Here is a 70220-nt window from a genome sequence, read left to right on the forward strand (position 1 = left end):
CATGCCTGCAATATTTCGGCATAAAATACAGTAATTGACATTTGAGTAATGTCTGAAGGTACAATAACTCTCTAATGAGCTTGATGTGTTCAAAGTCATTCTGGAAGAACTCGAGATCCTCAATACAACATCAGTATCCTAGTGGATCTTCGGAAGAAGCAGACAAATCCAAGTAAAAAGCTTCTATTGCCAACTTTGAATGACAAACACCTTCCAAGTCCAACTTGCCTAATTTCTTGTCAAAAATTAGATTCCTGAAAACCTTGAACCTGAAAAGCTTAATACACCAAATTTAAGTAAAAGTTTAGTTAAAGTTAATTATATAAAATTGTATTATTTGAACCAATTTGGCAATCCCCCTTTAATGTTAATAACCTTCATTTTCTTATATAAATTTACTAACATCCTTCTCCCTTCTTTCAATAAGCACAACATAAATATATAAGTGTTGAAAAAAAAACACCCTATCAATAATGTGCATTACCTCCGTCGATGATATGTTAAATTCACATTGGTACAAAATTTTATTTCCCCAAAAACAAATGGATGCTGTCTGCATAATTCCCGCAACCATCATGCAACGCGGGTTTCCGGGTTCGGGCTTTCCTATCACATCCTATCACATTTACTGCCTCGTTTCCATTTTAATTTTACGATTACCGCAACGCAGTAAAACCTCTACTTGATCTATCAACCATGTTGCCCACACACTCTCAATTCCATTTCTTTCGGCCGTTTTTTTTTTATTTTGTGCTGCGTGTGTTTGCTTTTGTTTGCCCCATTTAAATGATGCAGCTCCGTGCGTCAAGATACCTAGCGTTGCCATCGGCACAAGAAAGTAAGCATAATCCTTGGCCAATCAGGCAAACATTTTTAAAGCCAGTACTATCCATTAAGCCTACGGTCGTATGTGTTTGCCGGTTCCGTACCACATGTACATGCCGCAGAGCGAACGTATCGAACAGTACGGTCGGTTTGATGCATGTCGCTGTTCGCCACATATAATAGTGTGGTGGCCCTATCCATACACCGTAAACGATAGCGATAGCTTACGAAATCTGACCAAAAGCCCCGTACCCTACGGACCCTATAGTCACCCAGAAGCTGCTTGCTGTTCATAATACCAATCGCACCGAACTGGATTGTAAAATTTGTCAACCCTTTTATCCGCCAAAGGAAAAGAAAAAAGCGTAGGAGGACCACAATCCCGTGCCGGGATTCGAATATAATCCGATTACCGAACGACGATAAACACCCAATCATCGTTTCTACGGTCCGACACACGTACTCCGGGCGCTCCGATCGTCTGATCTGCCGCCCTCCCGAGAGGTCAGACCGTACGTACGGCGTCTTGGCGAAAAATGGAGTTTTCTCTCCTTCCGCGCATAAGCCGATCATCTGATACCATATCTGTCCGTTATCGCTTCAAAATTGGGGGATCTTCTTGCTGCCAATCAACTGGAAAAATAATCTGTCGCAATTTTCATCGTTTCGCTTTGTTTTGTGTCGTTTCGTGTTTTTTTTTCTCCCCCCCTCCCCACTCCGATCGCAATCTTTCCGGCAACCGGAACATGGTGTGGCCTGGCTTTTGCGCTGTCCGGACGATAGCGAAAGCTTCGACGCGGAGTGGCGATGATGTATCTGGCGGTGAAGTTGTTTTGCTTTTCCATCGTCCTAAATGTTGGTAAGTGTTGAAAACATTCTTTGTTTTTCTTAATACGCTATATATTGAATTTGCTTTATTTAATAATTTTTGCTTTATTTTTCGCAAAGAACTTTCATTTTATTTATTGTTATATTAATCCCATTCGTTAAGATGACCTGTTTGATTATTTAGTCTAGGATCTTTTTTGTTTATTGATTATATTTATACTTTTTATACTACTGCGGTACAGAATATTTGATCATATAATTGAATGTTGGCAGCTTACCTTAACTGCGTGTAAACATCGCTATTGTTTATTCATTCAAGTATAATTTTCTAATAGAATTTGGACTGGGTAAAGGAATTTCCAAAACAAACATAATCAGCAATATAAATCGTTCAGGGAGTTGAGCCTCTAATTGCATAAATTCTACCTGACAGCACAGAGTATTTGGATTAAATGTGAAGAATTGTATTAAATCAAATATATCTTATAATGGCTAAGTATTATACATTACTGCCCAGTATCTATCCACTACGAGTAAATAGAGTCAAAGAAACCCAAAAAAATGGCAACCTCTTGAGGTTGTTCTGCCGGTAAAGAAGAAGAACATTACGGTTGTGAGCACGAGATCGATGATGATCAGTGTTCTTGCATCAGGTGATCACTCGGGTGATATCGTTGATCAGGCAAAAGTTGCTACTGGCGGGAAGTTGTAATATGACATTGGTGGGAATTGAATATGTGATTTTTGACTCTTCTAGAAGAATGAACCTTAATGTTTCACTCTCTCGAAAGAGTCGTCTCGTTGAAGAGTTTGTATACGTAGTGAAATTTCCAACCTTACTTGATTAACAACAATATTAACAATCAATTCTTTTCAGAATCATCTTATATTTCTAATCATTACATTTATATTGGTTTATAATTAAATAACCTTTATACATACAACATTTCATGCCTAATCTTCATATGTTATCATAACATTTCTGATTATCACATACGAACATGTATTAGAGCATACAGGTTAACAGTCCTTTTTTAATAGAGAAAAGAAAGCGATGGATATAAAGGGTCGACCCTCGGTTATTTTATAAATTTTCCAGTTCAATAGTGTTGCAGTCGATGCAATTCAAGAGTCTGCTTCGAGAGTAACATCGAGAGTCTGCTTCGAGAGAGAACACTAATAAACTCGAGAGAAAAGACTGTGATGGATATAAAGAGTCGACTCTTGATCTAGCAATTATTCTTTCACCGAAAGTCTGTTTCAGCCAATGCTGTTCGAGAGTCTATTCTAACACTAATAATAACTTATATTAGTTATAATATCAATATATCGTCTCATAAGGTTTCAGAAGCGTCCAACAAAGACGCAGTTACTGTCGTTCGCTCCTTACTAGCGAAGAATAAAAGAGAATCGTTGGCAACGATTACATCAGTGCAAAACGAAAATTATGTAAATTATGTTCAACTCTCTGAAGAGTCAGGAATAAAAATATGAAAAGTCAATTTGTTCATTCTTTTAATCGAATTGCTCTGAATGAGAGAGTCGACTCTGTTCGCCCATATCTACTGGGGACCCGTGGAAACGATATTTTAACAAACCCTGCATTATTCACTCCAATAACCGTAAGTCTAACCAACTCTTCACCCTGAGTAGCTTCACCACAATATACAACTTCAAATAAGTAAAACTTACAATTCTTCTGTTGCGTCCAGCAAGCAGTTTTACCAATTAAAAACGGCCACCAAAAAAAGCTTCTTTTAACTCAGCTTTCTATTTATTTCACAATCCTATCTTAACTCATACAGTGCACTTTGCAGCTGAATAGAGGAGTAATGGAGTTAAACAAAAAAAATCTTCCATCCTTTGCTGTAGTTTTAGCTGAGGCTGAACCTTTATTTTTAAATCCCTCTCTTTGTCGTTTTTTCTCGGATCGTTCTCAGTTAAATCGATCGTCGCACAAGATCCTTTTTACTGAAAAAGGAGGAGAGTGCCATCTAGCTTTAAACTACGTTACCGCTGCTAGGTTCAAACCAACCGTTGCTCGCAGCAACTTCAGTCCATATACGGCTGATAATACGGTGAAGAGCCTTCATTATGCAATAGTTAATAAATAAACATAATTATAGCAATGTTTGTGATTATGTCAATCGCAAAATATTAGCTTTTTTATTTCATACGGAACGGCCATACCGTAATGCTATTAGCTATGATTTTAATGTAAGAATTTTTTTTATAATATAAATTATATTCCTGAAGCAAGATTTTAAAACCAACTCTAAACATACAGCATTCCAATCCTATAATCATCATTTAAAATAAATTGACTTAAAACTTAGGTATGCTACAATCAAACCAAGACAGAAACCATTCCCCAAATTCGATCCGTTTCCCAGTCAATAGTGAACAGCATCCAAACAACTGCATTTCGATGTATTCGAACAACCTGGTAACCCCTTGATTAAGAGCGATGTTGATCGGTCCGTTCCATAAATTGGCTCCATATTTATCCATCATTGGTACCACCGAACCAAACACTTGACTGACTGGTTCAAATGAAATATATCCTTCAATGGCACAAACCAAAAAAACAACCCCCCTTAACACTGCATTCCACGATTGATGGCGTTGATTAGCATTGCTATCGAATCAAATATACCGTACTAATTGGCCCCCCAAACAGCACGACTCAACAGCTCGCACCGGATTCAAATATCGTGCCTGATTGAAGATACCACCGCAGCAGACCCACTCGACCGCAGTTCGCAGTGAGTTATTAGCTTGTACCGTTGATGGACGAAGACAACATCTACGCAAAAAAAACAAGAGACTGGCAGCAACATTTGCCATTCTTCCAATGTGCCGGATGGAGGGAAGCGACGAGATTTATGGCCCTCGTTGACGGTTGAAAGTTTTTGCTGTTCTTTGCCAGCAGCAGCAGAATAATGTAACACACATCTTGTTAATTGGAAACCAACACCCCACATCTATTGCAAGGTCAAGCGGGAAATGCATTGGCCCAAATGCCCCCAACAACCAAAAAAAACCCATCCACAAACATTAGCAACATTCATTTCCGTAGCCTCCTCGTGGCATTGATTTGTGATATTGTTCACTTTTTAATTTCCAACGTTTGGAACAATTTCGTCCAGTGTTGTCGTGTTTCGCTTGCACGCGAGCGGCATCGGTGGCGTTTCTAGTTTAATTACTGTCAAATAAAACAATCGCTCACCCAGACGTAATGCGATTTTATTACCGTGCACGGGATGGAAGATGGAAACGATTTTTCACGATCGTGAATCGGCCACAATTGAATGTAAACAGTGAAAATCAGTCAATCGACGTCGGTTGCATGTGGTGCTGTTGGGTACAGCAATAACACACACGAAGCCACCAACTCTGATTGAGCCATAAATTACAATTTGCTCGCATTAGCACTAGCGCCCTCCACTAGCGTAGTGGCAAAGGATTTCTCTATTTTCGCACGTACTTCCTCGGATATGTGTGTGATGGCTCTTTTTTTGTTGAGCTTTGCTTGTGCTTTGCTCATCTGTATCATTACGAGCAAGTCTTATGGTGTGGAGAATAGTTTAAAACGTTGCTTTCCAACGTGACAATGCTATTAAATGCTGTGCGGGAATAGTGAATTGTATCGTAAACCCTTTTCTCCACACAACTACTTCTTTACACTCTGTATACTACTGCAACTGGGAAATAATCTAACTTCTAATTGGATCGTTAATGGGATCGTGATGCGATTAAACACATACATTATCTCATGAATCTTGTGGTAAAATAAAGCTCTGGAATCAACCAACAGCTTTTTTGTTTGAAATTAACTTAATTTTAAGTAAATTAAGTACTTTGTATACACAACATACAGAAGTTGAAAAATACAGGGGTTTTGAGATGATAGAACAACGCAGCACATAACATTTCAACGGCTTTAATAAACACCACAACCAAAGCAGGCGTAATTCAATGCGAGCACATGAGATCACACTGACTTACCACAAAACTCGTACGACAATATCAGCCAAGTACGATCCAACCTGTATAAACGGACTCTGAGAAGCCAAATGATGTTTGTTTCGATCCGAGGAAATATTTTTTTAAAATATTTATCGAATTGAAAATGCTTTATTTCATGTAAAATACAGTAAACGTTACTAACAATCATCGTTCGGCAGTAAAAAACTATCCTAGGACACGTTTATACTCCTCGAGTCGTACTTCACTTCTACCGTCGTATTGGTGTTGCGGTAAGCTGTGCTGCGATTGTAATATCATGTGCTTGCGTTGAAGTATGCCTGCTGCGGTTGTGTGGTGTCTAGTAAGGACGTTGCAATGTCATGTGCTGCGCTAGTGATGATAAGTACTTGCGTTGTTCTATCATCTCAAAAACCCTGTAGCTGTTCGATTTTCATGCAATATTTGAAGTTATTAATAATTCTAAGAGCTAAGCCGGTTATAGGAATTAATTAGGAACATGAATTTTGGAATACTAATTTTGTTACTTATCTAGAAATAAACCTGAATAAATAGTATTCGGAGTGAGTGCAACCCAGCTATTACATCAGATGAGGAAGATCATTCTTATTTCTGTGTATTTAAATAATTTTGGTGACCCGTGAAACTTGATGTCAACACCTCGTCTTTGGACTTTAGATGTTGGTTAATTTAAACATTGTGTCTTCATAAAAATATTGTCGGGAACTCATAATACACTACGCCAAGTTGATCCCACCAACTGCACAAAAATGATTTCGTACTACGGAACTTAAATACCAACTCCAAGGCATCGCTCCAAGTCAATTCCATAGAAATCTGTTGATACTATAAATCTCAGCTGTAAAACTATTCACAACACAAGAAGGATAATAACAATAATTATCATAAACTCCGGTGCTCTTCTTCATGTTTAATGGCTCTTCAACCTTCAGGAGATGCAACCGATAAAATTTGTATGAGCAACAGCCAATTTTAGAGATATAAATCATTCAAGTAAGGAAAAACGTTTCATGGACACTTCACTAACTATCACGAACAATATCAAATATAGCAAAAATACTTGTACTTCTTAATAATTCTTCAACAAGACATGGAATTAACGTACCATCTGTTATCGCTACACCTGTTATCTGCCTTCTGCCACGTCCTTAGTCACCAGCTTAAACTATGAAGGTCCCATTATTGAAGTAAATTGATTTTAAATTAATTGTACCAAAGATTTATTTCTGTCCACTGACGACATCCGGTGTAAGGTATCGGACCCATCTCATCTACCACAAGAAATTACCTTGTAACATTATAGATCACTGCTACCCAATGCTACCCAATGGCCAGCGTATCTTAACTGCTTAACGTGTCTCGCCCACTACCCCCTTTCTTTCTTTCTCTTTCTCGATTTTCTTCATCTTCATTAAATTGTTGCTTGTACGAAAACCACCCTCACAACCACACACCCCGATGGCTTCCGATGGTCGGCGCTGTTTCGGCGACGATGGGGGTCGACTACATGTCCACATGTCTATCACCGACCGGATTATCCTTCGTTCGGTGGCGGTGCGCTAGTGTGCGGTCGATATGCGACGTCGACCGATGCCGAACCGCAGCAAACCTTCCGCATCACGCCGAACGACATCGAGGCGGCACAGGGCGACGAGGTGGTGTTGCGCTGCGAGATAGAACACCTTGCCGGGCGGGTCCAGTGGACCAAGGACGGGTTTGCGCTCGGCTTCGGTAATGAAATCGTCGGATATCCGAGGTTTTCCCTGAACCAGAACCACAGCGACGGTGTCTACAATCTGCGGATCACCAACACTTCCTACGACGATGCGGCCCTGTACCAGTGTCAGGTTGGGCCGGCGAAACACAACCATCCAATTAGGGCACAGGCCAAACTGACCGTCGTCGGTAAGTACGGAGACATTCCTTTGATTTTTGTTCGGGGAAGGGCGTGCAGGATTAGCAGTTGGGATTGGGAGGTGGAAGGAACCGGACGGTGTGAGCGTTGCCGTTTGGCAGGAATTAAAGTGACAGTTTGATGGGCAAGAATAAATTTCATCGCATGCAGGGAATATTCCAGCAAATTAAACCACAAAAAAAACCTTTACCAACCGTGGGGATGTGTGTTGGGGTTTCGGCAATCGGGTGGGACACACGTTAGCGAATGTCCGGATAGAATTAAAAGATAATTAGTGTAGCGCTCTTGAAGGTGATATGGCCCCTTCCCACGGACAGGAAACCACTGACAGTCAGACCCACTTTGTGACAGTTGATTAATTTAGACCCATTATTTTATATTAATTTTACACGTAATACAGGACGGTGTTATAGATTGAAGGTGTCATTATTTACCTAATTCATCAATTAAATTTAGGACTGTTTGCGAACTAATGATCCTGCGAAGCATAATTCTGACAAGGGTTTTTTCATTCTCGTCTACTATCCGTTTCAGCCACACCCAAAGACTTTCACGGAAAGTATGGCCGAACTTAGGGAGGATTCTATGGAACCTGTGGAATACTACGTTCAATTAGCAATTTTGCAGAATAGAAATGTACGCTGCCAACAGTATCAATTACAGCTGACAATGATTGATGGAGACTTGCTAGTAATGCCAAAATTAACTCCTATTAATTCAAAGGAAAGACACATGATATAGCACGAGTATTATCCATGAACGGTGGTTCGGAGTCATCGTACAGGCCCGATTATCACATACAAAATGTTACGAAAAATTGTCAAAAACGGAAGATTTTTTATTTTGACAGTCGTTTGGGTGTTGTCTGTTGGAGAAATAAAACCCAACGAAAGGTCCAAGCTGTCAAACACATTGGCAAGAAGGTGTATTTTGCAACACAAACGGAAATCCGCAGCAGGCATTTGGCTGTTTTCCGACAGCTAATTGTAATGGAAAGGTGCAAAGTTCACCCGTTGTTTGATTGTTTGGTTATGTGCAGTTTTAACCAAAAGGTAAGAGTTTTGCTCAAGGTCTGTGAAGGATAGAGGTCGAGTAATATAGAGCAATTTGACAAGTAGCCAAAATTTCGTTGGATGTGATTTGACGTTTGGACGCCCTTTTCCATTCAAATGTTTCGTGTGTAGTTGTGTTGATTAATCGGGATATAGTAAACAAGTAGGCTAGACGCAAGGAATCTTACACGGGCGACCAAACGTCAAATGAAATCCAAAATGGCGAACCTCTATCTTGGCTATTACTCGACCTCTATCCTACACAGACCTTGGTTTTGCTCCAGAAAAAGTCTGAGCGTCGTCAGAAGCAACCGACTTTGGCAACCAATAGCAGCGGAATCCACTCCAAGTTGGCCTTAAATTTACTTCTTTACAATCTTTTTTTTTTCTTTAATTTGAAAAAAAATTCTAACACTATATATATTCCAGAGATTTTTGAATCCTCAGAGATTAATTTAATCATCGTAAAATATTTAATTCTAAAAACTACAAGTTTCTTCAAAATATTCAATTTTCTCATATATTCTTCGTGAATCCTCATTGGATTTCTCCTGAAACATGATTTTAGACACACTTTTTAATCTTTTCTGCTTATTTCAAGAGAGTTTTAACGTAGCATAACCAGAATAGACCTAGTTCTTTTTTAGAAGAATAGGAAAAGTTAAAGTTGCAGTTGAAAATTCATCTTCCACGAAGATTCATGAAGCATTTAAGATTCATGAATCTTTCGGGAGTCGATTCCAGATTTGAATCACTCTCTTCACTCTGAAGGCTCGCCTCTCTAGCATACTAACATGAGAAAATCTTTTGGAAATTAAATGCCTTGAATTGAATTTAAAAAATCCCAAAAAGTCTCCTTTTCTGTACGGTTTTGACAGGCTAGTCTCGCGACGTTCCGTTTGTATGTGATAATCGGGTGTTGTATCCCGTTTTTAATTCTCGCTTCATTGCGTAAATTCATCCCGTAAAACAAAACAACAGCATCGAACAGCAAGACAGCAGCTTGCCTTAAAAACGCGTTGCTTTCTGCGAATAGCTGCCGATTCGGGCACCTTTTTAATTTCAATTCGGTGGACAGTTACAGTTGACCGGATGAGCGGATAATCACGTATCGATTGTGGCGCTGCGGGTAAGACCCGATAATGAGACGGTGGCGCACAGCATAAACCATAACGAACCGGTAACGAAGCGCGGCGCAGCTGATTAATGGCAAATGGTCATGATTAAAATGTAACACTGCGGCAGCGAACACCTGCAAAGCGGGAACCCGATCTCCCGTGTTTTTTTCTTTTTTTTACAATGCCCAATGCTCCACGAATGGACAGCACGAAATCGCACATATCACCATTATTAATGTAGGTTATCAATAGAAGCAAATAAAAAAAACCCCTTTCGGAGGGGATAAAACACCGCTCCGATGCCGTATCGTAACTTTTCCCTGCCTTGGAAGGGTGGTGGCTTCTTCACACACACACACCCCACAACGGATCGAACAGTGATAGCCCGCGTAAAGTCGATTTCCACCCCCAAAAGGATCCGAAACATTGGGCCATCCGAAACGTGGCATAAAACAAAAAAAAAGACACGCACACACCACCACCGGTACCAATTAAACGAAGAGGAAAATAATTACCGGCATGCCAGTTATTTGAATTTCGAGCGTACGTTAATTTTCATTGCTTTCGCTTTTTAGCCGGCTGCGGAAGTTTGCGAATTCGTCCCAATTTTTTTTTTGTTCGCTTTCTTTCTTTTCCTACCATTTGTACCGCAGTGGAACATCCCTTGTTTGTGAGATGCGTTTTCTTTTTTGCTTAATTTTTCATCTCATTTGTTTCGTGCTTTCGTGCACAAACGCCCGATAAAACGCAACAAAGGCCCCCCACGTTGCACATGATGAAGTGTGCAAAAGGAACGCACGAGGAAAAAAAAAGGTACACAACAAATGGCCGGTTAAGCTTGCAGCTTTTTCACGGGATATCGAACTCATCCATTAATCGGATGTTATGTTTTCTTCTGCTGCATTTGTGCTGGGTGTGGGCATTTTGTTTTTTTTTTTTTTGTTCGCTACTGATGCCTCAGATCCGCTCATTTCGCTCTATTTGATGCACATTAAATAACAAACTTGCGCGACAGAAACACACGCCGACCGAACACCCTGCGAACCCGGCTCAGATCAAACCCCTGACAGCGCATGCAATTGAAACACGTGCAACCGCACGGTCCCCGACCTGGCGACCTGCGATTCAAATAATTGTTGAATTTAACGGCAATATTCACCCACCGGTCACGGTACCGGGCAGCATCGGCTGGCCGAGGCCGTCGGTGGAAATTTATTAATATGGGCTTAATATTTCCATAGTAATTAAAAATCCACCATTCAGCCCGATCGTCCCGGCAGGTCCCGGCTTGCCTGTGAAGCTCCGCGAAGGATTCGCGCGTATTGGCATGGCGAAAACATCGTCCCATTGTGTTCGCATGATAGTCGCTGCGTGAGGTGCGTTTATTAATTTCTTGTACGCGATTGCTTCCTGTTGTCGTTTATTTTTGCAATAATATAATAAAAGCAATCTGATAAAATGAGAATTGTTTAAAACAAAATATCATCACAAATCTAACACAATTAATTTCCTGTTTTTGAATTGAATATGAAATCCAATAAAGGAAACAGCATTCAATAAAGTTGTTCCTTTTTAGTTAAATATTTGAAATTAATTCTATGGCATGAATGCGGATGGTGTCCAGTTGGTTTTTGATATTTTTTAGAATCTTAACTTGTGGATTGGACTCATAAATTAATTACGAACCCTTATTTTGCTTCATATTTGAATTTTTCTTCACTACTTTTCTTGAGTTATGATTCGCCTACATTAGGACGTTGTTAAACTGCTTATGCTTAAATTATGCTTTTTTTTTCAAGGCAATAGTAGTGATCTTCATCTCCTACTGTCAACCATCAGGAAGTTGGAGTTGAATGCTTTTGAGTTTTCCGAAATTTTGTTAACTTTTCCTTCACAATTTGAGCATTGTATGCCTCCTTTGCTATTATTATCCCGTGGTATACAAATAGATTACATACTAGGTTGTCCGCATCAACCGAATCGCGGTCTCGTTCTGCTGCAGGAGTCCTCGAAACCACTCACGTTCGAACGACTTCTGTAAATCCATTATCCTAGCCTTGTAGCGGACGCATCAACGCCATCATTCCATCTCATTTTGGACCTACCACGCCTCCTCTGCCCATGTGAACGACCTAGAAGGACTTTACGGGCTGGGTCGTCTGGTGTCATTCTCATGACGTGACCAGCCCACCGGAGCCTGGCAAGTCTAATTCGCCGAACTGCTGTGAGTTTGTTGTACAGCTCTTAGATCTCGTCATTGTAGTGGGTCCTCCATTGTCCTTCCATACACTCAGCACCAGAAAGCCTTCTGTGCATCTTTCTCTCGTCAGTTTTGGACAAAGTCCATGTCGAACGCCGTCGTCTATCAATCCATTATCCCGGCCTTTATAGCGGACGCATCAACGCCATTACTCCATCTCATTTCCCCCGACCCATCTATGCCTCCTGTCCATCAATGTCTGCCCATGTGAACGACCTAGAAGGACTTTACGGGCTAGGTCGTCTGGTGTCATTCTCATGACGTGACCAGCCCACCGGAGCCTGTTAAGTCTAATTCGCCGAACTACTGTGAGTTTGTGGTACAGCTCTTAGGATCTCGTCATTGTAGTGGCTCCTCCATTGTCCTTCCACTCACACAGCACCAGAAATCCTTTTGTGCATCTTCCTCTCGTCAGTTTTGAAAAAAGTCCATGTCTTAAAGGCGTATGAGAGTACAGGAACTATATAAGTTCCATATGGTCTCTGCCTCACTCGTCGCGACAGGTGTTTTTTTTTCTTAGTGAAGAAGTTTCCTCAGACTGTAGAAAGTCCGGTTGGCAGCCAGCACCCTAGCGTGTATCTCTAAATCAATGTTACTGTTACTGGCGCTGACTTTTGATCCAAGATAGGTGAAATTTTGGTATTCTTGATGTTTTTCGTAATCGATTGTAAATAATTTAGACATTAGAAATGGTTCTACTTTCAACCCCTTTCAAGTTTCTCAAGAGCACTTCATAAGTTGTATTCTCAGAATAGATCTCGGTTAGGAATTGAGACACAACTCAACAACTAAGATAGCACCTCTGTTATCTTTAATAAATACTGTGTGTTTTAAATAAATTGTTGTAATCAGAATTCTTTCAAGAAGCACCATCTTTTTTATTATCTATCTTATTTCGACGTTACATCTTTTTGGAGGATTCATCGAAGCCGCTTTATAAACGCCATCTTATTTTAGGAAAATCAAAAATTCTATTTCATTTTAGCGTTTCGCGCCTGGTTGTCCGGCATCATTCTTATAACATAAACAACCCACAAGAATTGGTGGGTGCGATGAATTACCAAAATTTAGAAGCTTCTAGAATTCTCCGCACCAAAGAGACGAGAGTTCGTAGTTTCACATTATAACTAATTTATAAATAATACTGAAACAACTTGAAAATGACGAAAAGTTATGCATGCAGTCTTCAATGGAGTTCTGGACCTGGAGTTCTTTAGGAAGAAATGACAATATTAAAAAAAAAAATCATGTATTCTCCCAAGATGCTGTTACTCTCAGTTCGCCATTCCAACCTTGCGAGAAACCAAAACACAACTATGATTTATTAAAAGTACAATTGCCCAACCAACGGTCCGTCCGGCAAGATCAATCTCCGCCACGCTGCTCCGTACCCGGGCAAAACCACAAAACCTACCGGGCGCCTCCATTGCCCAGGTCAACCGTCAACCATGCGCACGGAATAGAAACATCTTCCGCATCCACGCATCCATGTTTAATGTGCACGGTGAGCTCCAATTTGCTACTCCGATTATCTTACCATGACATTTAATTTCCTCGGTACACCCACTCGCTGCTTCTTCCTCTTCTTCCTCGTCCCTTCGCATCTTCGCAGTCATTTATTATCTAATTAAGAAACGAGTGGAAAACAAATGACACCGATACGGGCGCGATAATGCGCCTGGGATACCTTTAACCGGGCTGACCGGGACGGACTCGCTGCTGCTGCTGGTGAAACGGAATGGAAATGCCGAAAAACACATCACCACAACCCGGCACGATGAAAGCGCAATGCATTTTCATGCCCGCCCGACCGATGCGGCAAGACGCGTCGCATCATTAATAAATTTAATTCCTTTCCCTTTGGCAAAGATCGTTCCCATTCGCACGACGTTCGCGCACCATTAATCATTGATGAGTTTCCTGGCGTACGGTACGGTTTGGTGAGGAGGGGAGGGTGGGAGGGGGGAGGGAAAAAGGACCCCGTTTTCGTGGAAACGATTCGCCACCGCAGTCAACTTGTCAGAAAAGTAGGAACAATGCTAAACGCCGTATACATTTGCCGTATCACTCTTCCGACGTTTTTTTTTTTTTTTTGTTTTCTTTCGGTTCGGTCGGAAAAAGTGGACAATGGACGGTGTAAAGAAACCGGTTCCCCGTGAAGCCGAAAGAGAAAAGCTTCGCTAATTTGCTTCGGTCAACGAATTCCACCAATCCGAAAAAGTATTGCCCATCTCCCAAACCCCAACCGGACGGATGGCCGACGAAACCCCCCTTTTTTGCCCTGTCTACTTCGCTTTCGTCACATCATTCTTCGTTTGCTGTCAATTATTTTCCATTTTCGTCCCGTAAGTCACTTTAGCTAACCGTCCTGCATAATGAGACCGTTCGTTGCTCGTTTGTGTTCGTGACCATCGTGGTGGTGCAAAGACGGCGTCGCTTGAGCATATCACTCGCTGTTAGGTTGGTTAAAAAGCGTAACGAACAAAAAAAAACAATATCTTCTTCTTCGATATTGGAAACCATAAACCCACAAAATGCTTTCCTGTATCTTACAATGCAAATATTAAATCTGGCAAAGAAAAACGCTTTACCGTAACCGTTTTTACTAGCACACACAAAAAGCTAGCAGGATATACGTCTGCCGAACGTACTGCATTTCTAAAGCGTATCATTTCGCTGCATGATTGATTGCTCGCACTAAATTGCACTATAATTGACCAACGGAATAGTAACCGAACAGTACGATTGCTTATAAAGGAATAAAAATTAAATTAATCATCACAAATCTCAGCATTTCAGGCACACTAGATGTGTGACGTGTGAGACGGTACAGTGCGTTACAAAAATATAGGGCTCTATTGGCAAAAAAAAAGTTTTGAAGCAATTAATAAACAAAAAGCTTTCTCAACTATTTTTCACATGTTCACTATCTAAAATGAGAATATTATCTTAATAAAATTTCCCCTTTTTGAAACACAAAATTTCGAACAAGAAACGTGTTTTACAAGCAGTAAAACTATTTTTCAATTCGTTCAACAATGTAAACAGTTTTAAAGTACAGTAACTTCCCGAGTTATGCGAATTAGCTGGAAATTTCACGTAAGTCAAATTCTCCTTATAAGTCTAGTCCCTTAATTCTTAAATCTCTTAGTCTATATATGTATTGTATTAAGGGATTGAATAGTTATAATCACGTTAATTTCGATAATTTTTAGTAAAATTTCATTTCTATTAATATTATTAATGATAACAAGTAACGTGTTTTTGGAACAAAAACTGAAAGATAACAGATAAAAAATTGAAATTCATACACAAACTTTCAAAATTTTACAATTTACTCATCTCGAATTCGTATAAATCGAGTGTCGCTTACATGGGAAAAAGACTGTACCCTATTGTCACCAAATATAGTTTTTAAATTATGATTTTTTCAATTGATTGACGATCGCTATCAATATTAAATAGAAAATATTTGAAAGTGATGTATTTAAACATTTAATTTCTTGTTCGAATTTTTGATTTTACTTTGAAAACTTTTACAAGTTATAAAAAAAACAAACGATGATTAATCTAAAACTAATACAAAAATGTGTTGGAACCTTTTGCATGGTTGCGTTACATGAAGTAGCCAATTTAGTAGTGATAAAAAAGGCAAAATTGGCATTACAAATATTTAAAATATTTACACTGTAAAAAAATAGCACTTTACCGTATAGTTTCGTAACGCACTGTATCATTGGTCTGCGCGACCCGTCCAATGCTTAATGGTGTATTGAATGATTCGAGGCTGTTTTTTTCGCAATTTTTTGTCATTCTCCGAAGGTCATCCCATCTCGTGCGGCATCCCATTCGCGTTGCAGTAATTTTCCACCAGTCTTGGCGGGAACCATAAACGAAATATTGCCCAACATCAATAATTCTATGCCCTGACCGGGTTCATTTCCATTTATCACAACGCCCTTTTGTCCTGCCGGTACATTTAGAAACCGAATGAAAGGTCTCGGTACGTGAAAGAAAGCCTGCCAGTTTCTGCACACACGCGCGCAAAGAAGAAAAAAAAACCTTCCCCCGAATCGCATCGCTCCGGCTCGTCACGGGGTTATGCGGTTCGAATGGTCGTATTATGTGCAACCCCCGAAAAACACATTGAAAAATTGCGCATGATGATGACAAGACAGATCACTCCTTTCTTCCTTTTTCTTCAAATTATCTTTTCTGACCAAATATGTGAACGTGGGGACTGCTTTTTGCCTAGCATTCTCTCCGGACCTTTCATCGGCCGCTGTTGTTCATCGAAGAACCGTGGCGTATTGATTTGTTTTCTTAACGGCACGTTTTGCTCAATACCGCGTGCGAGACACTGCAAGAAATACGTAACGCATAACGGTAGCCAGTCAAGCGTTATTCGATGCTTCAGCTCGTAAAAGCCAACATCTAATCAATATTTATGCTTCTGTGTAAAAGCTGAATATAGATCGCGGCATATTGATATGATTCCGGTGAAGGGAAATTTCCTTGTTGAGGATAAATTGTTTTTATTATAAAAAAAAACTGTTCCAAAAATGCCTTACTTTACCTTTAGAGCTTCCGAAATGAGTTAACAACAAACCACAGGAATAATTAGCAGCAGTAGTAGTAGTAGTAGTAGTAGTAATAGTAGTTGTAATAGTTGATGGTTGGGTGAAGAATGCCTAGCGTTCAGTGTATAAATAAATAACAATCCTTCCTACGAAACTATTCGCTTAAATTCGAAGCTTAAACGCACTTTCCTCGCCATGCTGGCATGTGCACTCCCGCCCGGCTCAATGCTTCTGGTGCCACTTGTACGAACCGTAGTACTTGAAATTATTCTCATCACACTTCCGGTCCGCCTCTTTCGGTCCGCGCGAGCCGTATATGTATTTGATCGGTTCCGGCCGTTCCCGCTCGACGTAGTGCAGCAGCGGTGTAAAGATGCGCCAGGCTTCGCTCAGCTCGTCCGCACGCACGAAGTGCATCTGGGAACCGCAGAACACGTCCAGTATCAACCGCTCGTACGCATCCGGCAGCGCCACATCCTTGTACCGGTGCCCGTACGTTAGGTCGAGCTCCGTTTCCTCCATATCGAACGTAATGCCGGGCGATTTGGTCATCATCTTCACGTACAGTGCTTCGCCGGGCTGCACACGAATCACCAGCTCGTTACGCTTCGGTTTCCCATCAAAGATATCGCCCGGCACATCGTGGTACTGGATGCGTACCTCCGCCTTGCGCTCATTCAACGCCTTACCGCAGCGGAGAATGAACGGTACGCCATCCCACCGCTCGTTGTTGATCTTCAGCACGGCCAGCGCGTACGTGGGCGTTACCGAACCCTTCGGCACGGTCGGATCATCCAAATATCCCATCAGCGAATCCTCATCCGTACCGGTCGGGTTCGCCACATACTGCCCCAGCACAACGTCCTCTATCGCTAGCTCCTTGATGCTTTTCAGCACCTTCACCTTCTCGTTGCGTATGTCGTCCGGATGGCACGTGGCCGGTTTTTCCATCGCCACCAGCGACAGTATCTGCAGCAGATGGTTCTGCATCACATCGCGTATGATGCCGAAATCGTCAAAATATCCACCACGGCCCTGCGTGCCGAACGGTTCCTTAAACGTGATCAGTACCGAAGCGACATGCGCCCTGTTCCAGGTGGGGCTAAATATCTGATTGCCAAACCGTATCGTCATCAGGTTCTGGACCATCTCCTTCCCCAGGTAGTGATCGATACGGTACAGCTGATCCTCCGTAAATAGCTTCGCCAAATGAACGCTCAGCACGTTCGAACTTTCCGCATCACGACCGAACGGTTTCTCCACAATTATACGATTCCATCCCCTAAAAAGGTGTAAACAGGAGTTAATAATGACACTATAATCAAAAACCTAAACAAACTTCCACCGCACGCCACTTACTTCGCGCCCATGCAGGTGTTGCGGATGTGTACCGTGACTGATTCGAACACGGATGGTGGCAACGCCAGATAGAACAACCGGTTTGCTGCACGTCCTACCTCGAACTTGCTGATTTCCTGGTTGAGCAGCTCGAAATCACGCCGCGAATCGTAGCTGCCCGCAACGTAGAAATTTACCGACCAAAACTCTTCAAACTTTTCCACCTGATCTTCCTTCACCTGGGAGTATGGATAAGGGGTTTAAAAATAAGTAATTAAATATACAGAGTGTGGACGAGTTCCGGTAAGCTGGGACCAATTTTGGAAAATGAACATCCCGGATGTTCATTCAACATCGGGAACTCTTGGAGAAATCTCGTCTATTCCAAGCTATCTTAAATAACGCATTGAAAGTACATCCACAGGGTAGGTCGAAAAAGCTTGAGATAGATAATATAAGGAAAGATGCCTATTTTCTGGATCTCCTTGGTCTGGATTCCTGGAAATCTCTATTCCTTCTCAATTCCAGGAACTCTTGCTGAATTCGCTTCTACTCCAAGCTCTCTTAAGTGACGTATTGAAAGCTTACCAAATGTGTAAATCTAAAAAGCCGGAGATATGAGGAAAGCTTCCTTCTTTATCTCCAAATAATCAACTTCAAATTAAGGAGAATTCGTACGCAGACTCAACTTTCACACTAGAACTCGTGTTGTAGAAATGTTATACGCCATTTAGTCGATAGTTACCTTCATGTACTGACGGCATTTCTCCTTCAGCTCAGCAACTGACAGTTTGCTGCGAGCGTACCCAATGAATTTTGTGTCCGAAGGGAGCAGATTGTCGCGGAACAACCACCACAGGGTAGGATAAATCTTCTTTCTAGCCAAATCTCCCTGAAAAAATAAATACGGCGATGGAAATAATATATTACTCAGTGTGTCGTAATGTAACCGCAAGCGTAAATGATACATCAGCGGTTTCGAATCTATGAGTAGGAGTTTCGTAACGATTTGATAAGCCTTTACCCAATAAAGCAGCGATATGAAATACTCTGATTGTAATAGAAATATTAAAAATTAATTTAATATTATTAGGACTAATTTTTGGAAAAATGTTTTAAGTAATTAAAGGTTGATGGCTATCGTATAGATTATATAGGTATTATTTAAAAATAAAATTATGTTACATTTACAGGTTATGTAGTTGATATAGCAACTTGAAAGCAAAAAAGAACTAGCGCATTACTTATTCAACAGCCCTCAAAGTTAAGACGCTAACATATAGTTACCATAAATTATCGCTCGGAATCGAATCGGAACACGATTGGCACACACACACACACACACATACAAAAAAAAAACAGTTCCCCAGGTCGGGTCTAAAGTTTGCGTGTCACGCTGACACGCTGCCCTGCTACTTACCGATGCGCCGAAAACGACGAAAATGTGCGGACAGTTGCAGTCGAAATGGGTCCCTTCCGTGTCCATCGCGCTCGACTTCAGGTTCCGCCGGATGATGGCCAGCGCCTGTTCGCCGTCCAACGATTCACCGTCGAAATTGCGGCTGTTCAGATGATGATTGCTACCGGACAGTGCTGCAACACGTCGTGACGAACCGTCATGTAACGAGCAAGATAAACGGCAAACCGGCACGTGAGTACGAACGATCGGAACGATAATTGACACGGCGCAAGTAATTAAACGGGTGTCCCGCTAACATACGACCCTGCCCTGAGGCCGTTCCGGGATCTGTGAACCGAAAAGCTTCCAGCGATCTGTTTTGTCGCTCACGATCCTCACACTGGTACGGCCGTGCCGCGACTAAGGTGGTTCGCGTTTGCGCATTGTCTTAGCGTGCGCACACATTCGCGCATTACACCACACCATGCGTTTTGTGCGTTGTGTGGTGCGGAATAAAATGAAGTAGCCCGTAGCCCGATGATATTCGATAGCGAGGACGCGATGTGCGAATCATATGGCACGCAAACACAAACACACGACATCGGGAAAATCATCAACCGTAAAAGCAACCGCATCGCGTGTTGTGGCAATGAGAGCAGCCTCATTCACTCCCTCCAGTAAACGTTTTCATCGTCAAAGGCTTTGGCAGGAAAAAAAAACATACATTTGTCACACTCATTTTCATGGCCTACTAAAAAAATTTGGCACTGAGGTGTCATCAACCTTGATATTCTGTTTAGAACGCATGTTCTATAACTTGTTAGAAGGGACACTTTTCGAAGCTCCAAAATGGGTCTCTTTTAGGTTTTTCCAGAGGAAAAACTATGTCCCACATTGAATGCGCAGTTAATCCATTTTAAGTAAGAGATCCATTCAAGTAAGAGTACGTAAAAAATGAAACATAGTTACAAACCACTAAAAGTGACAATTTCTACAGGCGTTTCTAATAGTAGCGCTGTAAAATACAAAGTTTTCGGGTCCCATCAGAGTCCCATGGGAATAAATTCCACATCAGAATACAAAAAAAAAATTAAAAAAAAATACATAAAACAAGAACTTGTAGCGCAAAATTTCAGCATTTTACATTAATTTCAAAATGGTGCACATTTAAAGTTCTTTACATTTAAAGTTAGTAGCTTTAACACTTAAAGCATTGAATTAAAGTTTGTGACTTTATGGTCTATTAAATAAGAAAGATGTCTATTTAATAATAAGAGCATAGTAAGTACTACAAAAGTATATCATTGAAATTTCTAATTATTTCAATCGATTTCCGTCATTTTTTCTAGATATATTAAGCATTATTTCAAGCAGAAATTTAGCTGGAAGTTATGGGATTTGCACAAAGTTTTTTCACAATAAATTTGTCCCTTTGCCCCTGGGTTAACTCCTTAGGGCTAGAACTACAGCGTATTAATTTACAAAAGTGCATCAGATATTCTAGAAACTTTAAACTTCTAGACAGATCATGCTGACTGTATATATGCCTCACTTACAGAACTCTTCGGCAAGCTGCTCCGGCACACTGGACGTGGAATCGGAACGTGCACGGAACCGTGCATGCAGCCAGGTACTTAAGCGTCTCATCGTTGTCACCACTCTCACTTGCTCATCGAAACCTCACCTCACAGGGGTGATTTATGGTATCGAAACTGGGAAACTGTTTTGGGCGATAAAACGCGATAACTTTCGCGATGCTGTAAAGCTCAACTTCGATAGCGCAAAAGAAGACATAAAAATAAACACTGCGTTGCACACCGGCGCTCGGTGCAATCGGTACCACGATCGACTAACGCACGACTGGTCAGCCGAGCGATCGTTCCGAGCCATGGAAGTGTTGGCACCCGCAGGTATGTAGTAACGTGTAAGGTCTTTGCAATTATCCCCCACCACGTGTGCGTATAGCATATACCGTAACCATGTACAGTGCAATAATGTTTCTCTATACTGTTATATATTTTATTGCTAGAATTATATCATGTTACCACTCGCAGCGGTACCTTTTCGATCAACCGCTTCGATACGATCGCTTCTGTCACGTGTAAGGCACGCTTCACCGTGTGTGCGCATCACCAATAGAAGATCACGTTAGCGCCTACCCTGGCGGCAGCCATCGCAACGTGTTCTGCTGATAAAGAGAGGAAACGCGTATTTGTACGCGTTTTGTTTACACCAACCCGATCGCGGTGAAAAGGTCACCAAAGGTTTGGTAGTATTTCGTCGCCTTAAGCTCTCGTTTTGGTGACGTAACGATGAGAATTAATTTTTTGCTGTTGCTGCTTAACGATTCCAATTTGTCAAGCTCATTCAGTGGAGTTAAAATTACGTAAATTAGAAGACGCGGTAGAAAACACCAATACCAATACCATACCGCCGCAGACAAACCACCCGTCAAACCACGGTCACGGTACGGCGGTCGAGTGTGCCGTCGAGAAACTGGCGAGTCATTTTCCACGGCTGCGAAGGTAAATATTGGCCCCCCACACAGTCAATCGTCACCGATTGCAGTAGATGACCATTTCCTTTCGTTTTCGAGTGTGTGAGTGTGTGTATGTTTGTTTTGCAATCAATGAAGTTTAAAGAAAATAACAGCAGCAGCTGTTGGTTGTAGCAAAATCATTGTTCAAACCCTCTTCAAACGTATTGTTTTCTCCGATCATTCCTTCTTTGACGTCAATTCTGTTCGTGTATGTGCGATCGGTAACGTACGTTACGGTCGAATAGTCGCTCTGTTTTTTTAAAGATATCGTGGTACTTTATGCCCTTTCACTGTAAAGGTCAATATCATACCTTTACAACACGCTTTGGGTTTAATAATCTAATTTATATACAGTAGTCGAAAAGTCTTTATTACAGAAAGAACACTCAAAATTATATTTAAGTTCAGTTCCTCCAGCGTCTTAAGTGTAACATTAAAATCGTTAGTATCAAACAGTCCAAATATATTTATTTTTTAATGTTTAATACAAGTTTTTCAAACACAGCATAATGCACTCAAATTCTATTATCAACTGACTGTTTACTACTTGCAACAAAAAGTGATGGAATTACTAAAAATAAGAATTTCTGTCAACCAATTGTTTCGTTAATCTGTCAAACTGGCGCTCTGACAGTTCGTTTGACTTACAAACCCCGTACGCACTAGTTTTAACAATTCATAAACATAACTTCAACAATCTGATGAATAAACTTTTTTTGCTGAAACTTATCCCAATATATTTTAGAATATTAAATTTCATACCCAAAAATCACAGCAAAAATAAAAATTTAATTTAAATGATTTTTTTTTCTGTAATTTAACATACTCGAAGAAATAGATTAAATTTGTGATAAAATGATCAAAGATAAGCTCTAGAATACAGTGGGTATCCGGGAATCTAATTATCGGTGCAGCTGAGAAGTGACAGTTCCAAAGGAAATTTGACATATTTCAGCAACATCGTTGACGGGAGAATTAAAAGACCCATTTGTATATAACAAATAAGCTCAAATGCTTAAAGAAAACAACTACAATTTCTTTTAAACACAATAAAACAATAAAAACAATTTAAACAATAAAACACACAGGGAACATAAATTATACCATAAAATAGCCCTACCTATGACACATTATACGCCAATTTTAACAAAAATGGATATGTGTCTTTTATCCGTGTTACCCGAGTATCCTCTTATCGCTTAAATAACATTTTCTAAATAAATCTTCAATTAATTAGCAATCAAACCATCTTAACTTTCATTGACCAACTTTCGATCCTGATTGTAATGGTCCTGCTAATGATCGAAAGTTACATCAACGAGCTCTTCACGCGATAAACACGCGATTTTTCTGTGACAACACCAGTTGCAAAGATTAATTTTTACCAACGCCCAACATCCACTGCCAATCAACACTTGTGACATAACGAGTTCAAGTAGAGCTTCATCCCTCTGCGGCAGTGGTACATTGTTGTCTACTAATAGCAGATACCGCACATCAGTGCATCACAATGTAGTCACCGTGTTAACCTTCGCTAACCTTTAGTTTGCTTTACCTGAGATCATAAAAAGAGATCAACCGAACCGATCGGTTCGATCTCGTTGCTGACGGTTTCGAGAACTTGTCCCGTGCAGGAAGGTTTTGGAAGATCCGTTCACTTTCGATAATGAAAACTTAATCCGGCAATGCCAAATCGTGCAACGCCAAGGGAATTGCATCCATCCAAAGCCCTTGGCCTTGAACAGAAGCAGACAATACATGGAATGGGATGGATGAAAATAGCGGGGGTAGGATTTTGGGGGTTGGAGGGAAACAGAAACGTAAACATAACCAACGGGCAGGACGCTACGCACACCACCAGGCAACTTGAAACCGTTGCTATGCAACATGCTGTCGGCGATGTTAGGTGTGCCAGTAAGTTGTGTTAGTACAGGGGTCGCAATACGAGCTTCAATTAAGCGACTTCAATCTAAAAAATTAAAGCTGTTTAGACGTCTTTTTATGATGTTATCACTAACTAAGCTCGTAAGCTGTCCTATTTTACACTGCTACAGTCAATAGTTTCGTTAGTGGAAGTTTCGACCTTTACTAGTGATTAGTGATGATAGAGCTTGAGGGGCGGCTCGGTGGCATGATGGTAGCGGCGCCAATCTTTACACGAAAGGACCGGCACAAAATCCCATCCGGATCAATCCTATCCTATCCAGGACTGACTATCCGGTTACATGGTGTAAAACTAAGTCTAGTAAGCCAGAAATAGTATGCATCACCTAAAAGGTCGTTAAGCCAATAAGCGTGATAACCAACCTGTCTGTATAGATCTATTCATCTATTCCAAGGAGGACTATTTGCAACATCATTAGCTGGAAAATTAGTTCGTAACCAGAACAGACTATCTAACTACAAATAAATGTTTTCGTCTTCTTTCTACTTTCTTTCCCCTTCATTCTTATCCGACGGTGCAACCGCTTTACTGTCTTTGCCTGCTGCAGAAGTCTAGTCAAGCACCATCGTTAACGTTTTTTGGCAGACGCATTAACGGCACCACTCTAATTCTATTTGGACCTATTATGCTTCCTATGTCCATGTGGAAGGCTTTAAAGAAACCTTACGAGCAGGATCGTTCGGTGCCAATTTAATGACGTGACCGCAGCCTGGCACATCTAATTCATTAGTCTAATTCTAGCGACTTTACGATACCAAACATCCTTTTGAGTATCTTCCTCTCAAACGCAACTAGAATTGATATGTGATCATCGTGAACATAAATAATTGATATTTTTACGCTTATTTTGTCAATTACAGTATTTTTTTGGCCAAAATTAATGTTATAAACCTTATATGTTATAAGGTAACGTAGTTTTGGAAATATTTAATTTAACAAATAAAAACTTCAATTCCGCATACAAAATTACACGAACTGTCAAAATTTTCACATTCGCGTAACTCGAGTGTCGCGTAAGTCGGGAAATAATTGTAACATAAATTTGATCCCTAATAAAATTGTAAAATCGAGGGGATTAAATAACCTTTAATGCACATAAGATTAATTTTCTGCAATTTTTACCATTTAAAATCTCTAAACACTTTTTGGTACACCCCATCCATTCCACGCACACTTTGATCCGAGCATACGTAGCGCGACGCGCAGATTACGCTTGCCGGTGTGTCACCCTTTCCAGATTCCGCGCTCCGCATCGCGTCTCGTCCTCCTGCCCCCACAAACATTTCTCCTTCCCATAAACATTCCACATGACGTGTGACTAATGCCGCCGCGGGCCACGCTTTATCGCGGTACAACGGCGCAATGCTGGCGGTGTGCGAATTTACCCTTGTCCCAAAGTCACATTCACCACAAATTCGAAGCGTTCTTTCTATGGAGGCACAATGCTCGCATGACCTCCGCACGATCGGACCACCAGACACCCGCAGCGGGGCAGCCGTTTCGCTCTGACCTTATCTCGCAAGAGAGCGCCACACAACTGGAACAAGCCACGAACGCAGTCAATCCGTCCCGTGTTCGCGTACGCACTCTTGATCTTGGGGTGCTGCTGCTGCTGTGCGTGATCAGTCGTATCACGTGATTTAAATGCAGGATTCTTTGCTATCCTAAATCGCGCGTGCGCCTTTGGCACCGCGTCCTGTAGGAGCGCTTTGAAAGCTACCACCAGCAGCAGTCAACACGGAACTGCGCCGCGTTCATAGTTTAATCGCGATCGCGAAGGTTTTCTTATCGGTGCAGTGTGTTGATGTTTGAAGATGACGCGCCTCTAAGGTGTGTTAATTACTGCCGCATGTTGGCGACTTGCCAACACGAACCAGCCTACTATATGTTTCCATTGTTTACCTGTTGCCCTGCCACCAACGGACCCGTTGGACGATGAATTGGCCGGATTCATGATGGCGCGCTAATCGACGACGACGGAACGGTGCAGATATGACCTCGGAAGTTGTGGTTGGTAGGATGGGTTAAGCTGCAGGTGGTAAAACCGTACGCACAAAACGAGTCACAACGCGGCGAACCACTGCAAACAACACAACCGCACGGCACAAAAGAAACAACGGACTGATCGCTTCGCTGAGTTCTCCCCACGACGCAACACAATCTTGACTGGCAGCGGCAGTGATCTTGATTCGCTTTCGGTTCTCTGCAAGTGCAGGGTTCGTCGCTTCAGGTAGATAAATATTGGATGCATTGAAATTACGGATTATTAGTAAGATTACAAATTGGTGGTTAAAATGTAGCTTAAAACAAAATTAAACAAACAATATAAATAAATAAATAAATAGCCTGTACTCATTTAAGTGATACAATACTTATTAATCGCTATGATCAGGATTTTAATAGAACATTAATCCACAAAAAATGACAAAGAAATAGACTAATTTTTACTACTCATCACAGTAAATTGCTAGAGAGTAGCAGTAAACGATGATCTCATTTCAAATTTCGCTATCTTCCCTCCGCACCATTATCGGACAAGTTATTGTTTACCACTTCAAATCCATTACCTACGATACTTGCTTTTTAAAAGAGAAAAGAAAATATCATAGCCGGAAGTATTTTCTATTTAACAATAACGCCTGACGGTGCTATCTTATCCAAACAGCAAGTTTCATCAAATATACTCGAGTTGGTGGGTTATCACAAAAGTTGCTTATCATCATTACGCTTCATAAAATCATAGCACATATCCAGTGATAAGTATCGACAGCATAGCGTAATAGAAAATATATTCCATGGAGTTTGTTTTCGGTTTCTCTATTTCATTTGTTTTGTGTAAGTATAAACCATGATTTGATTTATGGAGTTGCAAACAAAAAATACTCGATAAGCTTATCATAAACTAGGCATCCATTATATTCGGACAACTTGTACAAAGTGTTGATCAGAAAAAGGCTCTATGATGAATTTATACAAACTACTCATATGACCTTATTTCGATATTTTGTAAGCAATTTTTTATTCTCTTTCCTCACAATAAATGCAAAGTTACCATTGGACATGATTTTATCGTTGATGTAACAGAAAGATGTAACAGCTCATAATATATGACGCTGTACAGGTCCCACCACATGTTAGTATTGCTTCTCTCGACACGAATCATAATTAATTTGTGATTTGTTGCTAAAACACATGAAATTATATTAAACTCGTACAAATCACCCAAATTTGTGTATTAATATTTATTGATACAGTAAACTGTAATCAATTTAGAGCATGTTTCATTATTAATATAACTCCTTCAACACCGCATTACTTTCCTTATCTCGGTGCAAAAACATTTCCATACCAAACACAAAAAAAACGACTAACTCAACGAAGGACATGCAAACGGACCAAATCACGGACAAATGGGTAACGAAGATGTATAAATCTGTCGAAATCTGACGGAACGGGACAATCGTTCGTCGGTCGTTCTTCACAGCTTCTTAGGACGGCACGGCTCTTACCCCGAAAACACTTTCTTAGAACAAGGATACGGTACCCTGATTACGTCCACACACATCTCGCAACCCCTTTCAATATTTGGTTACGCATGTGCCACTGTGTTGCTGGAATTGCACCATCCTCATGCATGCACACGTACGGCCAAAAAGTTCGGCGAGAAGAATTCCAATTTTCATATTTTCCTTGGTATTAGCATAATTTCACCCATTTTCCTCCGTCGCCAACCAACCGTCAGCTCGTTAGTACGCAGCGTATCGTTGCCGAAAGGCCGAAGATACGTTTCCAAGGGTGCAGGAAGATATGTTCTTCCCGGCAGACAAACACACACGGCATACTACCTTCCAGCACGGGTCGGAAGTTTATGTGGTATGCTGCTATGCACTCAGCGCAAAATCTCACACCACTCCAAGCGCAATGCAATACCCGGTAAAGCAGTCGGGTCCGGGACAAGGTGACTTCTAGCAGTAGGATTATGTTTGACTTTGCCTGCAAGTTTTCTGCTTTCGCCCACAGATATGATACATCTCTTCCGGCTTGCAACTGCAACCGTACCGTCAGAAGAACAAAACCTGCGGGGCAGATTCGTTGCGTTTGCTTCCCAGATAAAAGAAACTTACTTATGAAAAAGGAAAACCGTGTAATATTACGCCAGTTACCACCGAAAAGCAAAGCATAGTGCAAAGATGGTGCTGAAAGAGAAGGGTTTGAAGCTTCTTGGCCGCAACGAAGCGTTTGCAATAGGCAGAAGCATGTAGCAATTTCAGTATTAAATATGCACACGAGCACTTCTTTCTGTGGGGATTTACTCGCGCTGAGCATTCGCGATATGGAAAGCAAGTTAAACGGTTGCTTTATCAATATCATGTTCAAAAAACAACCAATTGCTATAAACAATACAGTAGCTTCGACACAAAGTTATACTATCTTACAAATGTGCTTGATCTTCGCGCGCTGTTTGCCTGCTCTTGGACAAAATTGTATTAAATGTTTTTCAATTTCAATCTTCTCCTAATATTACGATTTCTTATTTGGGAATTACGAAAAGAAAAAATAATAGTTACAGGCATAATAGTAAATATTTTAGAACTTTAATTAAACGCACACAATTAACGGGCTTGTAGTTTCGGAAATGTGTATTACGTTAGAGTGTTACAGTTCACTCGTCAATCACTATAATATATTTGGTTGAACCAGCTTTAACTGTTCTTTTGTTCAGTCTTTGGGAAAAGAAGTACCCACAGCAGAATCCAACATGGGACAAAAATAAGCGCTACCAGATCGAACAGCCAATTTCCATAGATCTATTGTGGAGGAGAGAAAGAAAAAACGTTATTAAACCATTAAAGTAATTTTCATATAATAAAATATTTAATTACCATTGAATCGACAACGGAATACGTAAGCGCATCCATTGTAGCTGTGTGCGCTTTGGTTAGCAATGGTTTGAAAGCTAGCTCCGGAAATAGATACCACGTAAGTCCGATCAGCACACAGTATAAGACAACAAAAGGATTTATCAGCACACAACACAGCCTGGAAAACCTGTAACAATGGAAAAACAAATTCAAATTAGCTACATCTCCATCATTACTTGTATATAATTTAATATTACTTACAACATTGCGCCTCTTGATACGGCCGGTCGAATAAGAATAATAAACGGGACAAGGAAAACGGAGAGACTAAAGCCAAGGGAAAAATTTAACATTCCCACAGCTAACAGGACGGTGCCCAGCTCAAGCAAAACGGCTACGTGCAATGCTTCCCCGTTGATGCTATTCAACGCACAGAATACTGGAAGGGTGATGGCCATAGTCAGCACGCCTTGAAACAGGGAGTACAGTCCGAACTGTGTGGAAAGGTTAGCCTGGTGCAGATACTGGTTTATGGCTTTGCTGTGCGGCAGAAATACGGCCAAAGCGCCAATCGAGTGCGCCACTAGCAGAACAATGCCGACAGTAAAGTATCCGATTTCCGTTGAATTTTTCTGTTTCGATTCCACTTCCTCCTTTTCATCGCTTTCATCACCGGAGTAGTACATCGACAGGTAGTGAATGAACGCTTTGATCAGCAACGATCCGGCCATGAGTGCCAGGCTGGGCATATAATCGCCGATCGAGACGAACCGATCGTTCGACACCAGCAAATAGAAGAAAAAGCTTTGATGGAACCGCTCCAACAGATTGTTCAGACTGCGACTAATGCCTTCAATGATTCGCAGCATCGAACCGATCTCCTGAAACTGTTGCTGTGCCTTTTCACGCTTCACAGCTTCCAGCGTTAGCGCTTCGATGCCGTACTTGTGGAAAAGCCCATGGTTGCCCGTTGGCACACCGCTGGCCTGCGTGAACACCATCGACAGCACATTGAACAGCTTATCCTGATATCGGAATGACCGTTTTGGACTCGAAGATGTTTGTTTATACCCGGCGATGATGCCATTCTTCGAGGACAGTTTCTGCACCAGATTGTGCAGGTCCAGGTTGGGCAGCTGTCCATTGAGTCCTTCAATTTTAAGATTTATATGGCTAATATCTAAGCTTTGTACTTCGAGGTTAATGGCGGCCTGAATGGAACCGGCCCGTGCGCGCAACATGCCCGAATCGAGAATGCGCCCTTCCTCACCACCATGATACGCCTCCAGCCAGGCCTGCATTCCCAGCTGTTCCTGTTCGGTAACGAGGAATATTATATCCTTTGCCCAATACTTCTTTTTACGGGCAAAATCGGCAAAGGCCAACATCAACGGAACACCAGCAGATACATCCGTATGAACAGTTTCTGGCGGTCGATAGGGAACGCTTATAACGATCGATTCTGTCGATGCAATCCGGGGCGCACGAAGTATTCCGAAGACGTTTTCACCTTTAAAACGCTAAAATGAATATGAGATACATTATAACATCATAACGTAACTTCAAATGTAATCATCCACCTACCTTGCCACCACCGAACGGATAGTTGAGCGTAAAGTTATGTGTGTGCGTTTCCAGCCCAAAGCGTCGCATCTTTGCCAACAGCCACGGATAGGGCATACCTTTTGGATAGCTCTCGCGCTCTCGCTGCAGCTCGGCGGACAGTGACTTGACCAGATTCACCGTTTCCATCTCCAGCTCGGAATTTACTAAACCCGGCAGTAGCGCATTCTCCGAAAAGTAGGTAGCAGAGTTAAAGTTTCCATCCGGCAGCGCACAGAAAAAGCCAACGCCCAGCAGATACAGCGTGAAGCAGATGAGCGTATTGTAACGCACCAGTTTGCGGCAATACTTTGCCTTTTGCGAAATCGACGGGTTCGTCAGTAAACCCATCTTGTTTGCCGATCCTTTTCCGTTTCCTATTAAGCCGGTACACAGAAACTGGCGAAAATTGGTCGGATTTGTTTGGTAAATAAAAATCTACACCTGTCACCTATCAAATGCACTCCCTTCAGGAACGGAGTTCCTTCGACGGGAAACGTCAAAGCAACCGTTGACAGTTTGAATGTTTTGAAAAGAAGGTGCGTTGTGTTCTGCGCGTTGTTCGTACGAAATTTACCGGGAAAAATGTTGCCGGAACTTCAGGAATGTATTAAAACGGCACAGGATAATCTGTATCCCGGTTTCGTACCGACAGATAAGAGCGGTCTCCAATGGCTTAATGTAAGAAAGGTGGGTTTTGTTGTACATTCTCTTCTAACCGTAAATATTCTTTCAGTCCGTATGTGCTGATTTGCATCGTCTTTTGCGGATTGTCCACAAGCATCTAATCTTTGATGGAAATGGTAATGTTGGAGTGCTTGAGGCTTGTTTCCTGTGCATCTCACAGATCGTTATGTGTATCCGGTGGTTGGAGAAAACTATCTCCACAGAACTCGATTCGCCAAGCAAACGTCAAGGCTTGCCGCAAGCAAGACAATGCTTCCTAGACCGGATTATCTGGTGCCTGGAACGACTTAAAACCGTGCTGGAAACCGATGCTTCACCCGAGAGTATCTCCGACTCCAACTTTGTCAGCTATCTAGACTTGGCGCTTAGCCTGATAGCTCCACTAACCGTTGCCAGTGATGCAGATTGCGCGGAAGATGAGTATGAAACGAAGTACAATGAAGTCATCGTGGAGAGTGGTCGAATTCGGTCGGTCGTGGAAGCATTAATATCGCAAACGTTCGGGTTTTGCAATGTGCTGCCAGATGCGGACAGAAAGCGCATTACCAACATTTGTCAAAAAGTCCTCAAGGAATGCATTGCGCTGGAGCGGGAAAACGACGGAAAGGATTCGAGTGACAAAAAGCTGCGTGTAAGCATTCTTGAAAGTGCCATCTATCAGCTGGAAACACACGTCAACGAATGTCTGATACGACTGGTGTACGACACATTCGGTGACAACGATCGCCGGCTACTTGCGCAACTACGAACCAGCATCAGTTCCGGTGTAAGCGAGGAGCAAATTGATGAGCTTACCAAACCGTTCGATAACTTTGTCGAGCGCTTGATGCAGATTGGACTGTTTGCCATATCGTACGCTGATAATCTGAAAATATCGTCCGCCATTCGTAGCTGTTTGGCCTCGCTGGAAGCACTCGACTCGTATCTTATTCCCTCGCTGTACGTAGGAACGGACAGCAATTCGATGGTGCTGGAACAGCACTGGCTAGAGGAATCGGCAACACTGTGCGTGCTGGTGCACAAAATAATCGACACCAATGCATTTGCTCTATCACTAATCGAGCTGTTAGATGAAGCATTGGATGCGTTGCAGCAAAACTTTAACCTACCGAAAGCGCTCGCAATGGTTAGTAAAGCGGAAATATTTCTACACCATCTTGAAATCAATTCGCTCGAAGCAATGCTGCAGGACAAGTATCTCAACATCCTCTACGGTGATTATCGTACGATGGTGCTAGAATGTCGCGCGATCGTAAAATGTGCCGAAAAGAACACGAACATTGATTCATCGCGCATTATTAAACGATTCCGAGTGCTCCAGGCAAAATTACGCAAAATGCAAGTCGCTATTAACACTGATAAGGACGTAAGAACCACGCCCGGAGACGATCTTATATCCCACAAGCAGGATATATCGTCAAACATTCCGGAACCTTCCCCGGAACGGCGTACAATTGAAGCGAACCTACAGGAACTGTTTTCCGCCAGCCAGATGCGCATGTCGTCCACAAACATTCTGTACCGTAGCCGGCGTGGTGAGCCGGGCAAGAGGAGATTAGAAGCAGCATCGTTGCTTGAAATAAACACATTTTCCGAAATTATCGCCCACCGAAGAGATCGTGCGGTAACGACGCCTGAGAAGGGTTCGATCAGAAGAAAGCCATTAAGAAGTATGGTTGAATGGGAAATATTTATCTATAAGGCACATTATTTTAACGCTACTTTTCTTTTTTTCTTTTGCAGGAAACAGCCTGCGTGTGGCAATGTTCAAAAGACAGCAGCGCGATCAAACGGCGGAGTTGTACGAAAGCATTAAAAGCGACATCGATCTACAGATTACAGGTGTGTAACGTTATTTTCCATGCGTATTGTGTCCCTTCTAGCAGTTTCTAATGTTATTTTCGTACTTTCATCAGACATACTCGATGAGTTAACTGACTTATCGCACACGTTCTCAACGCATCCTTCAAGTAAGTTAACGTCCTCTGATAATAATCCATCAACGACAATCATTCGTAAGTCTATCACCAATGAGGAGATAGCGGTCGTAGATGATAATAAGATAAGAATCAACATATACACTGATATATGAACGGGGGGATTCCGTCCGTAGTGGGATGGAAAGCAATCGCTAGTTATCTGGTTAATAATTTTCCAACAGCAGACAAAAGCTTGGGTTGAAATTGTTTGATAAAAAGAATTTTACGGTCAGATATCTTCACATATTGCATTGCAACTAATCGACAAAAGATGATTTATATTAAACATTCGTAGAATTTATTTTATCGCGTGGGGTATGGTTTTAAGTAATCAAGAACGAAATTGTTCCATAAAACCAATCTTACATCTAAGGAATGTAATAAACGTCGTACATTATCTAAGAGTATAAGCTATATTCCGGCAGGCAACCGTAGCCTGGCATTAATGCACCCGATAATCTAGCACACTAAAAGTTGAGCGAAGATTAGACTAAAATGTGTACAATCTGTAAAAATGCGTTTTTTGAGAGACTTAAACATACGATCCTGCTATTTTCCGACCGCTTCAGTCATGCATTATGCGCTAGTTATTATTTGCTAATCGACAAATTGTCATGTAACTAATGTAACGTTACATCGCTCTCTTTCCTTTTCTACATTACTACATCGCTAGATGTTCCTGTTATCCGAAACTATTCGATTTTTCGTTATCACACGCAACGATCTCCTCACAACGTGTGCGATACGTTTTTTTTCTTCTAGACAGTAGGAGCTTCATTGAAAGACTGTGAAAACCAAACACATGCACTCTACTTTGGCACAGTTCAGGGAGGGATAGTTTTGGACGCTATATTAACTATAGCAGCAGCAAACATTTCACTAAAATACAAATTAAATCATATGTACTAGCAAACGAACAAACGCCGCTCCACGAGTAGTAGCGTTGCATTGCCCGACATTGTAAAGTTTTACTGGTACTTATCTACCGTAAAAAGGCAGTGTACAGAATGTACAGTAGGAGGTAACAGCACCCAACCCGCAGGTTTCGTTCGTTTGCTAACAACCGTCATATGAGATGTACGGTACGCGGACTGCTGTTGCCGTTGCTTCCAATGTTGCTGCTGCTGTTGTTGACGTCCATTGGCGTGACCGTCGCCTGCACGGCGGGTGGTCGCATCGCAAAGGACGCGGGCGGTGGAAATAGCAGCTGGTTCGAGGATGGACGATAAAAGCGCAAATAGTGAATGTAACCCTCATCGTCCATCGTGAGAAATTTGCTAAACTCTCGATTCATGATCAACCGCTTCGCCCGTCCGATTAGCTTGATGCAGGACAGTAGGTACGGTTTGCTGTAAGAGCCCCGCTTATCGGACCAGTACGCCGACTCGGCGAACCGTTCGCCGAGGAAGCTTTTCTGTACCGGACTGCCCACGACCGGTGTGGAGAAACCCGAATGGTTGCTACCGTTCGACCGACGGTTTTCGTTCGCCGCGACCATTCCGTCGGCCGTTCGGCGCGATGTAAACCGACCGGACAGCCGTATGCTCGATACGCTCTTGCGCGGTTGATTGTTCACCAAATAGTCGACGCTCCAGAACACGATCAGATCACCGACGCTAACCAATATGTGCGGTGCGCCCGGTTCATTCCAGTTGCTAAAGTACAGTTCCGACACCGGGAACTGGTGCGATTCCAGCACACCGAGCTGCCGGTTGAGATCCAGCTGGTGCAGTATGATTCGGCCGTCGTGGCAACCCACGGCCAGGAACTCACCGTCCGCCGACAAGGCACAGCTGCAGATCACTTTGCTACCGCTACCGGTGCCGAACGGGGTGTGTTTGCTTTGTGCCGGTTTCACCGTCAGTAGCTCGTCGAACGGTGCCAAATCGGACGATTCGATGAGACCCTGTTGCAACCCGAGGTGGTAAATGATACCATCTGCTGTGCACAGTATGAGTGCCGACCGTGGCAGCTGCTGGTAGGCTGATGCGCCGTAAGAACGTTCTATCTCTTTTTGTACTAATTCCGGTGGTTCATAGCGTTTCTCAAAGTCATATATCTGCGGGATAAAGCGAAGAAAAACATGCGAATGGTAAGTAATGGGATATTGCCATTAACTAACTCCTAATCCTTCTTACCTGTATCGAACAACGATCACCAATCAGCAGCAGGAAACGATCGTACAGCAAGTAACACTTCCGTACGGTATCGGGCAGTTCTTTTTCCTCGCGCCCGTTCACGTATAGTTTGCAGATACCTTTGCCCGCTATCACCAACACTTCCAGATTATCCCGATCCGTGGCACATTGGAAGTAATCCAGGTACGTGACCTCCGTACCGAGATTCGCCACATTCACCATCTGGGTGCTGCTGTGCCATTCCGACATCTTGAGCAGCTTTCCATTTTCAAGCCCAAAATAGTACGCGGATGGTGTTTTGATTACGGATAGCACGGGTGCGTCGATATTTTCATTGGTGAACGTTTTCTCGTGCGACACACGCCAATCATTGTCGTGCAGCAGCGTCTGCTGCAGTCGGCAGTGTCGATCGACGGTGTTTAGCAGCACCGGATCATCTTCCAGGCTGGCGAGAAACACCGTGGTACCTTCCAGCTGGTACTGGTTGGTTGTGTCCAGCGATAAGCTGTACAGATTCATCGCATTTTCGCCATCCTTCGAGATGGACGCCAGCAGCACATGGGACATGCTTTCCTCCATCATCAACACGTCCAGATCGACGATCGAGTGACTGTTGTTCATGCGCCGCACCTCGACCCCTTCGCTGATGTTGACGATGGAGATGCCGCGCTGCGTACCGAGCACAACGAACCGCTTGTCCTCCGTCACCACACTGCACGTGTTGACCGCATGTTTGCTCTCGTACACAATCCGGGCCGCATTCGGTCCGCCGTCCTGGTGGACTGCCCGCAAACGCACCTGGCTTTCGTTGACGAAAAGCAGCCCTTGTGGCAGCTGGTGCACATTGAGTGCTTCCTCCGGCTCGACGAACCGTGACTCGATGCTGGTCGACATCATGTTGAAAATGATTCCCATATGGGTTGCACCAACAACGACCAAAAACAGGCAGCGCCGGACGGCGCTACCACTGTGCTCATAGTCGAAATCTCGCAACGGCAGCAGTATGTACGCATTGTGTATGTCCGTTTGGTGTTTAATGTCTGGCTTTTCCGTGCGGAACTCGATATTGTACACCTTGTACACGCACAGCAGTCCCGTCTGACTGATCGCGATCAGTTCCGTGTGTCGGCTTTGCTTCAACACACAGAAACAGCTAAAGCCACCGGATATTGCGAGTGTTTTTTCCGCCTCGCGTACGGTAGCGTCGCGCATGCGATAGTCCGGCCGGTCCGGTGGGTTTTTGGTCGACCACACCTTTATCAATCCACGCCTGTTGAGCGCCACCAGGAATTGGTCCGTCTTCTGCATGTCTTTGATCTGATCGCCATGGCAACCCTTAAATGTCATCGGCGGCACCACGTAGTCTACCGAGAGATTCCACAGCTGTATGTCGTTGTTTGCCAGCGACACGAACACATGGCTCTGATCCTGAAAGCGCACCACATCGGGACGATGGCAAAGCTTAATCACCGACGATTCAAATCCATGCGATCTGCAAAACAAAAAAAGCTGATGAACTACGCTGCTTGAAGGGATTGCTTATCTTCAATTACTTACACATCACAAAACCAGAGATGGTTCTTAAACTTCTCCACCTGCACTTTGGCCATTCTACCGATCTCCCCGGGAAAGTTGAGGGCCCTCTGCAGGAGCCGCGAATCTTCGGGCAGTAAACATTCCGCCACCATCAGAAATTCAATCAGCGCGTCAATGATGAACTCTTCATCGACGTGGGGAAATATTTTGTCCTGATATTTGCGCAGATCGCCAACCGTATTCGCTAGCCCAGCGATGCGCAGCTTCTGCTCGAGAAAGCCGAAATCTTGATACAGCATTGGGAACAGATCATGCTCCCCGGCCTTATCTATGTGGTATCCAATGTAGAAGTGAAAGTAGTCATCGTTCGGGAACTCGTTGGTCAGTTCTAGCTCCCTGCGATTGTCGAGTTTCTCGCGAATGCTGTAGATATTACAATAGGCGAGATGACAATTTAGAAGGAATTACGAAACTAAAGCTACGGCATATTTTGTTAAATAAGTCGTTGGTAAAATATCATTAGTTCCGAGAGTGTGGAGGTGTTAATACCGTTGTGGTAACGATTTTTGTTTGTTTTTTTTTTTATAACTGTCAGTATCCAAAAAACATTCCGGTTGCACGTGCACCGCGATGAGAGCATGTGCGGAACAGGGGGGGGTTTGGTTGGCCCACGTGAGCATTAGAACAAGCGGTGCATACCTATAGTTTTTTAGCAGACGACGATGAAGTTTTATCATATCTGAGCCCGGTGGATGCATGATATCGTTATAGCAAATGTATTGCATCATATAAAACATCTTATTCTTACAGACACGCTTCTCCAGCAGTCCGCGCCGTTCCAACTTCGACAGGAAGCATTCGGTCGTCTTGTTATCCTTCCCCCAGTACATCTCCAGCACCTAAGACAGATAGAGACACGTACACGCATGTGCAAAGAAACATTGTGAAAGAGTGTGTTAGCAATGTGTGTTTATGTGTGACATTAACTGTTGTAGTTGTGTTAATAGAGGCGCGCTAGCAGCTAGTAGTAACGCTTAGCAGTAGTGAGGCGAGTAAGTATAGGTAAAATCATTACACGCGGCGATAGTGGCACGTTGTCCCGGAAGATCACCAAATCGCGGAAACACTGCTGCTCCTCCTCGGTGAACTGCTCCAGCGTAGAGGTGATCGTACGCGAAACTCGCTCCGATCGACCGATGCTAAAGTTTTGCAAATTGTCAATGTGCTGCTGCCAGTTGATTTGTTTCTCCTCGTTTTGGCACTCTTCGCTCATCCGCAGCGCGATCAGGTTGATTAGGAATGGATTACCCTGGCACGCACGGCACAGTTCCGTCGCTTCGGCCGGTAACATGGTGCTTTTCTTCTTCAGGGCTCTCGCAAACAGTTCGAGCCCTTCGTCCTCGGTGAAACCCTGCGGCAGTTCCACCACGAACCGTTCCGATTCGCTCACCTCACCCACCACATCCGTGTTGCTCGTGATCACGACCGTTTTGCACTTGAAGTCGAAATCCTTGATCAGTTCGGCACTGCGCACGTGCGCCAGCACTAGCAAACTTTCCGACAGTTCCTTCTCGAATGCCTGGGTAAAGTTGCGCTTCCAGTAGTCGATTTTGTTCGACGGATAGCTGTAGTTATTGCTGCGCTCCTCCTGCTTGACCGCATCCCCAAGCTGGACACGCAGCTTTTCCAGCATTTCCAGCGTGGTTTCCTTGGTGTTACAGTACGCCAGATCCAGGTAGAAGATTTTATAGTTCATGCGCATCACCACCGTCAGGTCTTCGCAGGCCTGACACACGAGCGTCTGTTTGCCGGTGCCGATCTTGCCATTGATGAACAGATACCGATGTTCCGACGCCCCGTGGCGCAACGACATCAGGTGTTTGTGTATTGTCCACCGCAAATTCTTCCTGTACACACCGATCGAATGCGACGGCATGAATGATTCATTCCTGTACGACTGGTACTGGTTATAGCTCTTCATCGGCATTTCGCGAAACAGCTCCCACTTTTCCACGATCCAGTAGTAGTCGTTCCGCAGTGCTTCCATAAACCGGACTACTATGTTTGGATCGCGGTGCTGCTTCACCTCCAGTATCATACACATCAGGTCCAGTCTGAACGTTTCGTTCGGTTCGTTCGTAATCTCAATGCATTCCTCATTGTTGAACACATGGTGGTGTATGAAAGCTTGCAACACATCGTAAACGTCTAGGTCCCCCAGCACCGCCCTGAGGGACTTCAGGCAGTTAAGATCGTTCATGTTGTACTATTGCTTTGTGTTTATTGCCAACGATTGCTGTAACGAGACGAGAGGGAGAATATTCAAACATAAAGTTAATCGGAATCTCCTTGTTTTGCAAGCGAAGGTTAATAAATTGGTGTTGTGGGAATTTGATAACAGATGGCGCTGTGAGTTGTTTAGTAGCTTTCATATTGCTAAAGTAAATAGTGTTCTTCAGAAGTTGCAGCTTCTACAGCGAATTCTAAGTTGTTCTTTGTAGGGTTATAATTTACTTTATTACTTAGGAAGAAAAAAGACTAAACCACTATTACTAAAGGCTACTACTAATAGATGTGTATGGTAACCATGCTCTAGGGGAATTTAATGATTTAGAGATGATGTAAGGGATTTTGATCTTCCTGCGTTGGATGCTCTCCTGGTATCAGGAGCTTAAAAAACTGGTAATTTTTGGCGAGTTTTCTGTCTCGATTGACATGGAAAAAGCATCCTCCTGCGTTGGATGCTCTCCTGGTATCAGGAGCTTGAAAAACTGGTAATTTTTGGCGAGTTTTCTGTCTCGATTGACACGGAAAAAGCATCTTCCTGCGCTGGATGCTCTCCTGGTATCAGGAGCTTGAAAAACTGGTCATTTTGAGCGAGTTTTCTGTATCGATTGACACGGAAAAAGCATCCTCCTGCGTTGGATGCTCTTCTGATATCAGGAGCTTGAAAAACTGGTAATTTTTGGCGAGTTTTCTGTCTCGATTGACACGGAAAAAGCATCCTCCTGCGTTGGATGCTCTCCTGGTATCAGGAGCTTGAAAAACTGGTCATTTCTGACGAGTTTTCTGTCTCGATTGACACTGAAAAAGCATCATCCTGCGTTGGATGCTCTCCTGGTATCAGGAGCTTGAAAAACTGGTAATTTTTGGCGAGTTTTCTGTCTCGATTGACACGGAAAAAGCATCCTCCTGCGTTGGATGCTCTCCTGGTATCAGGAGCTTGAAAAACTAGTAATTGTTTGCGAGTTTTCTGTCTCGATTGACACGGAAAAAGCATCTTCCTGTGCTGGATGCTCTCCTGGTATCAGGAGCTTGAAAAACTGGTAATTTTTGGCGAGTTTTCTGTCTCGATTGACACGAAAAAAGCATCCTCCTGCGTTGGATGCTCTCCTGGTATCATGGGAGTGATGGGAAATGATCCCAAAGTTGGGATCGGATCGTGTAAATTTACACGATACCGGGATCGGATGGGATCAAGTGATCTCTGGTGGGAGGGGGGGTTAATGCACTTTTCCATATAAGGGATTACTATTTCCATGCAATGGTGATCCCGGATCGCTAGGGATCACAATCCATGTACAAGGGATCACAATCCCCATACATGGGATCACTATTTCCATGCAATGGTGATCCCGGATCGCTAGGGATGGAATCATTTAACTTCTTTTTTACCATTTCGATTATAACATCGCGATATCTGCTTTTTGGGCCAGGCTAATTAATGACTCCTTGTAGTCTTCTAGTTTAGTTTAATCTCCTCTGACGCGTTGTTAGATTTAAGATTAAACTATAAGATTCCTTTTGTTAAGCCTTATGGGCGGACAAATTATTTCCGTTTAATAATTATAACAAACAACTACACTATTCAACAGTGATCCCGGATCATTTGACCCCATATTATGGGAATGGCTCAGATTTTTCAAGCCTGGATCGGATCGAATCAACCGATCCACCTCCAACTTCTCATCACTAGTCATACTGTGTGCTTGGTGGGACCAGCTGTACGTAGTGTATTATGAGCTGCTAGTGTGTTATTGACCCAACAAACCCCTACACTAGTAGGTACAGCCATTACACCGTCCAAATTTTTCCGATCGTTGCAAAATGTTCGGACTGTCCAGTATATTTGCAATTATTAATTCGTAATGGAATCTCGACTCTTACTTGGAAATCGCCAGATTTTATTTAGTTCAATTCGATTTCTTTCCAAAACCGATATTTAATACAGCATTCGCGGAACACTCCATTAGGTAGATCCTTCTAGTAAACTGTGACCTATGCTATAAGGCTGTCAGCAACAATATTAAAAAGCTTGGTTTTTGGTCAGTTTCTACTTGCTACATGCGCTCGACCAATGTCGGATTGCAACAACATCACATTCACGAGTCTCGTCATGTACCGCATGGCCGTTTAGGTACATGACGTGAACCAGATAGAAGCCTTGCTCACCAATGTGTCCCCGTGTCTACGATTTAACATTACAACGCTGACAAGAAGCTCACGGTTACTCACATCGGCTATTGCAACTCTATATGGAAATAAAACCTTCACAAGTACACGGGTGACGCTTAGACATCCTCCCCCCAAGTGAAAGTGAAACCAACATACATGTTTATGTTTATTGAACGTCGCGTGTTGCCGTTTATATTGCGTTAAAATTTAACGAACAATTTTTAAAAAGCCACTGCGTCTCGTTACCAGTTTTCATAGAACTAACAGCTATTCTTTCCGGCAACTTCACCAGGAACTGGGAAAAATAAACATCTAGCCGATGAATTATCAGCTAAATCAACATGTTATAGCCTCTGAGTGAATAATCGAAGTGCGAACGCTAAATCCATTTCAATCACTTTTACTACCCGCTCAGGTCGCGCACGGTGGAAGTGTGATGCGTCTGATAACGGCCGACAATAAAACTCAATTACGACACGTACGCCGTTGAATCGCGCTGCCGGACCCGCAATGACTCAGTAGCGTCTTCTACCGGCACAACCTACATATTGCGACGTCAATAAAAACACTAAGATGATTGCTTGGAATGCAAGAAAGAAGTCGTATGCGTTGCACTTAGGTACAATGTATACGTATCTGTATCTTTAATGAAATAACTAAGAGTTCCTTGAATTCTGTAAAGTATTTTTAATATCTGGCTTAGCGTCCTGCTGTCACAATTGAAAGATAGACACGCACTAAATCAACATCGCATTGACAGATCGCATTGAAAGTTCATTGCACTCGGGGTCGGCTTCATCCTTTTCCTAAAAACCCGCGTCACAAACGATTCCACACGCCCAGATGTGCTGTTCTGTTTGCACCGAATAAAAATCACATCGATATATTTATCAGCTGCAAAAACAGCACAGACGGGGGGACACACAAGCACTAACAGTAAAGGAAAACATCAACATCGTGCTCGGTCGTGTTGGGGGGGTAAATACGAAAAATACACATCCATCAACCCTGTTTGCGCAGCGAAAGGAACGATCGTACAGAGACCGGGAGACCAGATGATGTTTCGCAAACAGCAACTTGAAGTGCTTTCACTGTTCCTATACACATCATAAAACACGCGCTTGTTATGTACGCGCACACACACAACATAGAAACACGCAAGCGCGAGAAGGAAAAACCACATACAGCATTAATGATAAGATCGCACGAAGGTCACGAAAGCGGTGCCGCAAGAATGTTACGATCTTCAACAAAAATCCCCTAAAAATGAGGTCTCTGTTGGACTCCTGCACTAGCAAACTAATACAATCTGTTGCGTCATCGCTATCTTAAATTCTGCAAAAAAAGGGCACCTTTAATTAACGTTCCTTCTTTATACTTGTGGCCCGTATTGGCCAAAACAAAATGGTTGCAAAAAAACAGAAGCGAACAAGTTTGTGCGCCAAAAGCCTTAGTACAAGGGGCTGAAGGAACTCGATGCGTTTGAATTAGAGATGAGAATAATCACTCTTTTCAATGATTTGAATCAGAGTCAAAGAGTGGGTTTAAAGATTTGAAACCTTTACTCACTCTTTTGAGATTCATTTAAAAGGATTACACTGCATCAATGTTTTTAATCACTCTTTTGCGTTTATACTCACTCTCACTCTCTGTACCGGCTAGAAACTCACTCAAGAGTGAGTAAAACTGTTTTATCACTCTTTAGATTATAATCACTCTATAAGAGTGAGTTTTGTAACTTAACTGTTTAACTGTTTTATCACTGCTTTTGGATTGAAATAATTCTGTAGGTGTGATAAATTATTATTTATTCATTTTTAATATACTTACAGCATTATTTGAATTATTTGAATGATAAAACACTTTTACTCACTCCTATTCAATGATTTGAATCCAAAACGAATTATAAAACACTGTCACTCTCTTTTACATTCTTCCTGTTTTACTTAATGTATACAATCCAACAAGAGAAAGAACACATTACAATCTCAACTGAGTGATAATACACTTTTATTCACTCTCATAAGATAGTGAATGAGTTTCTAGTCGGCACAGAGAGTGAGAGTGAGTATAAACGCAAAAGAGTGGTTAAAGGAGTCATAAGAACTTTTCGTGCTGATTTATACTCATTCACTCTCTCGAAGGTTTCAACTCACTCACTCACTCTTACTTAGCGCGCACATCTCTAGTTTGAATAATAAGCGATCGAACGTCACACTGTGATGAGGTGGGGGGGCGGTAAACCATTAGTTCGCGATCAACTCCACCATTTTGATTTTTCATCTCCCATCATCTTCCAAAATCGAAGACGTTTAGGGGAGGAGGATGGTAACGCTTATCTGTTTCGCATCCGCACTTTATTTGCATAATTCTCGATATATGCTAACCAATTTTTGGGGGGGGGAGAGATTGTGTGTGTGATGGAGCGCCTTATAGCCCGTATAGCACACACGCACACGTAGTTGGCAAAAAAACTATCCCCCAAGGGGTGTCTAACCCTCATCCGGTTTTGGTGGCATTTGGGTTAAGAGGGGCGAGGGTTTCTTCACTATCCACATAGGAATTTCAATTCGTAGCCTCTAGGAGGAAGATAAAAAAAAGAACACACACAATATGGGCCAGCCACAATCGTAAGCCACGACGACACGCTGCGACAGCGCCTTTAATGGAAGTGGGCGACAATTATCTCTTCTGTCGAGTTGTTGTTATTTCCTTCTTTAATGAAATTCTTTGCACCGAGGGGGGGAGAGGGTTCACTACTGTTCCGAAGCGATTTGCTACAATTGCTGACTGGGTCACTCTTGGGCCGTATAGCATATCTGCTAGCGCGCACGATCGGTTTATACTCACCGGAGTTTCAAGCATGGCATCCGCACATGCGGCGGCGAAACAGCTGCTCCTTTCGAGAGGGCCCTCTTCTGTTGCAGTGTGTACCTGCGGCAGGGCAGAAGGTCAGCACAAAAATGCACCGCTGCAGCGTATCTAAACCCATATACGGCCCCACACACACACTGCTTTGAAACTAACTTCCTTTCCACTTTTTCTCGCGATTTCTCCCCCCCACCCGATCAACGATTCACGTTAGCCGGATAATCCTTTCCCCACTGCGCACTGCAATGAAGACTGATCTAACACAATAAAGATTGATCGTACGATGCGGCTAGCGAGTTTGCGAAGCGTGCCTCGTTACGCTGAAGCACGCGTTTAACGGGTTGTGGAGTTATGGACGATTGGAACGTTTTTTTTTGCTATTCCTTCCACACCTTACTGCACAAAACCGAGAATCGCACTGAAACCGCGCAGTTGAGCAGTGGCGCTCTGGGCCCGCTAACTCTGACTGACAGACACGCGGCGGGAGCCTGTTGCGTTTTCACTCCATCCACCAGGGCACAACGAGCACGACTGGCCGGCGAGTCCCGCGACTGTGCGTTCGGAGTCCGCACCGTCTCTTGCGTGCGAGCACCAACACACAGCAAGAACTGGTTTTGTTGGAGTATCGCGTATTACTTCATCGATATATGTATGTGGCCAAAAGTGGCACGGTCGGTGGCTCGCGCAGAACTATATGCTTGTCTGTCTGTGTTTAATCTTCCTGCACACACCCCTACCTCTCCTATGTTTCCTGTCCTCGAAAACAAGCGCCCGTAGCATAATGATGACTAACGCGTCAAGAAACTTGGGGGCAAGTTCATGATTGTCGTTTTTTTCGTTACCACAATATCAAGGGGGTGACCGATAAAATCCAAATTGGCCAAATTTCTTTGTCCGTGTCACGAGCGCAAAAGTGCAACACACAACAGAAGATCCCGGATGTGTTTCCGTTTTCTTTTTCGGCTACACAAGCGTGTACCAGTTGCGCGCGCTGTGTGCAGGTGAACGAACCGGTGCGCTAAGGATATCATATATATGTACTCACGGAAACACCCACCCATGGGGTGACAGAGGATGTAAACAATGGAAAGTCACAGTGCGGCTGCTGCAGTTTCCGTCTGGTGCCGTCCGATGCAAACGACCGCTGACGACACAGTTATTTTTCCACTGTCAAGGACAGCAGACTTGCGCACATGGCGGCTAGGTAAATAGTAGGTTCCGTCCGGGCGTAAAGAAAACACAGTGCGGCACAGAGATAGAGAGAAAGAGCGTGGGAAAATCACAGACCGCTCCCGGGTACCGTGTTACTGATTTACCGGTAGGAAGGAAAGGAATAGATCCGATTGGAGGCAAGAAGTAATATGTCTAAATAATATAAAATAACATTATATTAATATAAAACAGAAATTAATAGAAATAATATCTTTTTAGTCTGCAATATCAAGTACAGATGATCGCGTTTGATGATTGGCGCGTGATTGACAGATGATTGGCGTTTTGATACCAGATGGCGCCACCAGATTATTCTATGTTTGTTTTATCTGTCAGTTCTAAGTATCGTCCGTAGACTAAAGTTTATACAAAAAAAACGCAATTTAAAGATAATAAAAAAGTGTAATTATACATAAAATCTTGATGAAAGTTACACAAGAAATTGCCCCATGGTGATCTAACACGATCGGTTTCACAGATCGTGTTTTAAATAAGAGGTTAGCTTCCTCGCTTAAACCATGATTCATGATTCTTCTACCTGCAACGTAACGAGTTCATTGATCGAGGTAGGCTAGGTAGGCAGTCGAGAGAATTCTCTGACCCACTTTACGCATCTTTTTCTTTACTTAAATCATTAACCATTAGTAGTTTGATGTCCGTCTCGTCTGCTTCGTGGTTGTGGAAGATCGAATTGGTTCAGAAAAAAATTAAGCGTCTCATCCTGTACTTCATGTAATGTTCTTTTACAAAAAAACCTTTTTGTAGTAGAGATCGTTTCGTCGGATTTGTTAGCTGGCGTCAAATGCAATGTACCTGTTGTGATGTACTCACAGATTCTTTAGACTGATCAGACCAAAACGTTGCATATAATGATAGTGCTTCATTTATAATGGCTTTTAGGTTTATTCTTAAGTTTGACTGCATCGATTGGGATTCTCAATGTTAAAATGAATAATTCTTTCGCGAAATTCATGTTTCTTTTCTGTTTTCCTACTCACATAAGTCACATAGCCAATTGCAACCGGTTGTTGAATATAAAAATAGTTAATCAAAATAAATGAAACCAATAGATCAAGCAAACACAGAAAGCAAGGCGAACATTAGGAAGACATTCAATTCAAGGGTGTTCAATACTGGAAACCATGAAACGCTCATCGTGCTGATAGATTGTTTTATTTATTCGATTTTTTTGGCTCACAATAGACAACCTCCCGAAGATCCCACCACACGCTTTGCATATTTTCGTATCTATTTTCATCAAAGGAGGCTTAGATGTGGCTACTGAGATCAGACATCGTTCCTTCAGTACATTTAAATGTCTAAGCGATTGTCAAAACAATTGTGCTGTCCATCAAAGTTGGCCAACCTTTTGCTGTTAAAAAAGATTTGCCATTTCTGCTCGAAAACACCAACACACATTTGAAAAAAAGATTTGCAGAAGGTGAAAAATCGAGCAGGAATTTTATCGTGTAAACATACCTATTGGTCTATGTAAATTACAATGCAGATTGCATTAACTCAAGCTCTTTAAAGTTTGGAATTTATATTACTGTCATTACACAATGTTACCAAATTGTTTTATCATGCTTTCTCGTCTTGGCTCTGTCAACAGCTATGAGTTGAACATTTGCTTTTAGTTTTCAAACATTATTTGCTGTATATTTCAAACTTCTTACTTATCGTTTTAGAATAATCATGGAAATTGAACAATTTGCTAACTACAGTCAGATAAGATGTCAACATGTTTGATAACCTTGACGTAGCTGTCTGTTTCGATTGATTGCATTTACTACTAATCTGTTTATGAGCGTCTTATCGTACGATCAAAGTCCTATCCGCATTTTGTATCGGAATCACAAACACTTAAGGCGTGTAAAATGAGACGAAAGAAACGATTATCGTGAACCCACTTCATGCGGTTGATATTTTTTTTAACTTGATTTTGCAAATTAACACTTTTCGTCAACATCGGTACAATCGTTTAGTAAACCAACACCGTGCATCGTGCGGTCATATCACTTACCGCAACTTCCCCCTTTTCAGGGGTGGATCCAATTTCGCCACCCCGAGAGAGTGGAGGATGCATTATACTAGCTCCATTTCAAACCAACCGGTAGCAGCACCTAACCGTGCACCGAGTAACGTGAAACTCGGCATGACTCGGGGTGAGCGGAAAGACAGAGACGAATAACGATATATCAAACATTAATCTCTCGTCCGTCCTGCACGGCCACCACATCCCGCCTGTACCGCACACATGTCACAAAAGATCGCGACGACGCATCCGACGACGGTGCGAAGCGGTGAATCGGTTCATCTCTCGTCATCGCGTCGCGTACAGCTGCAACACAAAGAAATGATACACGCATACCAATCACTTCGTTACCCGTCGTGTTGCAATCGAATACAAACACGCGGGCTGGTACCTCCTGTCCGTGATGACGCACCTTCACCCCATCCCGGGACGGTGTGGAAAACTCACGGAACAAAAAGGAAACTCCCGCGTCTGGCATCGAGTCACCGGCAACCAAACGGGTCACGCGACAAAGGGTCACGGACGTGGCACTGTTTTTTTGTTTTTTTTCCTAACTGGAAGGAAGTTTTTCCCAGTGCGCAAGCCAGGAAGAGCCGCTCGAACTGGGCCGGTTGTTCACCTTTTGGGCGGTCGGGTATGGCACACAGTTCACCTCGTGGAATTTGGAGGGTGGGTTTTTCCCTCCTCCACCCCCGAATCCCGAAATTCCCCGGCGTTTGGATTGGCATTGTGTTGCGCACAGTGTATTTGCGGCAGGTCAGTAACACGATCGATCATTCGAGTTTCGCTGGTGGTGGCCTTTTTTTGTGTTGGACATTTAACGTTCCACCACTTACATCACGCCATAGCTTTGCTTTCATCCCCAGCGTTGTCACGCGACATATCTGCACATGGCTGTCCAGGACGGACGCTAAAAAACCCAATCGGGAAGTTCCGGTTATTTTGCAATCTTTGCATTCCATACATCCAGCCACCAGATTACAATTCCGCCAAACAATGAACTTGGCTTGGTGGGAGCCAGCGGAACTAGGGGGGGTGCTAATGATGATGCATTTCGTCTGCCTTTTTTTTTTGTTGGTTCAAGACGGAAGGTCGTTGCCGTTACGGTTGGGTGACTTTCACCACCAACAAAATGCGGGCATTGATGAATTCGGCGTTGGAGGTCGTTCCACCGCACCGTCGTCACGGTGTCATAGATTAGCAGCCATCTAATGTGTGTGCCGTCTTGAGGTAGGTCACAAACAAGTTCAACCCACGGTTTGTCGCGAATGACTAAACACCCAAACCATATACGGTGCTGCTGCTTCCTGCAAGCCACGGTGTGAATGAACCGCTGATCGACTACCGGGATCGGTTACTTCGGTTCGGCGGAAGGTAAAGAATGCACCTTGCGCAAATAGTGCAACTCCCCCTCCCCATCTGTGCATTTATCGACCCCGCAGCACCAGTGTTTTGTTTGTTTTATTAGCGTAGGAAAATATTTATTGTTTGCCAATTTGTACTTGCTCAATCAACGCAGCGGGGGCTTCGATCGGATGGGAGGCTCGCTCGGTGGAAGCGTGAAAAAGTGTCTGTTTTTGTTATGGTTTTGATGAATCACTTTCGGCTGCATTTCGCTTTTGCACACGCTTAGTTTAATTATTTGCAGCACAATACAAATGTTTGCCCGCTTCTTGTCGACTTCAAGAGACTTTCATGGTATCATGATACACACTGCTATAAATCTTCCAACCCGTATCAGATAAGTGTTGAATCATTTGCAAAATAATCTAAACTCATTGTGTTGTTAACACCAGTACTACCGATAAGGGACTTTAACACCGATACACCTTTTAGATAATAAATTAACCACCGACCTTAACAACTTTTCAAGTCCTTGGATGGAGTTGGACATCCGGGAGGGTCCGATAATGTTTGAATAAAATCAAAGATAATCAGAAATGATTGACCTCTTAAGTAGTAGATTCATGAATTCCAGAAAAAAATCCGGAGTTGACTCGGAAAGTTATTCCGGATTAATCCGGAGTCGACTACGAAGTTTACTCCGGAATAATCTGGAGTCGACTATGGATTTTATCAGCGGAGTATACTCCAGGTTTATGCCGGTATCGGTGGGCGGAAATCTCAGACTCTGCAAAAAACGGTTTCTACCCAACACTCTACTCTTAAGATTGTTTTGCCGCCAGAGGGCGGTTGGGCATGTTTATGCATTGAGATAGACTTATTAATCAACCTCATCGATTGCATTTTATTTATTAAAGTTTTAAACTGAAGAGTGTGAGAGTTTTATCTAATTATTTGAAAATAAAACGGATGCTGCAGGAGGAGCCCTCTGAACTGTGGCTGAACTCTGATCGAGCCAGAAACAAGCGGCAGCCACGACTTGTATGGGAATTTTATATGAGATTTGAAAATTACCGATCTGGTCCAAATCGATGCTAAGGTCACCTTATCCCGGATGTACTCGGCCTTGCCCCCTCTGGCGGTTCCCGAATTGGGATATCAAGGAATCTTCCTATACTTCGGGGGTCTCCATGAATTTTTCGAAGGAAGTCGAAGGGAGTAATTTGTATATTGTTTGTGATTAGGTATAAAAGGGAAAGAAACGTTTTCAAGCCAAGAATTGTTTTCATTTCCATTAAGTCAAATTCATTTAAGGTTATTCTAAAAACATTTTTCCAAATATTCTACACACAGTCTACAGAATAGGTACAGAATTCCTAATCAAAAGTCAATGGTAGACATGAAAAATATAAAAAGAAGTAATATGGTATATATGGTAATACAATATGAACCTATGCACTTTAGCAATCCATGTTATTAATAATGCGATCGGTTTTTTTTTTTGGAATCGGAAGGTGGAATCGTTCGTAAACGTAAATTTGTTATCGAAAAGCATTAAATTATGACTTAAAATTAGTAGTTCCACGTAAAATATTACCGGAAATCATCTCGGCTGGAATTAGAGGCGAAAGAGACCCAGGAGGTCCAAAGCCTCTCTAATATTTGACAACAACAACATCTCGGCTGGAAGTCGCATATATCTCTACAAACTTGTTATAACAAGCGAAAAAACCATACCTTCCAGGTGGCTGCTGGAATGGAATACGATCCAAGACGATCTTCATTCCGACAGCTTTCTGTGACTCATCGCTCATAGCCAATGCAAAACAGCATACCGGCTAGTCATGCGACAAAGACATGCGACCATTCAAACCTGTTTTGTGAATGTTTGTTACATTTATCTTGACTCACGGAGCAATCTCGTATGTAAATTTCATGTTCTTCTCCTTCTATAGCTTTTTTTATAAAAATCAAACAGAATTTCTTGAGGATTATGTGACCTGTTCTCATTTCACTGCGTAATATTTTCTGCATGAATTGATATGAACCGTCTTAAATTATAGCATCCTAACATTAAAAGAGAGTCAATTTAGCCCTGGTCCATGACTGGTCAGTAGTGACTTCAATTACCAAAATACTGAGAGATTCTAACTGATCACTGATCATAAGATCAGTACAGTATATCATATTCATATTCTGTTCATATTCTTGTGGAAAAGTGCAGATGATATTACTATGGATCTTCATTCAGATGATCTGTATTCTGCATTCCTGGTGTGATGAATGCTTAAAGCTACAAATCACGACTTATACTTGCTTCTTTGTTATTGATATCGCCTCACAGATCAAGCTTCTGAACAACAACAAAAAATTATTACAGAAAGCGAATAAAAGCAATAGAAATTTGCCACTCATTGGACACACAAGCTAAACGATCTCCAAAGTGCTGCACCATTAAAAGGGCCAACAGAGCGATGCTTTCCCACACAATAAAAATCTCCCATGTGTGACTCGTTAAGTATGTCGATAACCCATTAGGAAAACAGAATGGCTTTACGATCCGCAATAAAAATACTCGCCACTCGGCATAGAGCCATAGCAACACTACCAGCTATGTGTTTATGTGTTCTAAATCATACAACACCCTCACGGTTGGAATGTCACTTTGTCCTTTAACCATGGCCTTACAATCGGTCAAAAACGCACCATTGCCAATGCGGCGAGGTCATCAGTTGCAAAATCACTGGCACACAAAGACGGGATCTTTGAAATATTCCAGGGACAGGTAAAAGTTCGGAATTGTCCAAGGATTTGCGAAAATCGCGTTCCATCGTTCTTTGTGCTTTTCCGGTTCCGGTGGGGTCAAAGCCGTACATTCCGATGGTGGTACCCGAAAAAACACACACCCAAACCCTTCATTGTTCGCTCGCGGCACGCGCGTTCATGGGCAATGGAACTATAACCGCGCAGGAATAGCCCTGCATCCCCATCGAGTCAAGGTTAGGAAGTTGCACTCGCACATTACATAGCCGCATGTAGACTAGAAAGAAAAAAAATGGTTTAGATTCCTTGCCAGATTCATTTCCTCGCTTGGCGAGAGAGAGATAGACAACAATACTCACGTACACACACAGCTGCAATCTGTTGCACCGTTTGCAAAAAGGACTGTAGCGTAGGTGTGCGTTTGTTTACGCGCATCCTTTTCCCGAATGGTGGGGGTCGTCGTCGTCGTGGTTGTGTGTATGGTGTGGTACGTTTCGTTACCATGGGCAACGGTTTTGCAGTGGTGTGCGTACCTTGGTATGCGCACTAGAACGGGGACGCTACTTTATAAACAGCTCGGAAAAGGGTGAAAAAAGCAGAAACTCTCCATCTTTTGCTGCATTCTTCGGCTACCGTGCGTAACATGACACTCGTTAGGATCTGTTTCTTTTGGTTTTATTTTCTCTGCTGCTTCTTTCTAACAACATGATCATCTTTTCGTTCGGTTAAAGCAGGCATATCCGATAGCCTTGCGTCTGTGCGTACATGTCGGAGTGATCGCGCTAAACATGCAGCTGTCCGCTGCCGTTCAAGCGTGTCGGTTAGCATTGGTGCACCGCAGCATAAAAGCAAGGGAATGTGCGGCGGCGTAGGGAGAAGGCACACGCAAGCCTGTGGCAATAAGGAAACCCGTCTCGGGGAAAACGTTTCAGATGAAGCGTTTGGTAGCATGTGCTTGCTTCGTTCTTTGTTTGCGATGTGATGATGTAGCACCACCACCAGCACACTTTTGATACACGTTTTATTCGTCTCTTTACCTTGTACAGCTGCGGCACATGCAGCACACGGATGCACCAGCTCAGGGACAGTGATAGGTTCGGTGCATTCGTATGCGCACACGGAAGGGTTCAGGGTTAGACGGGGAGATGTATATCGCACTTACCTTTTTTAAAACGAATGGGATAGATTTCCCAATCAAAGTGTGCAGCGCTTCGCCTTCTTTGATTGTTGCGCTGTATTTACTACGACGCTGCTCGCTGTAGCTGTAAGGATTTATTTGCTATTTCGATCACACACTTGACATCTAACATTGATAAACACACACACGCACATCCAAACGCACTTATTAACATAAAGAAATTGCCTACACAATTGGAGCTATCTTGTCTGTTTAATTCACTAAAGTGTCCTTCGTTTCTGGGAGCGAGGGCGAAGGAGCACATCGAACGATAAGTAAATCACCTCAACGCAAAACATCAAAACAGAGACCCTCGCAACTATCTACACAGCAAGCACACAGCAACGAAACAGCTACAAAGAAACAGGATCTCGACGAGGCCTGTGTTGCGCTGGCATTCTATGTTTCATCTATCATACACGCGGAACAGCCTTAGCTAAAGAGGCACAACTGCACGACTTCTCGCCGCACGCACTTCCTTCTTCCACCAACCGACCGACGCACGGACGAAACATCATTATTGGCCAGCAGCACACACACGGGGGTCGTATGGATTGGGTTTTATTTTTACAACAGCTACCGAAAATCCACTTGAGAACCACAACACTTCACGCGATCGTTGCAGCGAGCGGATCGACAAATCACTCTACGCCTTGTGCTACTACGTCCCGGACGCGCGGCACCGCACATCTGCACCGTGCTGTGCGTAAACAACAATTACGCTTGCTTCCTTCGCCAGCAAACGGCGCTTGTGAATGTTTTGAAACCCGAAGCCCACCAGCGTTTATTGTTTGTTGCTATCAGTGGCAGGGTTGGCAGTTTGTTGTGTGCGTTTACGCTGAGCGGCTGTATGAGTGTGTGTGCGTGTGGTATGTTGCGTAGCAACAGTAAGGAACGGTTGCTGTTGCTCTGTGTGCGTGAGTTGGGTTGCACCGTGTGGCAGGGTTTTCCAATGACGTGCGGACAAAGCGGTGCAAAATAATGTTTCCATTTAGTTTTCATTTAATTTAAAATGATTTTGTGGTAATACTTCAGGAGTTGCATTTTTTTAAAGTAAATAAAATCAAGAATGGTAATGAAGTGAACTCTCAGTTTTGTTGTCAGTCGATAGTGCCAAAACTGGCAACATGAAACTACTTATATTAGTCAAACTAATTCATCCGTAAAGCAATAGAAAAGAATACATTTTTGCGATCGTTTGCATCCCTTTTTTCTGCATTTGCCGAAAATTATGAAAACAGACAAGATTTGTCTGCCAAAAACAGAAACATTTACCGAAATATCCACAAACATATGTATGCATTTTTATTGCAGCGTATTTAAAGCAATAAAAACGAATATGCAGTTGATATTCGGATAATATTTTATCACCCGAAATGTTTTCGGTATATAATAAATGTTTTTTTATTATTATTTTTGCTGTGAAATAGCCGCACTAAGCTGTGAAACGTGGTACAGTTACGCTATTGCACCGTAACTTAAACAGTATTACAATATTGTGATAGACTGACTATGCCGCTACGGGTAAATATAGTCTAAGAAAGCCAGAAGTGCCAGGTAATCTATCTCCTGCAGATGCGGGAGCAGCTTTTATAGTACAATTGGTATTATAATGTTAGTAATTAGTATGCGTACAATATGCGTATGCGTATATTACAATACATTACAGCTTTAAATGAGATTTTAGATAACCTAACAATAAGTATTGCGTTAACAAGCAACTAAATAACTTGTTAGTTTTTTCTGTCCCTATTCACGTATTCTTTTAGATCTTCTTAATTTAGGAGATGTAGATTAACTTCGTCTTCTTTTTTAACAAACCGTTTGTTTGTCTGTCACGTTTACCGTTATTTTGTCTTTCCCTACTGGAGTACTGACCGTGGGTACTGACGGATGGAATTCATCCGATAGATCGAATGTCCGAATCTGATTAATATGAACCATTCTAACATTACCGTGTACATTTATCAAATATCGATTGCTACTTATTTTTTTCTAATACTAACGCAGAAATCTAATTCATCGTGATGATTCCTATACAAAACTTTATCTCCTTTCGCATAAGTTCAGCTACTGGAAAAGAGCTTGTTGGTTTGTTTACGCATTTTTCATCGATCTGGACGGGATTGCTCGTGTTTAATAACGTTCGTACCGGTACATAGCAAAAGACTAAATACGAAGGCGTTTTACCTATAGCAGTAGATGGAGTGTTACGATAATTAAATAAGATTCGCTTTAACTTGCATCCTTCAATAAACCCCGACGAATTGAACGGTGGACTGTTGTTCGTACAAACTTCCGTAGGTAGACTAAACTAAGTATAAATTTCTTCTAGCTTTTCTAATACACTTTCAGTACACGTTTTTCTTAGAAGTTTTACATCTATAAATTTTGAATGAGCGTCGAAAATGAAACAAATCTAAATACAGACGCTGAAAATCATAACTGACTGTAGGCCAAGTAGACGTAACTCTTTCTTTTGAAACTTTTTTTGATAAGTAGGACACGTCTTAACCCACTCTTTTACATCTTTATCAAATCCCGGCCACCTACATTCTTTTGATACCGTCATGATTTTTATGCATTTTTTCTAACACCTGATTTTGTAGTGATTTTGGCACTACTTACACGATCGTCATAGTAGAGACAGTTATTTTCTGACCTCAACATTGTGACCTAATCTTGTGTATGCTTTTATTTGATCATCTAGAACTTTGGACCAACCATCTCTTGTTCCCTCAACAATGTTAGTGACGATTTTATCTCTTTGCTGTGTCTCTATTATTTTATCATTACTGATAAACGCTTGCACATTATTCCGTGCGACTGACATGTGTTCAATCCGGTTTTCAATAGGCAATGGTAATCGAGACAATGCATCGGCATTACCTATTTTTTACCCGGCTTATGGCCTACGCTATGAGAGTAGTTCGACAGTGTAACAGCCCATCTGTGCAATCTCGAAATAGCCACGGCTGATGACCCCTTGTGCGGATCAAAATTTCTTTGATTTCTTTGGGCGTCTGTTAATGTTGATGACCCAAAATATACCGGCTTCTCTACTAACCCAACGACATGAGATAGAACGGCACCTACCCCGTATGGACTAGCATCAGTTGAAAGTATTAGTGGTTTTTTTGGATCATACGGTTTTAATACATCATTGGAAACTAACATTTCTTTACTCCGTTTGACCATATAAATTTGTTATCCTTTTTTAACAAATTGTACAATGGATGTAACTCCGACGATAAGTTTGGTATAAACCTATGTTAATAGTTGAATAGACCTAAACACGACTGTAATTGACCTATATCTTTAGGTGCAGGAGCAAAACAAATTGCTTCTCCTTTTTTAGGATAGGGACGAATCGAGGACTGTTTCGAAAAATCTTGATTTGCTCCAATTAATTTGTACTTTGTGCTTATTTATCCTACGTAAGACTTGTTTTACATTTTCTTGGCATTCAAGCAAAGTACTGTAATACACTTGTTTATTATTTATTCTCGTTTACCATATAACTTTTTCTTTTCACCATATTTGTTGGACTAACACGGTCACCATGTAATAGATACAACGTGTCACAGTCGCCTTGCAATATATTTGCTGACGCGTTATATTATTGATGCGTATTGATCACTATGCGATAGTTCTTTCGGACGGACTACGGGACAGAGTCACAAATAACACAAATAACACTTGGGTTCTTTAGTTGAGTACGACGATCAACTACGACAGTTACCGCGTGTGCAAGTGGCTGCCAGTGACTGTGTAGTCAACGGTCAATCTTTATTTTATATCATAATTTCGGGTATACATCGTGAGAACAAATTTGATGGAAATTTCCATTCGTCCACATACCGGACTCTCGGATATCTGATGCTTTTGTTTGTCTAAATTTGGATTGGTTGGTTTAACGTTTTCTTGCATTCAGTTCTTACTTGTTAGATGGGAAGTAGTTCTGTTTCCTATAAGCTACGTACGGTTGGGTCGTCTCCTGTTGCAAACTTGAACCAAGTCAAGCGCACGGGTGTAGGGTCTATTGCTCACCTGAACGCACCTGTACTGTCTTGTAATAAGAGCGTTATCGTTTTTTTACTTTTGGCATCGCGCAAATTCTTTTCGTGATCGTGGGAATCGGATTGATGGTAACTTTCCACGTGCTCGGTGCATTTATGGTGTATGTTTTTATGTTTTGCATATTGGATTTGTACCTGTATCTTGTGTGTATTGAATATGTACTTGCGACTTGTGAGCGATTAAGATTGGTTCTAATTACGCCTGAGGTTTAAGTTACTTGCGTTCTAATATCCTAATAGAGGAGCATGGGGTGAATTTTAACATAAATAGATTTGATTTATAAAAGAATAGATAGATTTTGGAATGTTTTTAGACTGTTTAGCAGATATGCTACAGTACTTCCACCAATCAAAATGTCATCCAAATAAGGAATTGCCATGGTTCCTAGTAAAATTTGGTCCATAATGGATTGAAATACAGACGGCGCTGAACTTATCCCAAAAGGCATCCTGGTATATTTAAATAATCCATCCAATTCTTGCGCAGTTTTCGACAGATTGACTTGCATATATGCATCCTTTTTCGGTGTAACTAAAATAGGACTAGCCCATGTTAACGAACCAAACCAGAATAATAATTCCGCTTTCCACCATGCGGTCTAATTCTTTTTCCACGCGCTTTCTAAACTTCGACGGTACCATATATGGTTTGTGAAAAATAGGCACAGCGTTTTGCTTTAACACTGCTAGATGCTGCTGTAAACCCTTCAATTGCTTGTATGGTACAATATGCGTATGCGTATATTACAATACATTACAGACCTCTTGAAATTGTTGTGCCGATAAAGAAGAAGTACTATTACCTTTATTTAAAAAAAAACAAACGTTTTAAACATGTTAGTGCTTCACCTAATATTTTTAAAGGTGTACTGTTGCATGTTGTTGTCCAATGGTCGTCCCATTGTGATGACGCTTGTAAAACATCGCACGAACTTACGTGCTATGTTTTTTGGATACGCTCTCAAATTTTACAAATATTCCGTTATGTTCGATGTAATTGTTCGCTCACAATTACATTATGTTAGTTATTAAAATGAGTTAAGTGTTAATTAATTACAAAATATTTAAAAAAATTCCTTTATCCATACGTAAATTTGTTCCGACTAAAGATATCTATATTGTGTTCAAACTTTTGTAAAAATTTAACACTTTAATAAACTGAAATTATACTATGGTCATACACGGTCTATGGTATGGATACGGTCAATGTTTAATAATTGTAATTAATGTAATTGTAATTGTAATTAATTAACAAATTTCAAGTATAAACTATTAGCGTTTTTTATTCGTCGATAAACACAACATAACGAATAATTATAGGAGTGTATCTTTAATTTTAATATAAAACATTGAAAACAACAATGGCAAAACGTATTTTACTTATATCTTTACTTTATAGTAAAGTAATATAAAACGTATCTTACTTATTACTTTACTATATCGCTCAATAAAACTTCATTTTTAGACATTTAGTCAATGATTTATTTAGTTCTCAAACCCAACATGGCGTATGTAAAACTACAACAACGTTACGCTTTCAAAAATGAATATTTCCGTTTAAATTAAAACAATTTTGCAAACTCATATTAAAACAAAAAACAGCAATAATGCATAATTCGTAATCGTCGTAGCTGTCAAGCGGTAGTCCAGATAGTCCACTGGAACATTTAATTTCTTCAAAACGGATTTCTTCAGTATCACGTAGAGTCACGTGTCGCCATCACTTATCCAAGTTACCATACACGTGTATCAAGCGCGGGTAGCGACGAACACGGCACCAGAGGATTCGCAGTCGATATCTGCTCGAATGCACGAGGCTGCATTTGCTGAACACCGGGAGAATTATCGCACAGGATGCGTGCCAGACTAGCCTTCCGTATTTCGTTCAACTGTGGTGGTGTGAACGATCCTGGGCTGTTTCCGTTCTCGAAGAAGAACCGATCGCCTCGTCTGGTGCGAAGGAACTGCTCGATCAGAATGCAGTGATACGTCGGTCCTGCGTGGGTACCGGGAAGATGGCGCTCGAAAAACTCCGCCACGGTTAGATCCACGTCGTCCACCGTGCGATACAGTGAGTTCAGCAGTTGAATGTCCTTTGAAAAGGGAAAGATGCATATACGGCCCGGTTAAGTAAGTCTGTAAAGCGATTCGGGGACATTAATTACCCTCGGTCCACGAAGTTCTACGAAATCTTCCCACCGAGTTGCCCGTCCCAATCCGCAGTACTGGCGGAAAGCATTGAAACCCGCTATTCCGTGATCTCGGCTCCGTTGGATGTCCAACGCTTTCAGATCGGTTCCGAACCGGCCGGTCCGGAACAGGAAGTGCCTAATCTCCGGATCGAAGCTCGGATCGTTGCGTCCCATCGGTTGTGTGGTCATGCCACGGGTCAGCATGCGATAGCCATCGTTTCGCTCCAGCACCGTCGGATTGAACATGTGGTCATTGATGTTGAGCGCACCGGCAAATGCGCGTGATTCCTGGACAAGGCTTATATGCGAAAGTTGTTGCTATTAAAACCATTCTCACACACCGCACTTGCGACATCTTCCTACCTTAAACTGCCAAGAATCGAAGAATGGAAATACCGGAATGCAGCATTAGCATTCTCATTCAGCACGGTTGGGTTTACCGACGGCGTGTAATCATTCACGTAGTCACGCGTGCGCACCAACATTCCCCGCTGGCTCATCTGCGCCGGCCCCAGGAAAAATGGCAACCATTCGTAGTAGACGATTAGTTGATACTGCGCGATGTTGATGCGACGTGCCTCTTGGAACACTTTCTCATCGTTCCACAACGGCCTCACTTTGCACAGCTGTTGTGCGATACGGTTGTGTTCCCGCAGGAACGCTATGTGGAGGATTGTCAGTTCCGGCGTAATATTGCTACGTTCATCACCGGTCAGATAGCAGGTGTCGGTGGCACTGCTGAGCGTACAAGCACTGTTCGCCTGCGGATGTCTCGGTGGCCAATCGGTTCCGTTGCGATTGTCCACCTTCATCCGACCACCGACAAACGCACGCAGCTGAGCATTCTGTTGTCCACTATTGCCGTACACGACGGACAAATCGAGGAACGAGGTGGCAGCATTCAACTGCTGCGCCTGTCGCCCGTTACCGCAGTTGGCCGGATTGACATTGCAGGTGTTTAGGGTGCGAATAAGATCGAGGCACTGTATCTGACCGGCTGACAGCACTGGATCGTTCGGTTGTACCGGGATGGGGAAGCACCGTCTGTCAGGGTTCTGGACAACTCGTCCATTCTGACAGCAAGCCACACTATCCGAACCTGCAGAACGCAAAGAGACGGGTCAGACAGTGTATCCTCCCTGGTATCCTTCCTAATAGCTCACTCACCTCCCGCTCTCAGTCCCATATCGTGCGCGACCAGCTGTCCGAACTGCATGTTCACCAAGGTGGTCTGCGGATCGAGAATGTTCTGCTCGTTGAACATCGTCAGCGAGAGCAATCGAGCGCTGGGTAGTTCAGCTCCGGTTCGCGAACGGCGCGGTGTGGACACACCGTCTCCGTACTCTGCCGCCAGTAACCTACCGTACGGTGTGTTTGCCGAACCCCAGGAGGGATTCTGCAGATTATTGCAAGTACCATCGAACGTCCGGTACGGTGAACTACCGTCACACTGTGCCAACGCGTTCCGCACTACTACGATGGTGAACACAAACACTGTGCGCACCAGGAACCACATCTTGCTGATCGTTTTGTCCACTTGTCGACAGGATTATTAAACCTGCATTGGATCGGCACGTGCCACCAGGGGGGTTTCTTTTATACTACTTATCATGTGCCGAATGAGACGGATGTGATATTTTCTCCAACTGACAGTTAGCAAACATTCGCAACGTGTGATAGAGATGTGTGTGGAGTTGTTACAGTTTTTACAATACAATACTCCGTATTGATCTTCGAACCAGTTGCACCTTCGCCGACACAGCTAACGCTTTTGTGCCGTATACAATGTCCCGGTACGTTAGGCGTGTGTTTTTAAAAACACTTTTCAACAACAATGATTACATTGGAAGGGCAGAGTACCATCTGCCAAATATTGCAAACCTGACAAACATTTCCCATTAATGAGCACAGACCTATCGTTTGATTCGTATCGTATCGCGTGTGAGCGAATAAATAGCATTAACAAATATATTTTTAACATTATGCGTTGAAGATGCTTTCAAATGACTCTGGAGGTTTATCGTTGAGAACATGTTCGAAAGAATTAAACATAAAATTTACAGCTTAAACAGATGATACCATCTAATCATGGTACCTCCATAGTAGATAGCTTGATGCATTCGTAAGATCTCTAATTGCTCAACTAAAAGTACACTGCTTCTGCTGCCCTTTGTGTGAATTCTTTTCCTGTCCATGTGTACCTATCTGCTAGTCTCTATGTTTGAACAGTAGGCATTGATAGGTACTTTTCCTCTCTATGTAGAGTATTTACCTGCTAGTACTGCTGCTAAGAAAACAAACGATTAATTTATTCATCATCCCACACGATTGATGTATCATTATTTGTTGCTCTATTTAAAAATGTTTTTCAAACTATCCTCTTCGTCAGATTCGTTAAAGTGATACACAAGGGATTACTTGGAGATTTGAGGGCAATAACTTGAGAGTTCAAACAGAATGACTACCGAAACAGAGCGCTTTTATGAGTTGTAATAGTGCTTACTCAAGTCTTTATTCATTATTCAACAGACTAGCACTCCTTGCTTCAGATTTCATGATGTTACTCACCGAACTTCTACGGCAAACCACGCGAAGGACTGGTCCTTTTGCTGAAGTCACAGGACGACGGTAACGGAGTTTTCTCGGTGAAGCAGAGTCTATGGGTGATTCGTCAGCTTACCAAACCTTCCCGCTAGTTGCTCCTTATCCAAAGCTCGGGGAGCCTATTCAGACAGGAGGTGGCGAAGACCAGAGCTCTGTCAAAGGAAACTAGATGTTTCTTCTTCAATCGACTCACCAAAAACTTCTTTACTCGTCAATTGCTCCCGCTTATATAACCATTTCTTTCAAATATCATGGCTTCCTTGATCTATATTCTACTGCGGTTTACAATTTAACATTTTCGTATGGTTACTTCGATTGTTTCAAAATTCCAAGATGCAACACAAGACAAAGGATGAGACTAGTTTTGTTGAATAAAAATCAAGCTCCAACTAATTCGTTGCTGAACCTCTACAGATGTAGTTATCACATCCTGAGCATGGATTCTTTGGAGAGCTATTGGCGAGTGCTTTATCGGGAGAGAATCTTCTTGCGCCTGGAGTGTGTTCTTGGTGAGAGTGTGGGACGAACGGCATCGATACGCAGCGACACATGCGTGTGTGGTTCTAATTCTGCTCGTACGTATGACTTTCTTTTGTTATCGTACTGAGTTTGTGTTGACCTTATCTCGCTCATCATTTGTTCTACATTATCTCTCTTGATCGTTGATCTTAATCCTAACAATACGATCGGTAGTGCCTCAGTTCAGTTCGCGCGGTTGTGGCACTATGTTGCGGATTTTAATTGCCGGTGCATTCTTGCTATTTGCCCGTTAGCTTGCGGATGGTGTGGTGTTGTTCTAGAGTGGTTTATCCCTAACAATTCTAACATGCGTTTAAAAAGTTCTGATTCGAACCGTCTTCCCTGATCTGTTGTAACTTCTGAAGGGCACGCCGAATCTCGATACGCAGTGTGTATTACGGACGCGTTTGTTACGGTTTTTGCGGCCATTTTGGGTAAAGGCGTTGCCTCTGGCCAACGAGTGAATTTGTGTATCATCGTTAGACAATAGTGGTTTCCTGCGGATGGTGCAAGTGGGGCCTATCAAGTCCATGTGCACGTGGTAAATGATCCTATGATCAGGTACAGTGATGCGTTGTATCGGAGAATGGTTGTGTCGAGTGATTATTGATTTTTGGCATACTATACAGTGTTTGCGTGAAGTGTATGCAATCTTTTACAAGCAAATGTGTTTTTTTTTTCATCAAGTGCGTGGTTGCTCGTACTCCCGGTTGTGATGTGTTGTGCAGTTGTTCTATTATACGCTTCCTTAGCGGCAAGGGAGCAAATGGTCTCATATTCGTGTAGATGTATTAGTGTTGTTTTTCGTTCCGGGTATATTTAATGTTCTCTCAAAGTTGAAGTTGAATTAGCCGGTGTATTTTTTGTGTCGGCTGTCTTTCGGTGTCGGTGCCTTGCAGCTACGCCATGTGCTCATTGTGTGTTAAGCGCATTGACCCTGCGTAACATATCAGCGATTTTGTTCTGTTCGCCAGGAACGTGATCTATGGTAAGTACTCCCTTTTTTTAGACACGGGGGGGGGGGGGGGGGGGGATAAAACTTTCAGAAAAGATTGCTAAAATGGCTCAGGACCATCCTTTCCGATTCGATGTAAAACGCCTCACTATTGAATGATTTGATGTGTAGGCTTCTACAATTTATTATTACTACTTTCTTCACTGTATCAGGCGAAGTTGTTCGCGCACGCAGGTGTATAATTGGAGAGGGATCGCTTCTCCGATCGGACGCCTTTTTATACGCACCTATTCTAGCTTACGCACCTGTCCTAGCTATTCGTGTCCTGCCCGACTCTCCCGTTATTTGCTACTCGCTATTCGTTATTCGTTATCCTACATAACCCTTCATATCGCGGAATTCAGTGATCGGCAAGAAACTGTTATTTTATTTCTACAGGCGAACACCACAGATGCATCAACATTTAATGCCAACTTGGCGTTTTTTTTTTGCAGGATGCGCAAGTATTGCAACATTTGCCAAATCTTCTTCGTCTCTTAATTTCAATCCAATTTTGTACTGTCGTTTCGATTGTTTCCTATTGTCATTTGTTTCATATACTATTCCGTATAAAGCCATCGTTGGCTTTGGAAAATCGAGCATTGCTAGGACTTTATCTTTTTTTGGGATTCATACCTTCGGCGGTTATGGAGTGTTCTAGAAAATTGACGGATTGTTGGACCTATTTGACATTTTTCAGCATTTATCGCTAAGCCGTTATGTGCGTAAACGCTGAAATACGGTCCTGAGATGTTCCTTGTGTTTTTTTAGAGAATCGTGGCCTTCTGCAGCAGGCCAAGATCGCGAAGCGGTTATAACGCCTGATATGTATTTAAGGAGAATTTGACAATGTTTTTTATTATTTATTTCTCAATAATACATTGGACTGTTGAGGATCTCTTTAAAACATTTATTTAAAATAAGGATCTACTTTTTATCTTTTAAATAAGGATATCGGATATTTGAACTTGCAACACGTAATAATAATAACATTGTGCACGTTTTAATTCATTTTTTAAATTTAAGTTAGGAAACTTTATTCACAAAACAACATACAGCTACAGCTAATATAATTTCATTTGTTTTTTTAAATAACACTATTTCGTTTTACCACTACACTAAACGGGGGCGAAGGAGATGGGTGGTGTGGTAAGGAGTATGAGAATGGTTGATCGGTAGATGAGTCGTTTCAGGGATGTAGAGCGGGTAATGTTTGAAATGGGTAATATAAGGGAGGGTTGCGTTTTTTGAGACTTCTTTACATCGTTTGAACTCTGCACGGTCGCGACGCTTTACGCTTGGATGCTGTTTTGGATGCTAAATAATGAGGCACGATAATAATAATAATGCGGTGTTGGCAAAAAAAAGGAAAGTGCACACGGGTTGGGAGGGGGGCATTTGGGTTTGCCAACATGCCAGACCGGGAAAAACGAATATGGCAAAACAAAAATACACAAACACAAAACCGACAACAATTGTTTTGTTATTGTTAGTGGGGGGGTTTTAGTCCTCCTACCCACACACACACACTGGCAATCGATTGTTTTTCTTTTTTGGTATTGGGAAGTGTGCGAAAATGCGTGACTGTATGCATATGGGGTTATACGCAGGTCTGAGGCTATCTGGACGGCGATCTGTGAGGATCGGAGTGCACCGTATTATGCTAATGTGTCGATCAAAGGAGGCGAGTGCAAGGTTGGTTTGTGGATCAACGACGATGCGAGCGGTGCACTAAAAAAAAGGAGGAGTATTCTTATGTTTTATCACTCAAAAAAGCGTGCCGTTCCCCGTGTGAAGAATGTTTTTTTTTTGTCGGGGGTGAAAGTAAGGGAAATAGAGAGCTGATCAAAACAAAAAAAAACACACATTCCAACAAAACCTTATACGGCGTTTTGCTACAACGTGTGGCGCGTGTTGGGGCGGGTGCGACAGAATATTTGGTGAAGGGTGGAGAAAACGGTGCGGGGCGTGAGTTGGGTGAGAGTTGGTGCGGCGGACACACTACACACAAGGCGCGCAATGTACATTCCTGTTTCGGCCCTATTTCTTGTAGTTGTGGAAATAGTGGAACGAGTTCAAGCTGTTATCGTACGACAGGTCCTTCCACAGCGATAGGTCCACCTCCGGGATCTGCGTGCACGGTACCACCTGGTTGCTGTGGGAAATTCGCAGGAAGGCCTTCGGCTGCATCGACGCGACGTGGTTACCGTTGTCGCAGAAGAGTCGCGCCATGGTGGCCTTGCGCAGCTCAGCCAGCTGTTCGCGGGTGAACGCCAGCTCCTTATCGCCACGCTCGTAGAAGAACCGATCGGCAACGCGCGTGCGATAGAACTGCTCCGTCAGAATGCACAGGAAGGTGGGCCCGGCCAGGGCACCGTTAACGTGGGCCTCCAGCGAACCACCGACGGTGAGATCGATATCGTCAATGCTGGCGTACAGCGACTGAAGTTTCGAAACGTCCTGCAGATAAAGGGAAAAAACACGCCGTCAATACACACACTTCCATAAAAGTTCCGCCTAACACGAGTGACTTACCTGTGGCGAAATCAGATCCATCAGATCTTCCCAGGTGGAGGCGCGCTTGAAACCGCAGAACTCACGGTAATCGTTGTAGCCCGCCAGCCCATGGTCACGGTTGCGCTGGATGTCGATCGCGCGCAGATCACCACCGAACGGACGTCCACGGCGGAACAGGAAGTGCTTGATCTCGGCGTCGAAGTTCGTGTCGGTGAGTTCCTCCGGCTGGGTGGCGAGACCGCGCGTCAGGAAGTCGTAGTTGTCGCCGGCTTCAATGATCGACGGCCGGTTGAACCAATCGCTCAGACGCAGCGAACCGGTCGGTTTGCGGATCTCCGACACCAAGCTATATTACCGGGAGGAGATACCAGAAGATTAGCTGCCTTTACTTGTCTAAGGCCTCAAGGATACTTACTCAAGACGTCCCTCAATCTGTGAGTGGAAGTAACGGAAGGCGGCCGTAGCATGCGAGTTCAACACCGACGGGTCCTGGCTCGGATCGTAATCGTTGATGTATTCGCCACCCTTCACGCGGTAGATCAGACGGTTCTTCACCATGTTCTCCCAGCCGAGGAAGATCGGCAGCCATTCGTAGTAGTTGATGTGCTGGTACTGTGCGACGTTGATGCGGCGCGCCTCCTGGAACAGCAGCTCATCGTCCCAGTGCGGGTTGTACTTCTGCAGCTGGTCGGCAATGCGGTTGTGCTCGCGAAGCAGAACGATCTGCATGATCGTGAGGCCCGGGTTTTGGTTGACGCGGGAATCACCGGCCAGATAGCACACCTCATCGCGTGACTCGTTCTCGCACTCGGCCGTCGCGTTCGGGTTGTTCGGTGGCCACTCATAGCCGTCCCGTTCGACCACAGCCATGCGGCCCCCGGTAAAGGCACGGATGCCCGCATTCTGCTGGTCGGAGTTACCGTAGACGAGGGAGAGATCCAGATAGGAGGTGACGGTCGTCAGCTGTTCGGCGGGCTGGGATGGGTGCGTTGGCGTACACTGATCCTCCCGATCGGTCATCGTGCGGACGAAGTTAATACACTCGGTGTCGGTCTGCGAGTGGGCGGGGTCGTGTTCCGGGACAATGATCGGATAGCAGCTGCTCGGTGCGCGCTCCTTCCCAATCAGCTTACCCTCATCGGTACAACATCTCGTCGGGTGTTTCTCTGTGAAGTTGTGAAAACTCCTCCGTCAGTCACTAAGTCACCTCAACGCATCTCGCAACTACTTACTCGACTGGGTACCACCGGCCTGCATGCTCATGTCGTGCGTCATGATCTGTCCCCACTGCATGTTGCCGAGCGTGTACTCTGGATCCGGGATGTCCTGTTCGCCGAAGGCAACCAGCGACACGACGCGAGCGTTCGGAAGATCCTGCCCGGTAACGGAAACCGTCGGCAGGGAAATGCCGTCACCGTACTTCGGCGTCAACAGACGACCGTAGCGACGGTTCGGCGTACCCCAGGTCGGGTTCTGCAGGTTGTTGCACGACCCATCCAGGGTGCGGTAGCGTGACTTGAGGCAGCTCGGCGGAGCCGGACACTGCGGTTGTGCCTGCAGCGCACTCAGGAACGGGACGGTGTAGCGAGTTTTGCTGACCAGTGGGCTGTAAGAAGTTGATCGTTTTGAAGCTCAGGGGAAAAGGAGAGATCCGGGATCTACTTACGCGTAGTGTGGAGCGGCAGCATGGCTGTAACTGTGGCCGGCAGTAACGACATGGGCTGAGGGTGCGTACACGTGGGACGCTTTCTGCAGCAGCCGCGGTTGGGCGGCCGGTTGATCGTGATGGACCACGCTGTACGAGGTAGCCACGTTCACTGCATCGACCTGGCTGAGGGCGATCAACGCTGATGCTACTACAAACAGCATCATCTGTAAAAAGAAGCGGGGCGAAGCACAACAGCACAAACATTACATTCAATTCAGACCACACAATATTGGAAACAATTACATGCACAAAAAGCTCTCATAAGAGTCGGGTGTTCGATTTGCTAAGCTTTTTTTTCCCGCCATACAAAAGCGCCATACCTGACCTCGGCATGTCAAAATGATTGCCAAACACACACACGCATGTGCAAGAACCGCCAATTGATTGTTTGCTTTGATCCATTTTACACACTAATCAGTGGAGTTAGTTCGAGTTCCAATATCACGTGCTTACTCCGAGCGGTTTGTGTTTGGCGCATTCTTTCAAAATGGATTCATAAATTCATAATTCATCTCCCCTGCCGGCATTGTGTGGCGTCTAGGTAGGTCACTACTAGAACCGACCTAACACCAGCTGCCAGTAACCGGTGTGTGACCACAGTCAACTCCCAACGCGTTAGGGCGCTCTTGTATACGGTAGCAGATTTTTTTTTTCCTTGCCACCCCTTTCGGCTGTTAAGTCAGCCCCGGCAGCAATGTTGGGGAAGGGTTGTTTGCTCGAAGGAGTTCATGTTTTATTCAATGTCGACAGCTTTGGGGGCGAGCACGCACACACACACGGACACACGTTTGCCATCCGTTTTTTTGTTTTGTTTTCGCGAGTTCGCGTGCGCTTTTATCAATTGTGCCCCGTTTGTGAAATATAATTGCCGCTATCCGGTTGCGTTTTTTTCAAAAACGCGGTTAGGTGTGTTCGAATTGATTTGCGTGAGTGTGTACTTGCTTGCAAGCAATAGGTAGAATTGTTTTTCCTGACCGAAAAATTCTTACATTGCTGGGAGGAAAACTACTTGGGAGTCTAGAACCATCTCTTGGGCTACTGATTCTTAACTCACTCTGACTCATTCTGTACTCACTCTGACTCTTTTGTCTCTTTGATCTTATGGGTCTTTGTTGCCTTTATCTATTCTAGTTAAAGAGCTCCTCAAGAACTACATTGTGTGGAAGAGGAAAATGGGTAAATCAGATTCTGACTCATGAATCTGAATGAATCTTTGAATGAATCTGATCTCTCTTCTAAAGAGTACTTGCTGTTTGCTGTAATTTTTCTTAGATTAGATTAGAGTTAGTTCGTATAAATAAATAAAGAATAAATAAAGATTCATGAATCTCAAGATCTCTTGGATTCATGAATCTTCTGAGAGTCGACTCCGACTGATTTGAATGACTTCTCGCCAAAGATTCATAAGTAAAAAGATATGATTTATAAAGAGATTCATGAATCTCAAGATCTCGTAGATTCAGAAATCTTTTGAGAGTCGACTCCGACTGATTTGAATGACTCTTCGTGAAAGATTCATTAAGCACAACACTACACTATCATGTGATGGCCGTCATCGCTATCACCCAAAACCATTAGGTGACCCAATCCATCTCACGCTACTACCAGTGTCAGATTGCTAATAGCTCCAACGATCTGCAAGCTAAAAGACACCGTTAATAGCTTTGAAATGACATCCAAAAAAAACGGTTCCGTTGTAAAAAGCTTTCCATCACATTCTTTACGCGATACCACTCGTCGAACGGTAGACTATCTTAATTTACTGCAGCTACTCGGCAAGGTCAGTGGCGGTTTTGCACAATAAGCCCCACACACTTTATTGCACGTCGTGTCGACTGTCGATCGTCCGACAAAACACCTGGCGACACTGGGAAGCCAATATGACTATCATCGCGATGCTTAATTACGTTCGAAATGGTTCCACCGTGCATTCCTTCCTTAAATGGAGCGTACACTTAAAATTATCTCTAATAGCACCACCACCACCACCCTTCCCGATTTGCGATTGTTGTGTACCGGGGGCGACCTTCAAACTTTCATCCCACCAGGTACTTCTAGGTGGACGCGGTAGGGAAAGAATTGAATTTTAATCTTTTCGAACTCTGTTGCGTGATTCACGCCCGTTTCTTCGCTGGTGTGGTGGTGGTCTTATGATGGTGAGACCCCGTTGACGAGATTCTCGGGACCTATCATCGGGTAAGAATGGTTCGGCGTAATTGCCAGCCCTGGTCAAACAACCAAATAATGGTACGGTATTGACTGTCCACGCCACGCCAAGGACACACGCGGTGCCGAGTTAGTTAGATGTCATTATTATTTACTTCCACCGAGTGAACTCAGGCGCTCAGGCGCTTGTGTACTTCTTGAGACCAGGGTGTTGGCTTGGTCTAAAGGCGTAGACATGATTGGGATTGTGGTTTTATGATTAATTCTTGTTTCTGTTTATGCTCTTTTCCTGCTTGCTGTGTACGCTTTGTGTGTTTGGGTTAGTTTCCTACTCCAAAAGGTTATTAGTTCGTCAGATAATGACATCGATCGAAGTACTCCACGCTAGTGACCCGGTACACGGAACGGGTTTAGTCGGTTCAACTTCAGGAAGCTTGGAAGCTTCAAACTGACCTTAGCTCACTGATGCAAAGTGCGCGGGTTTTTGTTGCTTCAGCAAACCCTCCGAGGGCAAACCTGAACGCTGGACGCTAGAGACACATCAACTTGCAAAAGTGCAACTCGTGCATATGGAAATGCTGCTTTAAGAGCGAATCAAATGCGAGTTGCGAATCGCGTAACCAGCTGGAGAAAAGAACATTTTATCAGTGCACTCGCATCGGGTGGTTTCGAGTCGTGGTGCTTCAAGTATCGTAGACCTTCCAACGTAGAAGTTTGCCACGGGAAGGTAACCCGCGTCAGCACCAACATGCTCAACCTACATTCGATGATCGGTGGCATTCTGGTTGTGGCTTGTGGATTTCATGTCGCCATGCACAATGCACTTCTCTCGCACCACTCTTTCCTTCAACTCCGTGAAGTACTCGGAAGGCTCTCGGGGAATTGTAAGTAGTGCAAAACTTGCCCTCCCCAACATAAACTGCGCGACAAAGAAGCATGGAGTTCGACCCATGCAAATACCTGGAGTCTTGGT

General features: G+C 43.1%; 7 protein-coding genes across 7 annotated transcripts; 2 read left to right on the top strand and 5 right to left on the bottom strand.

Moving 5' to 3' along the window:
* Window positions 1-1558: 1558 nt before the first annotated feature.
* On the top strand, window positions 1559-8360 carry LOC128298518 (irregular chiasm C-roughest protein-like). The gene is made up of 3 exons (XM_053034270.1): window positions 1559-1684; window positions 7225-7566; window positions 8111-8360. Exons 1-3 carry the CDS (start codon window positions 1633-1635, stop codon window positions 8149-8151), a joined length of 435 nt encoding a protein of 144 aa, XP_052890230.1. The 5' UTR covers window positions 1559-1632; the 3' UTR covers window positions 8152-8360.
* Window positions 8361-16516: 8156 nt separating this feature from the next.
* LOC128299562 (glucose-6-phosphate 1-dehydrogenase) lies at window positions 16517-25947 on the bottom strand. Its single transcript, XM_053035565.1, has 5 exons — window positions 25710-25947; window positions 19345-19517; window positions 18670-18816; window positions 17946-18163; window positions 16517-17868 (listed from the first exon to the last, which is right to left on the bottom strand). The coding sequence occupies exons 1-5, from the start codon at window positions 25759-25761 to the stop codon at window positions 16809-16811; spliced, it is 1650 nt and encodes a 549-aa protein (XP_052891525.1). The 5' UTR covers window positions 25762-25947; the 3' UTR covers window positions 16517-16808.
* A 2494-nt stretch (window positions 25948-28441) lies between these two features.
* LOC128297525 (glycosylphosphatidylinositol anchor attachment 1 protein) lies at window positions 28442-30640 on the bottom strand. Its single transcript, XM_053033192.1, has 4 exons — window positions 30254-30640; window positions 28931-30189; window positions 28691-28856; window positions 28442-28615 (listed from the first exon to the last, which is right to left on the bottom strand). The coding sequence occupies exons 1-4, from the start codon at window positions 30620-30622 to the stop codon at window positions 28511-28513; spliced, it is 1899 nt and encodes a 632-aa protein (XP_052889152.1). The 5' UTR covers window positions 30623-30640; the 3' UTR covers window positions 28442-28510.
* A 211-nt stretch (window positions 30641-30851) lies between these two features.
* LOC128299775 (serendipity locus protein alpha-like) lies at window positions 30852-33254 on the top strand. The gene is made up of 4 exons (XM_053035848.1): window positions 30852-30952; window positions 31008-32628; window positions 32702-32800; window positions 32875-33254. Exons 1-4 carry the CDS (start codon window positions 30857-30859, stop codon window positions 33048-33050), a joined length of 1992 nt encoding a protein of 663 aa, XP_052891808.1. The 5' UTR covers window positions 30852-30856; the 3' UTR covers window positions 33051-33254.
* A 199-nt stretch (window positions 33255-33453) lies between these two features.
* On the bottom strand, window positions 33454-44042 carry LOC128299772 (uncharacterized). The gene is made up of 6 exons (XM_053035846.1): window positions 43917-44042; window positions 37687-38907; window positions 37311-37510; window positions 36633-37034; window positions 35076-36567; window positions 33454-34996 (listed from the first exon to the last, which is right to left on the bottom strand). Exons 2-6 carry the CDS (start codon window positions 38869-38871, stop codon window positions 34004-34006), a joined length of 4272 nt encoding a protein of 1423 aa, XP_052891806.1. The 5' UTR covers window positions 38872-38907; window positions 43917-44042; the 3' UTR covers window positions 33454-34003.
* A 13975-nt stretch (window positions 44043-58017) lies between these two features.
* LOC128299776 (peroxidase-like) lies at window positions 58018-60276 on the bottom strand. Its single transcript, XM_053035849.1, has 4 exons — window positions 59907-60276; window positions 59103-59838; window positions 58713-59037; window positions 58018-58640 (listed from the first exon to the last, which is right to left on the bottom strand). Exons 1-4 carry the CDS (start codon window positions 60253-60255, stop codon window positions 58281-58283), a joined length of 1770 nt encoding a protein of 589 aa, XP_052891809.1. The 5' UTR covers window positions 60256-60276; the 3' UTR covers window positions 58018-58280.
* A 4620-nt stretch (window positions 60277-64896) lies between these two features.
* LOC128299773 (peroxidase-like) lies at window positions 64897-67245 on the bottom strand. Its single transcript, XM_053035847.1, has 5 exons — window positions 67040-67245; window positions 66606-66979; window positions 65789-66539; window positions 65392-65719; window positions 64897-65316 (listed from the first exon to the last, which is right to left on the bottom strand). The coding sequence occupies exons 1-5, from the start codon at window positions 67243-67245 to the stop codon at window positions 64897-64899; spliced, it is 2079 nt and encodes a 692-aa protein (XP_052891807.1).
* Window positions 67246-70220: the final 2975 nt, after the last annotated feature.

The sequence above is a fragment of the Anopheles moucheti genome, chromosome 2, assembly GCF_943734755.1.
Source record: "Anopheles moucheti chromosome 2, idAnoMoucSN_F20_07, whole genome shotgun sequence".
Classification (NCBI taxonomy): Eukaryota; Metazoa; Arthropoda; class Insecta; order Diptera; family Culicidae; genus Anopheles; species Anopheles moucheti.

Excerpts from the sequence above, each read along its gene's own strand:
- LOC128299772 (XM_053035846.1), bottom strand. The coding sequence starts at position 38,871 with ATGAACGATCTTAACTGCCTGAAGTCCCTCAGGGCGGTGCTGGGGGAC. Across the intron at positions 37,511-37,686 it reads ACGTGCCACTATCGCCGCGT|GTGCTGGAGATGTACTGGGG; the intron begins GTAATGATTTTA and ends TATCTGTCTTAG. Across the intron at positions 36,568-36,632 it reads CATCTCTGGTTTTGTGATGT|ATCGCATGGATTTGAATCGT; the intron begins GTAAGTAATTGA and ends TTTGTTTTGCAG.
- LOC128299562 (XM_053035565.1), bottom strand. The coding sequence starts at position 25,761 with ATGAATCCGGCCAATTCATCGTCCAACGGGTCCGTTGGTGGCAGGGCA. Across the intron at positions 18,817-19,344 it reads TCGTCGTTTTCGGCGCATCG|GGAGATTTGGCTAGAAAGAA; the intron begins GTAAGTAGCAGG and ends TTATTTTTTCAG. Across the intron at positions 18,164-18,669 it reads AATGCCGTCAGTACATGAAG|GTGAAGGAAGATCAGGTGGA; the intron begins GTAACTATCGAC and ends CCATACTCCCAG.
- LOC128298518 (XM_053034270.1), top strand. The coding sequence starts at position 1,633 with ATGATGTATCTGGCGGTGAAGTTGTTTTGCTTTTCCATCGTCCTAAAT. Across the intron at positions 1,685-7,224 it reads TTCCATCGTCCTAAATGTTG|TGTGCGGTCGATATGCGACG; the intron begins GTAAGTGTTGAA and ends GCGGTGCGCTAG. Across the intron at positions 7,567-8,110 it reads GGCCAAACTGACCGTCGTCG|CCACACCCAAAGACTTTCAC; the intron begins GTAAGTACGGAG and ends TATCCGTTTCAG.
- LOC128297525 (XM_053033192.1), bottom strand. The coding sequence starts at position 30,622 with ATGGGTTTACTGACGAACCCGTCGATTTCGCAAAAGGCAAAGTATTGC. Across the intron at positions 30,190-30,253 it reads ATCCGTTCGGTGGTGGCAAG|CGTTTTAAAGGTGAAAACGT; the intron begins GTAGGTGGATGA and ends TATTCATTTTAG. Across the intron at positions 28,857-28,930 it reads GTATCAAGAGGCGCAATGTT|GTTTTCCAGGCTGTGTTGTG; the intron begins GTAAGTAATATT and ends CCATTGTTACAG.
- LOC128299773 (XM_053035847.1), bottom strand. The coding sequence starts at position 67,245 with ATGATGCTGTTTGTAGTAGCATCAGCGTTGATCGCCCTCAGCCAGGTC. Across the intron at positions 66,980-67,039 it reads GCTGCCGCTCCACACTACGC|CCCACTGGTCAGCAAAACTC; the intron begins GTAAGTAGATCC and ends AACTTCTTACAG. Across the intron at positions 65,720-65,788 it reads CAGATTGAGGGACGTCTTGA|CTTGGTGTCGGAGATCCGCA; the intron begins GTAAGTATCCTT and ends CCGGTAATATAG.
- LOC128299776 (XM_053035849.1), bottom strand. The coding sequence starts at position 60,255 with ATGTGGTTCCTGGTGCGCACAGTGTTTGTGTTCACCATCGTAGTAGTG. Across the intron at positions 59,839-59,906 it reads TATGGGACTGAGAGCGGGAG|GTTCGGATAGTGTGGCTTGC; the intron begins GTGAGTGAGCTA and ends TGCGTTCTGCAG. Across the intron at positions 59,038-59,102 it reads TCGATTCTTGGCAGTTTAAG|CCTTGTCCAGGAATCACGCG; the intron begins GTAGGAAGATGT and ends TTCGCATATAAG.
- LOC128299775 (XM_053035848.1), top strand. The coding sequence starts at position 30,857 with ATGTTGCCGGAACTTCAGGAATGTATTAAAACGGCACAGGATAATCTG. Across the intron at positions 32,629-32,701 it reads CAGAAGAAAGCCATTAAGAA|GAAACAGCCTGCGTGTGGCA; the intron begins GTATGGTTGAAT and ends TTTCTTTTGCAG. Across the intron at positions 32,801-32,874 it reads CATCGATCTACAGATTACAG|ACATACTCGATGAGTTAACT; the intron begins GTGTGTAACGTT and ends TACTTTCATCAG.